This window comes from Barbatula barbatula (genome assembly GCF_947034865.1).
Source record: "Barbatula barbatula genome assembly, chromosome: 15".
Lineage (NCBI taxonomy): Eukaryota > Metazoa > Chordata > Actinopteri > Cypriniformes > Nemacheilidae > Barbatula > Barbatula barbatula.
In genome coordinates, this window is record NC_136778.1 from 18,150,336 (window position 1) to 18,222,424 (window position 72,089).

Sequence of the window (72,089 nt, forward strand, 5' to 3'; positions counted from 1 at the left end):
TCTTTTTCCCCCATGTGTTCTCTTATTTTCCCTAATTTTGTGGTACTAAATGTACCGTTTTCTGGAAAGTTAGCTTTTTCCATTAAATAGGGTACACCTTGTAAACTTCCCATTCCCCACCTTTTCCTCATTTCTCTGTATGTTGGTTTATCCATATTCATATGGGAGCTTCCCTGCCCCATTTTTAATTCAGAGTAGTCACTTCTCTTTTCAGACTCTTTAAAATCTATCTCGATTTAGAGTAGTCACTTCTCTTTTCAGACTCTTTAAAATCTATCTCGATTTAGAGTAGTCACTTCTCTTTTCAGACTCTTTAAAATCTATCTCGATTTAGAGTAGTCACTTCTCTTTTCAGACTCTTTAAAATCTATCTCGATTTTGAGTAGTCACTTCTCTTTAACCAGACTGTTTAGCGCTAAGTAGTCTCCCCTGTTCTTTGTCAAAACTGACATTCTCATCATCCACTGATGCACTTTGTCACAAAATGCAGATTTCAGCTCAGAAAGCTTGTTTCTGACATTCTAACAGCTCAATTAGAGCATTTCAGTAATGAACAGTGTTCTTTGTCAAAACAGACATTCTCATCATCCACTGAATCACTATGTCACAAAATAGATTTTTCTGCTCAGAAAGCTTGTTTCTGACATTCTAACAGCTCAATTAGAGCTTTTTTGTAATGAACAGTGTTCTTTGTCAAAACTGACATTCTCATCATCCACTGATGCTCTTTGTCACAAAATGCAGTTTTCAGCTCAGAAAGCTTGTTTCTGACATTCTAACAGCTCTGTTAGAGCATGTTAGTAATGAACAGTGTTCTTTGTCAAAACTGACATTCTCATCATCCACTGATGCACTTTGTCACAAAATGCAGTTTTCAGCTCAGAAAGCTTGTTTCTGACATTCTAACACCTCAATTAGAGCATTTTAGTAATGAACAGTGTTCTTTGTCAAAACTGACATTCTCATCATCCACTGATGCACTTTGTCACAAAATGCAGTTTTCAGCTCAGAAAGCTTGTTTCTGACATTCTAACAGCTCAATTAGAGCATTTCAGTAATGAACAGTGTTCTTTGTCAAAACTGACATTAGCATCATCCACTGAATAACTATGTCACAAAATGCATTTTTCTGCTCAGAAAGCTTGTTTCTGACATTCTAACAGCTCAATTAGAGCTTTTTTGTAATGAACAGTGTTCTTTGTCAAAACTGACATTCTCATCATCCACTGATGCACTTTGTCACAAAATGCAGTTTTCAGCTCAGAAAGCTTGTTTCTGACATTCTAACAGCTCAATTAGAGCATTTCAGTAATGAACAGTGTTCTTTGTCAAAAACTGACATTCTCATCATCCACTGATGCACTTTGTCACAAAATGCAGTTTTCAGCTCAGAAAGCTTGTTTCTGACATTCTAACAGCTCAATTAGAGCATTTTAGTAATGAACAGTATTCTTTGTCAAAACTGACATTCTCATCATCCACTGAATCACTTTGTCACAAAATGCAGATTTCTGCTCAGAAAGCTTGTTTCTGACATTCTAACAGCTCAATTAGAGCATTTTAGTAATGAACAGTGTTCTTTGTCAAAACTGACATTCTCATCATCCACTGATGAACTTTGTCACAAAATGCAGATTTCAGCTCAGAAAGCTTGTTTCTGACATTCTAACAGCTCAATTAGAGCATTTCAGTAATGAACAGTGTTCTTTGTCAAAACTGACATTAGTATCATCCACTGAATCACTATGTAACAAAATGCATTTTTCTGCTCAGAAAGCTTGTTTCTGACATTCTAATAGCTCAATTAGAGCTTTTTTGTAATGAACAGTGTTCTTTGTCAAAAACTGACATTCTCATCATCCACTGATGCACTTTGTCACAAAATGCAGTTTTCCGCTCAGAAATCTTGTTTCTGACATTCTAACAGCTCATTTAGAGCATTTTAGTAATGAACAGTATTCATTGTCAAAACTGACATTCTCATCATCCACTGATACACTTTTTTACAAAATGTAGTTTTCAGCTCAGAAAGCTTGTTTCTGACATTCTAACAGCTCATTGAGAGCATTTTAGTAATGAACAGTGTTCTTTGTCAAAACTGACATTCTCATCATCCACTGATCCACTTTGTCACAAAATGTAGTTTTCAGCTCAGAAAGCTTGTTTCTGACATTCTAACAGCTCATTGAGAGCATTTCAGTAGTGAACAGTGTTCTTTGTCAAAACTGACATTCTCATCATCCACTGAATCACTATGTCACAAAATAGATTTTTCTTCTCAGACAGCTTGTTTCTGACATTCTAACAGCTCAATTAGAGCTTTTTTGTAATGAACAGTGTTCTTTGTCAAAACTGACATTCTCATCATCCACTGATGCACTTTGTCACAAAATGCAGTTTTCAGCTCAGAAAGCTTGTTTCTGACATTCTAACAGCTCAATTAGAGCATTTCAGTAATGAACAGTGTTCTTTGTCAAAACTGACATTCTCATCATCCACTGATGCACTTTGTCACAAAATGCAGTTTTCAGCTCAGAAAGCTTGTTTCTGACATTCTAACAGCTCAATTAGAGCATTTCAGTATTGAACATTGTTCTGTGTCAAAACTGACATTCTCATCATCCACTGATGCACTTTGTCACAAAATGCAGTTTTCAGCTCAGAAAGCTTATTTCTGACATTCTAACAGCTCATTGAGAGCATTTCAGAAATGAACAGTGTTCTTTGTCAAAACTGACATTCTCATCATCCACTGATGCACTTTGTCACAAAATGCAGTTTTCAGCTCAGAAAGCTTGTTTCTGACATTCTAACAGCTCAATTAGAGCATTTCAGTATTGAACAGTGTTCTTTGTCAAAACTGACATTCTCATCATCCACTGATGCACTTTGTTACAAAATGCAGTTTTCAGCTCAGAAGGCTTATTTCTGACATTCTAACAACTCATTGAGAGCATTTCAGAAATGAATAGTGTTCTTTGTCAAAACTGACATTCTCATCATCCACTAATGCACTTTGTCACAAAATGCAGTTTTTAGCTCAGAAAGCTTGTTTCTGACATTCTAACACCTCAATTAGAGCATTTCAGTAATGAACAGTGTTCTTTGTCAAAACTGACATTCTCATCATCCACTGATGAACTTTGTCACAAAATGCAGATTTCAGCTCAGAAAGCTTGTTTCTGACATTCTAACAGCTCAATTAGAGCATTTCAGTAATGAACAGTGTTCTTTGTCAAAACTGACATTAGCATCATCCACTGAATAACTATGTCACAAAATGCATTTTTCTGCTCAGAAAGCTTGTTTCTGACATTCTAACAGCTCAATTAGAGCTTTTTTGTAATGAACAGTGTTCTTTGTCAAAACTGACATTCTCATCATCCACTGATGCACTTTGTCACAAAATGCAGTTTTCAGCTCAGAAAGCTTGTTTCTGACATTCTAACAGCTCAATTAGAGCATTTCAGTAATGAACAGTGTTCTTTGTCAAAAACTGACATTCTCATCATCCACTGATACACTTTGTCACAAAATGTAGTTTTCAGCTCAGAAAGCTTGTTTTTGACATTCTAACAGCTCATTGAGAGCATTTCAGTAATGAACAGTGTTCTTTGTCAAAACTGACATTCTCATCATCCACTTATGCACTTTGTCACAAAATGCAGTTTTCAGCTCAGAAAGCTTGTTTCTGACATTCTAACAGCTCAATTAGAGCATTTTAGTAATGAACAGTGTTCTTTGTCAAAACTGACATTCTCATCATCCACTGATACACTTTGTCACAAAATGTAGTTTTCAGCTCAGAAAGCTTGTTTCTGACATTCTAACAGCTCAATTAGAGCATTTTAGTAATGAACAGTATTCATTGTCAAAACTGACATTCTCATCATCCACTGATGCACTTTGTCACAAAATGCAGTTTTCAGCTCAGAAAGCTTGTTTCTGACATTCTAACAGCTCATTGAGAGCATTTCAGTAGTGAACAGTGTTCTTTGTCAAAACTGACATTCTCATCATCCACTGAATCACTATGTCACAAAATAGATTTTTCTTCTCAGACAGCTTGTTTCTGACATTCTAACAGCTCAATTAGAGCTTTTTTGTAATGAACAGTGTTCTTTGTCAAAACTGACATTCTCATCATCCACTGATGCACTTTGTCACAAAATGCAGTTTTCAGCTCAGAAAGCTTGTTTCTGACATTCTAACAGCTCAATTAGAGCATTTCAGTAATGAACAGTGTTCTTTGTCAAAACTGACATTCTCATCATCCACTGATGCACTTTGTCACAAAATGCAGTTTTCAGCTCAGAAAGCTTGTTTCTGACATTCTAACAGCTCAATTAGAGCATTTCAGTATTGAACATTGTTCTGTGTCAAAACTGACATTCTCATCATCCACTGATGCACTTTGTCACAAAATGCAGTTTTCAGCTCAGAAAGCTTATTTCTGACATTCTAACAGCTCATTGAGAGCATTTCAGAAATGAACAGTGTTCTTTGTCAAAACTGACATTCTCATCATCCACTGATGCACTTTGTCACAAAATGCAGTTTTCAGCTCAGAAAGCTTGTTTCTGACATTCTAACAGCTCAATTAGAGCATTTCAGTATTGAACAGTGTTCTTTGTCAAAACTGACATTCTCATCATCCACTGATGCACTTTGTTACAAAATGCAGTTTTCAGCTCAGAAGGCTTATTTCTGACATTCTAACAACTCATTGAGAGCATTTCAGAAATGAATAGTGTTCTTTGTCAAAACTGACATTCTCATCATCCACTAATGCACTTTGTCACAAAATGCAGTTTTTAGCTCAGAAAGCTTGTTTCTGACATTCTAACACCTCAATTAGAGCATTTCAGTAATGAACAGTGTTCTTTGTCAAAACTGACATTCTCATCATCCACTGATGAACTTTGTCACAAAATGCAGATTTCAGCTCAGAAAGCTTGTTTCTGACATTCTAACAGCTCAATTAGAGCATTTCAGTAATGAACAGTGTTCTTTGTCAAAACTGACATTAGCATCATCCACTGAATAACTATGTCACAAAATGCATTTTTCTGCTCAGAAAGCTTGTTTCTGACATTCTAACAGCTCAATTAGAGCTTTTTTGTAATGAACAGTGTTCTTTGTCAAAACTGACATTCTCATCATCCACTGATGCACTTTGTCACAAAATGCAGTTTTCAGCTCAGAAAGCTTGTTTCTGACATTCTAACAGCTCAATTAGAGCATTTCAGTAATGAACAGTGTTCTTTGTCAAAAACTGACATTCTCATCATCCACTGATACACTTTGTCACAAAATGTAGTTTTCAGCTCAGAAAGCTTGTTTTTGACATTCTAACAGCTCATTGAGAGCATTTCAGTAATGAACAGTGTTCTTTGTCAAAACTGACATTCTCATCATCCACTTATGCACTTTGTCACAAAATGCAGTTTTCAGCTCAGAAAGCTTGTTTCTGACATTCTAACAGCTCAATTAGAGCATTTTAGTAATGAACAGTGTTCTTTGTCAAAACTGACATTCGCATCATCCACTGATCCACTTTGTCACAAAATGCAGTTTTCAGCTCAGAAAGCTTGTTTCTGACATTCTAACAGCTCAATTAGAGCATTTTAGTAATGAACAGTATTCATTGTCAAAACTGACATTCTCATCATCCACTGATAGACTTTGTCACAAAATGTAGTTTTCAGCTCAGAAAGCTTGTTTTTGACATTCTAACAGCTCAATTAGAGCATTTTAGTAATGAACAGTGTTCTTTGTCAAAACTGACATTCTCATCATCCACTGATGAACTTTGTCACAAAATGCATTTTCTGCTCAGAAAGCTTGTTTCTGACATTCTAACAGCTCAATTAGAGCTTTTTTGTAATGAACAGTGTTCTTTGTCAAAACTGACATTCTCATCATCCACTGATGCACTTTGTCACAAAATGCAGTTTTCAGCTCAGAAAGCTTGTTTCTGACATTCTAACAGCTCAATTAGAGCATTTCAGTAATGAACAGTGTTCTTTGTCAAAACTGACATTAGCATCATCCACTGAATAACTATGTCACAAAATGCATTTTTCTGCTCAGAAAGCTTGTTTCTGACATTCTAACAGCTCAATTAGAGCTTTTTTGTAATGAACAGTGTTCTTTGTCAAAACTGACATTCTCATCATCCACTGATGCACTTTGTCACAAAATGCAGTTTTCAGCTCAGAAAGCTTGTTTCTGACATTCTAACAGCTCAATTAGAGCATTTCAGTAATGAACAGTGTTCTTTGTCAAAAACTGACATTCTCATCATCCACTGATGCACTTTGTCACAAAATGCAGTTTTCAGCTCAGAAAGCTTGTTTCTGACATTCTAACAGCTCAATTAGAGCATTTCAGTAATGAACAGTGTTCTTTGTCAAAAACTGACATTCTCATCATCCACTGATGCACTTTGTCACAAAATGCAGTTTTCAGCTCAGAAAGCTTGTTTCTGACATTCTAACAGCTCAATTAGAGCATTTTAGTAATGAACAGTATTCTTTGTCAAAACTGACATTCTCATCATCCACTGAATCACTTTGTCACAAAATGCAGATTTCTGCTCAGAAAGCTTGTTTCTGACATTCTAACAGCTCAATTAGAGCATTTTAGTAATGAACAGTGTTCTTTGTCAAAACTGACATTCTCATCATCCACTGATGAACTTTGTCACAAAATGCAGATTTCAGCTCAGAAAGCTTGTTTCTGACATTCTAACAGCTCAATTAGAGCATTTCAGTAATGAACAGTGTTCTTTGTCAAAACTGACATTAGTATCATCCACTGAATCACTATGTCACAAAATGCATTTTTCTGCTCAGAAAGCTTGTTTCTGACATTCTAACAGCTCAATTAGAGCTTTTTTGTAATGAACAGTGTTTTTTGTCAAAAACTGACATTCTCATCATCCACTGATGCACTTTGTCACAAAATGCAGTTTTCCGCTCAGAAAGCTTGTTTCTGACATTCTAACAGCTCATTTAGAGCATTTTAGTAATGAACAGTATTCATTGTCAAAACTGACATTCTCATCATCCACTGATACACTTTTTTACAAAATGTAGTTTTCAGCTCAGAAAGCTTGTTTCTGACATTCTAACAGCTCATTGAGAGCATTTCAGTAATGAACAGTGTTCTTTGTCAAAACTGACATTCTCATCATCCACTGATCCACTTTGTCACAAAATGTAGTTTTCAGCTCAGAAAGCTTGTTTCTGACATTCTAACAGCTCATTGAGAGCATTTCAGTAGTGAACAGTGTTCTTTGTCAAAACTGACATTCTCATCATCCACTGAATCACTATGTCACAAAATAGATTTTTCTGCTCAGACAGCTTGTTTCTGACATTCTAACAGCTCAATTAGAGCTTTTTTGAAATGAACAGTGTTCTTTGTCAAAACTGACATTCTCATCATCCACTGATGCACTTTGTCACAAAATGCAGTTTTCAGCTCAGAAAGCTTGTTTCTGACATTCTAACAGCTCAATTAGAGCATTTCAGTAATGAACAGTGTTCTTTGTCAAAACTGACATTCTCATCATCCACTGATGCACTTTGTCACAAAATGCAGTTTTCAGCTCAGAAAGCTTGTTTCTGACATTCTAACAGCTCAATTAGAGCATTTCAGTATTGAACAGTGTTCTTTGTCAAAACTGACATTCTCATCATCCACTGATGCACTTTGTCACAAAATGCAGTTTTCAGCTCAGAAAGCTTATTTCTGACATTCTAACAGCTCATTGAGAGCATTTCAGAAATGAACAGTGTTCTTTGTCAAAACTGACATTCTCATCATCCACTGATGCACTTTGTTACAAAATGCAGTTTTCAGCTCAGAAAGCTTGTTTCTGACATTCTAACAGCTCAATTAGAGCATTTCAGAAATGAATAGTGTTCTTTGTCAAAACTGACATTCTCATCATCCACTGATGCACTTTGTCACAAAATGCAGTTTTTAGCTCAGAAAGCTTGTTTCTGACATTCTAACACCTCAATTAGAGCATTTCAGTAATGAACAGTGTTCTTTGTCAAAACTGACATTCTCATCATCCACTGATGAACTTTGTCACAAAATGCAGATTTCAGCTCAGAAAGCTTGTTTCTGACATTCTAACAGCTCAATTAGAGCATTTCAGTAATGAACAGTGTTCTTTGTCAAAACTGACATTAGCATCATCCACTGAATAACTATGTCACAAAATGCATTTTTCTGCTCAGAAAGCTTGTTTCTGACATTCTAACATCTCAATTAGAGCTTTTTTGTAATGAACAGTGTTCTTTGTCAAAACTGACATTCTCATCATCCACTGATGCACTTTGTCACAAAATGCAGTTTTCAGCTCAGAAAGCTTGTTTCTGACATTCTAACAGCTCAATTAGAGCATTTCAGTAATGAACAGTGTTCTTTGTCAAAAACTGACATTCTCATCATCCACTGATGCACTTTGTCATAAAATGCAGTTTTCAGCTCAGAATGCTTGTTTCTGACATTCTAACAGCTCATTGAGAGCATTTCAGTAATGAACTGTGTTCTTCGTCAAAACTGACATTCTCATCATCCACTGATGCACTTTGTCACAAAATGCAGTTTTCAGCTCAGAAAGCTTGTTTCTGACATTCTACAGCTCAATTAGAGCATTTCAGTAATGAACAGTGTTCTTTGTCAAAACTGACATTCTCATCATCCATTGATGCACTGTTGTGGAATTTTCTTATTCCTTCATCAAGGTGAGTCAATTTTGACAAACGCAATATACAGAGACATCAGGTACTTTGCAAAGTATTTTAATTGTCGTTTAATCTACATCATAAGCAATGAGCATGGTGCAGAGCAAAGGCGCTCTTTCCTCCTGCACCCAGAGTTTATATATTAAAACGTGACTCCCCCCCCCCTTTGCCCCCTAGCCAGAATCCCGAGCTGGTTTCCGAGAAGTGATGCCCGTTATTCCAAACAGAACATCTTGGCATCTGCTCGAGGGCAAAGGCAGAGTGGTATGACGCGTATAGAGAAAAACATGATAACATAGAGAAGAAAACATGGATAAAAACTTCATAACCATATAGATAGACACATCAAGAAGCTAGACTAGAAAATTTCCATTACATTCCCCCCTTTTATCATATATGATAACCAAAATCGTTATACTTTGACCATGTAAGATGAGCAACGCCCTTTCTCTTACAGGTTTCATTCTATCTATCTAAACAGTTCTTAAAATCCCACTAGAATTGGTAACACCACCTGCTTCAGCCTTCGTCACTTTCCATATTTCCACTCTCATTTGTGAAATTGCTCCCGTTCCCTCATAATTAAAATTTTCTAAATTAGAGCGAGTCTAAAACTTTCTCCTTTGCCTTTTTATTTGGCCGTCCCAGGGGACATAATGGCCCACATTTTAAATTTTGTTGCCTTATTCACAACATCAATTGAGGTACACGTACCTCTACACAAATACATATTGTTCTCCAGTACCTAGCAGAATTAGGGTAACACTTTCCCTCCCCATACCATTTTATTAAACTTGGAATATAGTGTTGCACAGAAACAAAATTCTATAATCTCTAATTTCTCGGGGTTCGATGCGTCCCCGACTCGAACAATTGATTCTCCTTTGCGAATCTCCTCCTGTCGTTTGAGTCAGCACGACCCATGCGAAGAGCCATGTGGATGCCATTGTGATGGGCCTATGGTTGGAGTTGCCACTCCTTGGACACCTTTTTGCAGTGGGAGGCATGTCTTTCCTACGACTTCCTGGAAGCTGTGTAATGATTTGTCAGCTCCATTTGCTACTGCTCCTTTGACCTGCAAAAATATTTTGAGAGCAAAAACACAAACACACATTGCCTTTGCAACATCCCCCCTTTTGACGCGTGGTCTAGGCCATGCGTCAAAATCGCAAAAGCAGGGAAAAAATGTTTTGGCAAACAGGTGAAGCACATTGTCTGTGTATTTACATGAGCACTCCTTGCAGAGTGCATGCTTATCCGGTTCTGCAAAATGTTTGCATCTCTGCAAGAGAAAGAGTTTTGTTAGTGATTTCTGGAGACAATCTGTCTGTCTCTGATGTTGCTTGCTTTGCTGCAAGGTCAGCTCGTCGGCTTCCTGCAAAAAATAGTTTCAGATACAAAAGTGTGTGTGGCATAGATGGGGGTGTGTGTGTCACAGTCACACACAACAATGGCTGATGGGAGAAGAATGGCAGATAGTAAATCAGCAACCTGTGTGTGATTAAGAATGTTTTTACCATCCGCTTTTACAAAGTTCCTGTGTTTCCAAAGTGTGCCAAAATCACAAGTTACATCAAATGCATATCTACTGTCTGTGTGAATGTTGACACTTTTACCCTCTGCCAATTCGCATGCGCGTGTGAGTGCAATGAGCTCTGCTGTTTGAGCAGAGAAATGGTCAGGCAGGCGGCCTGACTGTACTGTTTCAAAATCAGACACAACAGCAAACCCCACGTGATTCTTTCCTGCCTCATCTTTTCGTGCACTGCCATCTACATAGAAAGTCAAGTCTGCATTTAGCAGAGGTTCGTCTCTGAGATCAACACGTGGCGAGCAGACTTGCTCTAAAGTGGCAACACAGTTGTGTGGGTCACCATTGTCAGTAATTGGCATCAACTTGGCTGGGTTTAGTGTGTTACATCTCCCTACCGTGATGTTTGGCAATTCCAACAACGTCAGAGTATATCTCAGCCACCTCGCTGTAGATAAATGTGACACTCGTTGTTCTAACAGAATCATGGCCACTGCATGGGGAACAAACACAGTAAGGGGAGAATAACCAACAAACTCCCAATAGGCCATCACTGCTTTCTCTGCCGCTGCTACTGCGCGCAGGCACGGTGGGAGACCTTGTGCCACACCATCTAATCTGGATGAAAGATAAGCAACGGGGCGCAGCTGGTCTCCGTGTTTTTGGAGCAGCACAGAGATTATTGTGCCGTCTTTTTCGTCTACCATTTGTGTGAATGGTTTGTCTGGGTTTGGGATACCTAGCGCAGGCGCAGATTGCAGAGCTCGCTTGAGATTACCAAAAGCCTCAACCCCTGCATCAGTCCATTCAAACTGCGCATTTGCAGTCATGGGCTTCCCGTGAATCAATACCGTGAGATGTTTTTCCATCTCTGTGTACCTCAAAATGAAATTTCTACAGTAAGAGGTCATCCCTAAAAATTTCAATAGTTGCTTCTTTGTTTTTGGGCGTGCGATGTCTGAAATTGCAGACCATCTGCCACGGTCAGTAATTTCGTGACCCAAAAATGAACAAATCATTTTGCCAGCTGGACTTCGGAAACATTTACTTTGTGTTCTTTTTCTCTTATCTTTTAAACTGGAAAACAAAGGCCTGCGCACCGGTAAATTTGGACATGGCACAACTATGCCTTTTTTAAAAAATCTTTTTAAACTCATTAAATATTGGCCTTATGCCATTGAAGGCTTCTGGTTTGAGGCTTCTGATTCAAGGGAGAATTGCTGTTTGCATGGACAAAAATGTCCCTTGGGCGTTATCACAACAGGCTCACAGTTCCTAATCACCCCAAATAATATGTTCCTGTTACCATCAGTTGAACGGGCACCTTTCCCAAAATTTCTGGTATGTAAATACTCTTCATTAATCTTTTTGTGTGTGAAAACACTTCAAGTCCCCTTGTTGCTGACAGACAGGCATGATTCTCACGATGGGCATGCAACAAATTTGAATATTGCACGTCATCCCTTTTAACCCATTCTATGGCGTGCGCATATTTGTCAGCAAAACACCCACAGCTCCCCACACCATTGCAATCAACGTCATGAGGCTCTGTGAGGCAATACATTCTACATCATACTTACGTAATTCAATATTACATCGTACAGCTGTACGAGCGCTGCACTTGGGTCGTGTTGGTATCATGCTCAATCTGTCATCATACACATTATGACTCTGCCCAGCAAATGAATCGGGCAGCAGTCAGACATGAGAAACCTGTGTTGAAATTTGACACTTCCCAACTCACATTGCACCCTTTTGACATAAATTATTTTACATTAGAGTCACTAGCATTTAGGGAAAACACAGCTAGTTTAGACTCTGGCAAATTTAAACACTTTTTGTGAATCAAAGTAGGCTATTTATTGCCCCTGAATCTATCAAAAATTCAAGCAGTTTGTTGCACACAAACATTGTGCATTTTAGCAAAGTTCAGAAAGCGGTTTCATTCATCATGGAATGTGAGCTAAGCAGATCTTCATTGCATACAGTAGGAAAAAGCATTTCTTCATTGCATATGCTAAGGGGAATCATACTCACCACCCTCGGAATGATGCCTCACCTCCTCACTTCCATCTACCTTTTCTTTGACCCCATTGGTCTCAGAGGCTTCGGACAGTCGTTCCGCCAGTGCCCCGTCTTTCCGCAATTGAAACATTTCTCTGGATCATAGGTGCTAGAGGGTTTAAAACCTCGTCTCCCTCTTCCACGTCCACGCCACTGACCTTCTCTCCTCCCGTTTCCTCTTCCTCCATGCTCTACTCCGATATTCATTAGAGCCATGTGGAGTTCTTTATCTTGTGTGTTTTTCTTCTGAAGCTCTTTCTTGCCTGTTTGTCTTTCGGCGTGTACAGCATGACGGACGATCTCACTCATTCTTGCGCGATCTGGCTCGATGCACGATTTTTCCACTTCTCGCCTCAGCTCTTCTCTGAGGTTCCGCAGAAAAGCGGATCTGAGATGTCCTTTGAACGGACCAATGTCTGGTCTGCATCAGGTTGAAGTCCAGAATGTTCTTTAAATACTTCCTCCAGTCTGGCCAAGAAATCCTCCACTCTTTCATCAGTCTTTTGCACACAAGCAGCGATCTTATCCAGATTCAGAGCTTTGTGAAACGTAGTTATTAGTCCTTCTAAGAATTCTTCCAGAATCCTCATGTACTCTGCATTGTCTGCATGCGACCAGTTGACATGTTCCCTTCTATAATCCTCCACAGGCCATTTACCCTGTAACTTTCTTAGGTCAGATGGTTTCAGTTTGACTTTCAACAGTCTCTCTAATTCTTTCATTGAGGGTGAGAATTCTTTGCAAAATGTCAAAAGTTCTTTATACGTCGGTGCTGGTTGCGCTCTTTCCTGCTTTTGACACACCACGGGCTGTGGCATGTGTGGCACTGGTGCTGGTGGAGACACTGGTGGGGGCACTGGAGCTGCCTCGATCGGGTTCAGATGCCGGTGAGGAGGGACACAATCATCCTCCGGTTGGTGGTTGTAGCAAGTCATAGATGGGGGTAAAGGAGACAGAGGGGTTAAATCATTATACTCAAGAAAAACAGGGTACAATGGAGTTTTCGGTGGTGGCAGTTCTTCCAATGCCATTTCTTTAAAAACATAGTCACGTCTATTTGCTTCCTTTTCCCATAATTCTAAACATTTACACGCTTCGTCATATTTTTCCCTTTCTTTTGTAGACATTTTAAATATGTCTTTTTCCCCCATGTGTTCTCTTATTTTCCCTAATTTTGTGGTACTAAATGTACCGTTTTCTGGAAAGTTAGCTTTTTCCATTAAATAGGGTACACCTTGTAAACTTCCCATTCCCCACCTTTTCCTCATTTCTCTGTATGTTGGTTTATCCATATTCATATGGGAGCTTCCCTGCCCCATTTTTAATTCAGAGTAGTCACTTCTCTTTTCAGACTCTTTAAAATCTATCTCGATTTAGAGTAGTCACTTCTCTTTTCAGACTCTTTAAAATCTATCTCGATTTAGAGTAGTCACTTCTCTTTTCAGACTCTTTAAAATCTATCTCGATTTAGAGTAGTCACTTCTCTTTTCAGACTCTTTAAAATCTATCTCGATTTTGAGTAGTCACTTCTCTTTAACCAGACTGTTTAGCGCTAAGTAGTCTCCCCTGTTCTTTGTCAAAACTGACATTCTCATCATCCACTGATGCACTTTGTCACAAAATGCAGATTTCAGCTCAGAAAGCTTGTTTCTGACATTCTAACAGCTCAATTAGAGCATTTCAGTAATGAACAGTGTTCTTTGTCAAAACAGACATTCTCATCATCCACTGAATCACTATGTCACAAAATAGATTTTTCTGCTCAGAAAGCTTGTTTCTGACATTCTAACAGCTCAATTAGAGCTTTTTTGTAATGAACAGTGTTCTTTGTCAAAACTGACATTCTCATCATCCACTGATGCTCTTTGTCACAAAATGCAGTTTTCAGCTCAGAAAGCTTGTTTCTGACATTCTAACAGCTCTGTTAGAGCATGTTAGTAATGAACAGTGTTCTTTGTCAAAACTGACATTCTCATCATCCACTGATGCACTTTGTCACAAAATGCAGTTTTCAGCTCAGAAAGCTTGTTTCTGACATTCTAACACCTCAATTAGAGCATTTTAGTAATGAACAGTGTTCTTTGTCAAAACTGACATTCTCATCATCCACTGATGCACTTTGTCACAAAATGCAGTTTTCAGCTCAGAAAGCTTGTTTCTGACATTCTAACAGCTCAATTAGAGCATTTCAGTAATGAACAGTGTTCTTTGTCAAAACTGACATTAGCATCATCCACTGAATAACTATGTCACAAAATGCATTTTTCTGCTCAGAAAGCTTGTTTCTGACATTCTAACAGCTCAATTAGAGCTTTTTTGTAATGAACAGTGTTCTTTGTCAAAACTGACATTCTCATCATCCACTGATGCACTTTGTCACAAAATGCAGTTTTCAGCTCAGAAAGCTTGTTTCTGACATTCTAACAGCTCAATTAGAGCATTTCAGTAATGAACAGTGTTCTTTGTCAAAAACTGACATTCTCATCATCCACTGATGCACTTTGTCACAAAATGCAGTTTTCAGCTCAGAAAGCTTGTTTCTGACATTCTAACAGCTCAATTAGAGCATTTTAGTAATGAACAGTATTCTTTGTCAAAACTGACATTCTCATCATCCACTGAATCACTTTGTCACAAAATGCAGATTTCTGCTCAGAAAGCTTGTTTCTGACATTCTAACAGCTCAATTAGAGCATTTTAGTAATGAACAGTGTTCTTTGTCAAAACTGACATTCTCATCATCCACTGATGAACTTTGTCACAAAATGCAGATTTCAGCTCAGAAAGCTTGTTTCTGACATTCTAACAGCTCAATTAGAGCATTTCAGTAATGAACAGTGTTCTTTGTCAAAACTGACATTAGTATCATCCACTGAATCACTATGTAACAAAATGCATTTTTCTGCTCAGAAAGCTTGTTTCTGACATTCTAATAGCTCAATTAGAGCTTTTTTGTAATGAACAGTGTTCTTTGTCAAAAACTGACATTCTCATCATCCACTGATGCACTTTGTCACAAAATGCAGTTTTCCGCTCAGAAAGCTTGTTTCTGACATTCTAACAGCTCATTTAGAGCATTTTAGTAATGAACAGTATTCATTGTCAAAACTGACATTCTCATCATCCACTGATACACTTTTTTACAAAATGTAGTTTTCAGCTCAGAAAGCTTGTTTCTGACATTCTAACAGCTCATTGAGAGCATTTTAGTAATGAACAGTGTTCTTTGTCAAAACTGACATTCTCATCATCCACTGATCCACTTTGTCACAAAATGTAGTTTTCAGCTCAGAAAGCTTGTTTCTGACATTCTAACAGCTCATTGAGAGCATTTCAGTAGTGAACAGTGTTCTTTGTCAAAACTGACATTCTCATCATCCACTGAATCACTATGTCACAAAATAGATTTTTCTTCTCAGACAGCTTGTTTCTGACATTCTAACAGCTCAATTAGAGCTTTTTTGTAATGAACAGTGTTCTTTGTCAAAACTGACATTCTCATCATCCACTGATGCACTTTGTCACAAAATGCAGTTTTCAGCTCAGAAAGCTTGTTTCTGACATTCTAACAGCTCAATTAGAGCATTTCAGTAATGAACAGTGTTCTTTGTCAAAACTGACATTCTCATCATCCACTGATGCACTTTGTCACAAAATGCAGTTTTCAGCTCAGAAAGCTTGTTTCTGACATTCTAACAGCTCAATTAGAGCATTTCAGTATTGAACAGTGTTCTTTGTCAAAACTGACATTCTCATCATCCACTGATGCACTTTGTCACAAAATGCAGTTTTCAGCTCAGAAAGCTTATTTCTGACATTCTAACAGCTCATTGAGAGCATTTCAGAAATGAACAGTGTTCTTTGTCAAAACTGACATTCTCATCATCCACTGATGCACTTTGTCACAAAATGCAGTTTTCAGCTCAGAAAGCTTGTTTCTGACATTCTAACAGCTCAATTAGAGCATTTCAGTATTGAACAGTGTTCTTTGTCAAAACTGACATTCTCATCATCCACTGATGCACTTTGTTACAAAATGCAGTTTTCAGCTCAGAAGGCTTATTTCTGACATTCTAACAACTCATTGAGAGCATTTCAGAAATGAATAGTGTTCTTTGTCAAAACTGACATTCTCATCATCCACTAATGCACTTTGTCACAAAATGCAGTTTTTAGCTCAGAAAGCTTGTTTCTGACATTCTAACACCTCAATTAGAGCATTTCAGTAATGAACAGTGTTCTTTGTCAAAACTGACATTCTCATCATCCACTGATGAACTTTGTCACAAAATGCAGATTTCAGCTCAGAAAGCTTGTTTCTGACATTCTAACAGCTCAATTAGAGCATTTCAGTAATGAACAGTGTTCTTTGTCAAAACTGACATTAGCATCATCCACTGAATAACTATGTCACAAAATGCATTTTTCTGCTCAGAAAGCTTGTTTCTGACATTCTAACAGCTCAATTAGAGCTTTTTTGTAATGAACAGTGTTCTTTGTCAAAACTGACATTCTCATCATCCACTGATGCACTTTGTCACAAAATGCAGTTTTCAGCTCAGAAAGCTTGTTTCTGACATTCTAACAGCTCAATTAGAGCATTTCAGTAATGAACAGTGTTCTTTGTCAAAAACTGACATTCTCATCATCCACTGATACACTTTGTCACAAAATGTAGTTTTCAGCTCAGAAAGCTTGTTTTTGACATTCTAACAGCTCATTGAGAGCATTTCAGTAATGAACAGTGTTCTTTGTCAAAACTGACATTCTCATCATCCACTTATGCACTTTGTCACAAAATGCAGTTTTCAGCTCAGAAAGCTTGTTTCTGACATTCTAACAGCTCAATTAGAGCATTTTAGTAATGAACAGTGTTCTTTGTCAAAACTGACATTCGCATCATCCACTGATCCACTTTGTCACAAAATGCAGTTTTCAGCTCAGAAAGCTTGTTTCTGACATTCTAACAGCTCAATTAGAGCATTTTAGTAATGAACAGTATTCATTGTCAAAACTGACATTCTCATCATCCACTGATAGACTTTGTCACAAAATGTAGTTTTCAGCTCAGAAAGCTTGTTTTTGACATTCTAACAGCTCAATTAGAGCATTTTAGTAATGAACAGTGTTCTTTGTCAAAACTGACATTCTCATCATCCACTGATGAACTTTGTCACAAAATGCAGATTTCAGCTCAAAAAGCTTGTTTCTGACATTCCAACAGCTCAATTAGAGCATTTCAGTAATGAACAGTGTTCTTTGTCAAAACTGACATTAGCATCATCCACTGAATCACTATGTCACAAAATGCATTTTCTGCTCAGAAAGCTTGTTTCTGACATTCTAACAGCTCAATTAGAGCTTTTTTGTAATGAACAGTGTTCTTTGTCAAAACTGACATTCTCATCATCCACTGATGCACTTTGTCACAAAATGCAGTTTTCAGCTCAGAAAGCTTGTTTCTGACATTCTAACAGCTCAATTAGAGCATTTCAGTAATGAACAGTGTTCTTTGTCAAAACTGACATTAGCATCATCCACTGAATAACTATGTCACAAAATGCATTTTTCTGCTCAGAAAGCTTGTTTCTGACATTCTAACAGCTCAATTAGAGCTTTTTTGTAATGAACAGTGTTCTTTGTCAAAACTGACATTCTCATCATCCACTGATGCACTTTGTCACAAAATGCAGATTTCAGCTCAGAAAGCTTGTTTCTGACATTCTAACAGCTCAATTAGAGCATTTCAGTAATGAACAGTGTTCTTTGTCAAAAACTGACATTCTCATCATCCACTGATGCACTTTGTCACAAAATGCAGTTTTCAGCTCAGAAAGCTTGTTTCTGACATTCTAACAGCTCAATTAGAGCATTTCAGTAATGAACAGTGTTCTTTGTCAAAAACTGACATTCTCATCATCCACTGATGCACTTTGTCACAAAATGCAGTTTTCAGCTCAGAAAGCTTGTTTCTGACATTCTAACAGCTCAATTAGAGCATTTTAGTAATGAACAGTATTCTTTGTCAAAACTGACATTCTCATCATCCACTGAATCACTTTGTCACAAAATGCAGATTTCTGCTCAGAAAGCTTGTTTCTGACATTCTAACAGCTCAATTAGAGCATTTTAGTAATGAACAGTGTTCTTTGTCAAAACTGACATTCTCATCATCCACTGATGAACTTTGTCACAAAATGCAGATTTCAGCTCAGAAAGCTTGTTTCTGACATTCTAACAGCTCAATTAGAGCATTTCAGTAATGAACAGTGTTCTTTGTCAAAACTGACATTAGTATCATCCACTGAATCACTATGTCACAAAATGCATTTTTCTGCTCAGAAAGCTTGTTTCTGACATTCTAACAGCTCAATTAGAGCTTTTTTGTAATGAACAGTGTTTTTTGTCAAAAACTGACATTCTCATCATCCACTGATGCACTTTGTCACAAAATGCAGTTTTCCGCTCAGAAAGCTTGTTTCTGACATTCTAACAGCTCATTTAGAGCATTTTAGTAATGAACAGTATTCATTGTCAAAACTGACATTCTCATCATCCACTGATACACTTTTTTACAAAATGTAGTTTTCAGCTCAGAAAGCTTGTTTCTGACATTCTAACAGCTCATTGAGAGCATTTCAGTAATGAACAGTGTTCTTTGTCAAAACTGACATTCTCATCATCCACTGATCCACTTTGTCACAAAATGTAGTTTTCAGCTCAGAAAGCTTGTTTCTGACATTCTAACAGCTCATTGAGAGCATTTCAGTAGTGAACAGTGTTCTTTGTCAAAACTGACATTCTCATCATCCACTGAATCACTATGTCACAAAATAGATTTTTCTGCTCAGACAGCTTGTTTCTGACATTCTAACAGCTCAATTAGAGCTTTTTTGAAATGAACAGTGTTCTTTGTCAAAACTGACATTCTCATCATCCACTGATGCACTTTGTCACAAAATGCAGTTTTCAGCTCAGAAAGCTTGTTTCTGACATTCTAACAGCTCAATTAGAGCATTTCAGTAATGAACAGTGTTCTTTGTCAAAACTGACATTCTCATCATCCACTGATGCACTTTGTCACAAAATGCAGTTTTCAGCTCAGAAAGCTTGTTTCTGACATTCTAACAGCTCAATTAGAGCATTTCAGTATTGAACAGTGTTCTTTGTCAAAACTGACATTCTCATCATCCACTGATGCACTTTGTCACAAAATGCAGTTTTCAGCTCAGAAAGCTTATTTCTGACATTCTAACAGCTCATTGAGAGCATTTCAGAAATGAACAGTGTTCTTTGTCAAAACTGACATTCTCATCATCCACTGATGCACTTTGTTACAAAATGCAGTTTTCAGCTCAGAAAGCTTGTTTCTGACATTCTAACAGCTCAATTAGAGCATTTCAGAAATGAATAGTGTTCTTTGTCAAAACTGACATTCTCATCATCCACTGATGCACTTTGTCACAAAATGCAGTTTTTAGCTCAGAAAGCTTGTTTCTGACATTCTAACACCTCAATTAGAGCATTTCAGTAATGAACAGTGTTCTTTGTCAAAACTGACATTCTCATCATCCACTGATGAACTTTGTCACAAAATGCAGATTTCAGCTCAGAAAGCTTGTTTCTGACATTCTAACAGCTCAATTAGAGCATTTCAGTAATGAACAGTGTTCTTTGTCAAAACTGACATTAGCATCATCCACTGAATAACTATGTCACAAAATGCATTTTTCTGCTCAGAAAGCTTGTTTCTGACATTCTAACATCTCAATTAGAGCTTTTTTGTAATGAACAGTGTTCTTTGTCAAAACTGACATTCTCATCATCCACTGATGCACTTTGTCACAAAATGCAGTTTTCAGCTCAGAAAGCTTGTTTCTGACATTCTAACAGCTCAATTAGAGCATTTCAGTAATGAACAGTGTTCTTTGTCAAAAACTGACATTCTCATCATCCACTGATGCACTTTGTCATAAAATGCAGTTTTCAGCTCAGAATGCTTGTTTCTGACATTCTAACAGCTCATTGAGAGCATTTCAGTAATGAACTGTGTTCTTCGTCAAAACTGACATTCTCATCATCCACTGATGCACTTTGTCACAAAATGCAGTTTTCAGCTCAGAAAGCTTGTTTCTGACATTCTACAGCTCAATTAGAGCATTTCAGTAATGAACAGTGTTCTTTGTCAAAACTGACATTCTCATCATCCATTGATGCACTGTTGTGGAATTTTCTTATTCCTTCATCAAGGTGAGTCAATTTTGACAAACGCAATATACAGAGACATCAGGTACTTTGCAAAGTATTTTAATTGTCGTTTAATCTACATCATAAGCAATGAGCATGGTGCAGAGCAAAGGCGCTCTTTCCTCCTGCACCCAGAGTTTATATATTAAAACGTGACTCCCCCCCCCCTTTGCCCCCTAGCCAGAATCCCGAGCTGGTTTCCGAGAAGTGATGCCCGTTATTCCAAACAGAACATCTTGGCATCTGCTCGAGGGCAAAGGCAGAGTGGTATGACGCGTATAGAGAAAAACATGATAACATAGAGAAGAAAACATGGATAAAAACTTCATAACCATATAGATAGACACATCAAGAAGCTAGACTAGAAAATTTCCATTACATTCCCCCCTTTTATCATATATGATAACCAAAATCGTTATACTTTGACCATGTAAGATGAGCAACGCCCTTTCTCTTACAGGTTTCATTCTATCTATCTAAACAGTTCTTAAAATCCCACTAGAATTGGTAACACCACCTGCTTCAGCCTTCGTCACTTTCCATATTTCCACTCTCATTTGTGAAATTGCTCCCGTTCCCTCATAATTAAAATTTTCTAAATTAGAGCGAGTCTAAAACTTTCTCCTTTGCCTTTTTATTTGGCCGTCCCAGGGGACATAATGGCCCACATTTTAAATTTTGTTGCCTTATTCACAACATCAATTGAGGTACACGTACCTCTACACAAATACATATTGTTCTCCAGTACCTAGCAGAATTAGGGTAACACTTTCCCTCCCCATACCATTTTATTAAACTTGGAATATAGTGTTGCACAGAAACAAAATTCTATAATCTCTAATTTCTCGGGGTTCGATGCGTCCCCGACTCGAACAATTGATTCTCCTTTGCGAATCTCCTCCTGTCGTTTGAGTCAGCACGACCCATGCGAAGAGCCATGTGGATGCCATTGTGATGGGCCTATGGTTGGAGTTGCCACTCCTTGGACACCTTTTTGCAGTGGGAGGCATGTCTTTCCTACGACTTCCTGGAAGCTGTGTAATGATTTGTCAGCTCCATTTGCTACTGCTCCTTTGACCTGCAAAAATATTTTGAGAGCAAAAACACAAACACACATTGCCTTTGCAACATCCCCCCTTTTGACGCGTGGTCTAGGCCATGCGTCAAAATCGCAAAAGCAGGGAAAAAATGTTTTGGCAAACAGGTGAAGCACATTGTCTGTGTATTTACATGAGCACTCCTTGCAGAGTGCATGCTTATCCGGTTCTGCAAAATGTTTGCATCTCTGCAAGAGAAAGAGTTTTGTTAGTGATTTCTGGAGACAATCTGTCTGTCTCTGATGTTGCTTGCTTTGCTGCAAGGTCAGCTCGTCGGCTTCCTGCAAAAAATAGTTTCAGATACAAAAGTGTGTGTGGCATAGATGGGGGTGTGTGTGTCACAGTCACACACAACAATGGCTGATGGGAGAAGAATGGCAGATAGTAAATCAGCAACCTGTGTGTGATTAAGAATGTTTTTACCATCCGCTTTTACAAAGTTCCTGTGTTTCCAAAGTGTGCCAAAATCACAAGTTACATCAAATGCATATCTACTGTCTGTGTGAATGTTGACACTTTTACCCTCTGCCAATTCGCATGCGCGTGTGAGTGCAATGAGCTCTGCTGTTTGAGCAGAGAAATGGTCAGGCAGGCGGCCTGACTGTACTGTTTCAAAATCAGACACAACAGCAAACCCCACGTGATTCTTTCCTGCCTCATCTTTTCGTGCACTGCCATCTACATAGAAAGTCAAGTCTGCATTTAGCAGAGGTTCGTCTCTGAGATCAACACGTGGCGAGCAGACTTGCTCTAAAGTGGCAACACAGTTGTGTGGGTCACCATTGTCAGTAATTGGCATCAACTTGGCTGGGTTTAGTGTGTTACATCTCCCTACCGTGATGTTTGGCAATTCCAACAACGTCAGAGTATATCTCAGCCACCTCGCTGTAGATAAATGTGACACTCGTTGTTCTAACAGAATCATGGCCACTGCATGGGGAACAAACACAGTAAGGGGAGAATAACCAACAAACTCCCAATAGGCCATCACTGCTTTCTCTGCCGCTGCTACTGCGCGCAGGCACGGTGGGAGACCTTGTGCCACACCATCTAATCTGGATGAAAGATAAGCAACGGGGCGCAGCTGGTCTCCGTGTTTTTGGAGCAGCACAGAGATTATTGTGCCGTCTTTTTCGTCTACCATTTGTGTGAATGGTTTGTCTGGGTTTGGGATACCTAGCGCAGGCGCAGATTGCAGAGCTCGCTTGAGATTACCAAAAGCCTCAACCCCTGCATCAGTCCATTCAAACTGCGCATTTGCAGTCATGGGCTTCCCGTGAATCAATACCGTGAGATGTTTTTCCATCTCTGTGTACCTCAAAATGAAATTTCTACAGTAAGAGGTCATCCCTAAAAATTTCAATAGTTGCTTCTTTGTTTTTGGGCGTGCGATGTCTGAAATTGCAGACCGTCTGCCACGGTCAGTAATTTCGTGACCCAAAAATGAACAAATCATTTTGCCAGCTGGACTTCGGAAACATTTACTTTGTGTTCTTTTTCTCTTATCTTTTAAACTGGAAAACAAAGGCCTGCGCACCGGTAAATTTGGACATGGCACAACTATGCCTTTTTTAAAAAATCTTTTTAAACTCATTAAATATTGGCCTTATGCCATTGAAGGCTTCTGGTTTGAGGCTTCTGATTCAAGGGAGAATTGCTGTTTGCATGGACAAAAATTTCCCTTGGGCGTTATCACAACAGGCTCACAGTTCCTAATCACCCCAAATAATATGTTCCTGTTACCATCAGTTGAACGGGCACCTTTCCCAAAATTTCTGGTATGTAAATACTCTTCATTAATCTTTTTGTGTGTGAAAACACTTCAAGTCCCCTTGTTGCTGACAGACAGGCATGATTCTCACGATGGGCATGCAACAAATTTGAATATTGCACGTCATCCCTTTTAACCCATTCTATGGCGTGCGCATATTTGTCAGCAAAACACCCACAGCTCCCCACACCATTGCAATCAACGTCATGAGGCTCTGTGAGGCAATACATTCTACATCATACTTACGTAATTCAATATTACATCGTACAGCTGTACGAGCGCTGCACTTGGGTCGTGTTGGTATCATGCTCAATCTGTCATCATACACATTATGACTCTGCCCAGCAAATGAATCGGGCAGCAGTCAGACATGAGAAACCTGTGTTGAAATTTGACACTTCCCAACTCACATTGCACCCTTTTGACATAAATTATTTTACATTAGAGTCACTAGCATTTAGGGAAAACACAGCTAGTTTAGACTCTGGCAAATTTAAACACTTTTTGTGAATCAAAGTAGGCTATTTATTGCCCCTGAATCTATCAAAAATTCAAGCAGTTTGTTGCACACAAACATTGTGCATTTTAGCAAAGTTCAGAAAGCGGTTTCATTCATCATGGAATGTGAGCTAAGCAGATCTTCATTGCATACAGTAGGAAAAAGCATTTCTTCATTGCATATGCTAAGGGGAATCATACTCACCACCCTCGGAATGATGCCTCACCTCCTCACTTCCATCTACCTTTTCTTTGACCCCATTGGTCTCAGAGGCTTCGGACAGTCGTTCCGCCAGTGCCCCGTCTTTCCGCAATTGAAACATTTCTCTGGATCATAGGTGCTAGAGGGTTTAAAACCTCGTCTCCCTCTTCCACGTCCACGCCACTGACCTTCTCTCCTCCCGTTTCCTCTTCCTCCATGCTCTACTCCGATATTCATTAGAGCCATGTGGAGTTCTTTATCTTGTGTGTTTTTCTTCTGAAGCTCTTTCTTGCCTGTTTGTCTTTCGGCGTGTACAGCATGACGGACGATCTCACTCATTCTTGCGCGATCTGGCTCGATGCACGATTTTTCCACTTCTCGCCTCAGCTCTTCTCTGAGGTTCCGCAGAAAAGCGGATCTGAGATGTCCTTTGAACGGACCAATGTCTGGTCTGCATCAGGTTGAAGTCCAGAATGTTCTTTAAATACTTCCTCCAGTCTGGCCAAGAAATCCTCCACTCTTTCATCAGTCTTTTGCACACAAGCAGCGATCTTATCCAGATTCAGAGCTTTGTGAAACGTAGTTATTAGTCCTTCTAAGAATTCTTCCAGAATCCTCATGTACTCTGCATTGTCTGCATGCGACCAGTTGACATGTTCCCTTCTATAATCCTCCACAGGCCATTTACCCTGTAACTTTCTTAGGTCAGATGGTTTCAGTTTGACTTTCAACAGTCTCTCTAATTCTTTCATTGAGGGTGAGAATTCTTTGCAAAATGTCAAAAGTTCTTTATACGTCGGTGCTGGTTGCGCTCTTTCCTGCTTTTGACACACCACGGGCTGTGGCATGTGTGGCACTGGTGCTGGTGGAGACACTGGTGGGGGCACTGGAGCTGCCTCGATCGGGTTCAGATGCCGGTGAGGAGGGACACAATCATCCTCCGGTTGGTGGTTGTAGCAAGTCATAGATGGGGGTAAAGGAGACAGAGGGGTTAAATCATTATACTCAAGAAAAACAGGGTACAATGGAGTTTTCGGTGGTGGCAGTTCTTCCAATGCCATTTCTTTAAAAACATAGTCACGTCTATTTGCTTCCTTTTCCCATAATTCTAAACATTTACACGCTTCGTCATATTTTTCCCTTTCTTTTGTAGACATTTTAAATATGTCTTTTTCCCCCATGTGTTCTCTTATTTTCCCTAATTTTGTGGTACTAAATGTACCGTTTTCTGGAAAGTTAGCTTTTTCCATTAAATAGGGTACACCTTGTAAACTTCCCATTCCCCACCTTTTCCTCATTTCTCTGTATGGTTTATCCATATTCATATGGGACCTTCCCTGCCCCATTTTTAATTCAGAGTAGTCACTTCTCTTTTCAGACTCTTTAAAATCTATCTCGATTTAGAGTAGTCACTTCTCTTTTCAGACTCTTTAAAATCTATCTCGATTTAGAGTAGTCACTTCTCTTTTCAGACTCTTTAAAATCTATCTCGATTTAGAGTAGTCACTTCTCTTTTCAGACTCTTTAAAATCTATCTCGATTTTGAGTAGTCACTTCTCTTTAACCAGACTGTTTAGCGCTAAGTAGTCTCCCCTGTTCTTTGTCAAAACTGACATTCTCATCATCCACTGATGCACTTTGTCACAAAATGCAGATTTCAGCTCAGAAAGCTTGTTTCTGACATTCTAACAGCTCAATTAGAGCATTTCAGTAATGAACAGTGTTCTTTGTCAAAACAGACATTCTCATCATCCACTGAATCACTATGTCACAAAATAGATTTTTCTGCTCAGAAAGCTTGTTTCTGACATTCTAACAGCTCAATTAGAGCTTTTTTGTAATGAACAGTGTTCTTTGTCAAAACTGACATTCTCATCATCCACTGATGCTCTTTGTCACAAAATGCAGTTTTCAGCTCAGAAAGCTTGTTTCTGACATTCTAACAGCTCTGTTAGAGCATGTTAGTAATGAACAGTGTTCTTTGTCAAAACTGACATTCTCATCATCCACTGATGCACTTTGTCACAAAATGCAGTTTTCAGCTCAGAAAGCTTGTTTCTGACATTCTAACACCTCAATTAGAGCATTTTAGTAATGAACAGTGTTCTTTGTCAAAACTGACATTCTCATCATCCACTGATGCACTTTGTCACAAAATGCAGTTTTCAGCTCAGAAAGCTTGTTTCTGACATTCTAACAGCTCAATTAGAGCATTTCAGTAATGAACAGTGTTCTTTGTCAAAACTGACATTAGCATCATCCACTGAATAACTATGTCACAAAATGCATTTTTCTGCTCAGAAAGCTTGTTTCTGACATTCTAACAGCTCAATTAGAGCTTTTTTGTAATGAACAGTGTTCTTTGTCAAAACTGACATTCTCATCATCCACTGATGCACTTTGTCACAAAATGCAGTTTTCAGCTCAGAAAGCTTGTTTCTGACATTCTAACAGCTCAATTAGAGCATTTCAGTAATGAACAGTGTTCTTTGTCAAAAACTGACATTCTCATCATCCACTGATGCACTTTGTCACAAAATGCAGTTTTCAGCTCAGAAAGCTTGTTTCTGACATTCTAACAGCTCAATTAGAGCATTTTAGTAATGAACAGTATTCTTTGTCAAAACTGACATTCTCATCATCCACTGAATCACTTTGTCACAAAATGCAGATTTCTGCTCAGAAAGCTTGTTTCTGACATTCTAACAGCTCAATTAGAGCATTTTAGTAATGAACAGTGTTCTTTGTCAAAACTGACATTCTCATCATCCACTGATGAACTTTGTCACAAAATGCAGATTTCAGCTCAGAAAGCTTGTTTCTGACATTCTAACAGCTCAATTAGAGCATTTCAGTAATGAACAGTGTTCTTTGTCAAAACTGACATTAGTATCATCCACTGAATCACTATGTAACAAAATGCATTTTTCTGCTCAGAAAGCTTGTTTCTGACATTCTAATAGCTCAATTAGAGCTTTTTTGTAATGAACAGTGTTCTTTGTCAAAAACTGACATTCTCATCATCCACTGATGCACTTTGTCACAAAATGCAGTTTTCCGCTCAGAAAGCTTGTTTCTGACATTCTAACAGCTCATTTAGAGCATTTTAGTAATGAACAGTATTCATTGTCAAAACTGACATTCTCATCATCCACTGATACACTTTTTTACAAAATGTAGTTTTCAGCTCAGAAAGCTTGTTTCTGACATTCTAACAGCTCATTGAGAGCATTTTAGTAATGAACAGTGTTCTTTGTCAAAACTGACATTCTCATCATCCACTGATCCACTTTGTCACAAAATGTAGTTTTCAGCTCAGAAAGCTTGTTTCTGACATTCTAACAGCTCATTGAGAGCATTTCAGTAGTGAACAGTGTTCTTTGTCAAAACTGACATTCTCATCATCCACTGAATCACTATGTCACAAAATAGATTTTTCTTCTCAGACAGCTTGTTTCTGACATTCTAACAGCTCAATTAGAGCTTTTTTGTAATGAACAGTGTTCTTTGTCAAAACTGACATTCTCATCATCCACTGATGCACTTTGTCACAAAATGCAGTTTTCAGCTCAGAAAGCTTGTTTCTGACATTCTAACAGCTCAATTAGAGCATTTCAGTAATGAACAGTGTTCTTTGTCAAAACTGACATTCTCATCATCCACTGATGCACTTTGTCACAAAATGCAGTTTTCAGCTCAGAAAGCTTGTTTCTGACATTCTAACAGCTCAATTAGAGCATTTCAGTATTGAACAGTGTTCTTTGTCAAAACTGACATTCTCATCATCCACTGATGCACTTTGTCACAAAATGCAGTTTTCAGCTCAGAAAGCTTATTTCTGACATTCTAACAGCTCATTGAGAGCATTTCAGAAATGAACAGTGTTCTTTGTCAAAACTGACATTCTCATCATCCACTGATGCACTTTGTCACAAAATGCAGTTTTCAGCTCAGAAAGCTTGTTTCTGACATTCTAACAGCTCAATTAGAGCATTTCAGTATTGAACAGTGTTCTTTGTCAAAACTGACATTCTCATCATCCACTGATGCACTTTGTCACAAAATGCAGTTTTCAGCTCAGAAAGCTTGTTTCTGACATTCTAACAGCTCAATTAGAGCATTTCAGTAATGAACAGTGTTCTTTGTCAAAAACTGACATTCTCATCATCCACTGATGCACTTTGTCACAAAATGCAGTTTTCAGCTCAGAAAGCTTGTTTCTGACATTCTAACAGCTCAATTAGAGCATTTTAGTAATGAACAGTATTCTTTGTCAAAACTGACATTCTCATCATCCACTGAATCACTTTGTCACAAAATGCAGATTTCTGCTCAGAAAGCTTGTTTCTGACATTCTAACAGCTCAATTAGAGCATTTTAGTAATGAACAGTGTTCTTTGTCAAAACTGACATTCTCATCATCCACTGATGAACTTTGTCACAAAATGCAGATTTCAGCTCAGAAAGCTTGTTTCTGACATTCTAACAGCTCAATTAGAGCATTTCAGTAATGAACAGTGTTCTTTGTCAAAACTGACATTAGTATCATCCACTGAATCACTATGTAACAAAATGCATTTTTCTGCTCAGAAAGCTTGTTTCTGACATTCTAATAGCTCAATTAGAGCTTTTTTGTAATGAACAGTGTTCTTTGTCAAAAACTGACATTCTCATCATCCACTGATGCACTTTGTCACAAAATGCAGTTTTCCGCTCAGAAAGCTTGTTTCTGACATTCTAACAGCTCATTTAGAGCATTTTAGTAATGAACAGTATTCATTGTCAAAACTGACATTCTCATCATCCACTGATACACTTTTTTACAAAATGTAGTTTTCAGCTCAGAAAGCTTGTTTCTGACATTCTAACAGCTCATTGAGAGCATTTTAGTAATGAACAGTGTTCTTTGTCAAAACTGACATTCTCATCATCCACTGATCCACTTTGTCACAAAATGTAGTTTTCAGCTCAGAAAGCTTGTTTCTGACATTCTAACAGCTCAATTAGAGCTTTTTTGTAATGAACAGTGTTCTTTGTCAAAACTGACATTCTCATCATCCACTGATGCACTTTGTCACAAAATGCAGTTTTCAGCTCAGAAAGCTTGTTTCTGACATTCTAACAGCTCAATTAGAGCATTTCAGTAATGAACAGTGTTCTTTGTCAAAACTGACATTCTCATCATCCACTGATGCACTTTGTCACAAAATGCAGTTTTCAGCTCAGAAAGCTTGTTTCTGACATTCTAACAGCTCAATTAGAGCATTTCAGTATTGAACAGTGTTCTTTGTCAAAACTGACATTCTCATCATCCACTGATGCACTTTGTCACAAAATGCAGTTTTCAGCTCAGAAAGCTTATTTCTGACATTCTAACAGCTCATTGAGAGCATTTCAGAAATGAACAGTGTTCTTTGTCAAAACTGACATTCTCATCATCCACTGATGCACTTTGTCACAAAATGCAGTTTTCAGCTCAGAAAGCTTGTTTCTGACATTCTAACAGCTCAATTAGAGCATTTCAGTAATGAACAGTGTTCTTTGTCAAAACTGACATTCTCATCATCCACTGATGCACTTTGTCACAAAATGCAGTTTTCAGCTCAGAAAGCTTGTTTCTGACATTCTAACAGCTCAATTAGAGCATTTCAGTAATGAACAGTGTTCTTTGTCAAAAACTGACATTCTCATCATCCACTGATGCACTTTGTCACAAAATGCAGTTTTCAGCTCAGAAAGCTTGTTTCTGACATTCTAACAGCTCAATTAGAGCATTTTAGTAATGAACAGTATTCTTTGTCAAAACTGACATTCTCATCATCCACTGAATCACTTTGTCACAAAATGCAGATTTCTGCTCAGAAAGCTTGTTTCTGACATTCTAACAGCTCAATTAGAGCATTTTAGTAATGAACAGTGTTCTTTGTCAAAACTGACATTCTCATCATCCACTGATGAACTTTGTCACAAAATGCAGATTTCAGCTCAGAAAGCTTGTTTCTGACATTCTAACAGCTCAATTAGAGCATTTCAGTAATGAACAGTGTTCTTTGTCAAAACTGACATTAGTATCATCCACTGAATCACTATGTAACAAAATGCATTTTTCTGCTCAGAAAGCTTGTTTCTGACATTCTAATAGCTCAATTAGAGCTTTTTTGTAATGAACAGTGTTCTTTGTCAAAAACTGACATTCTCATCATCCACTGATGCACTTTGTCACAAAATGCAGTTTTCCGCTCAGAAAGCTTGTTTCTGACATTCTAACAGCTCATTTAGAGCATTTTAGTAATGAACAGTATTCATTGTCAAAACTGACATTCTCATCATCCACTGATACACTTTTTTACAAAATGTAGTTTTCAGCTCAGAAAGCTTGTTTCTGACATTCTAACAGCTCATTGAGAGCATTTTAGTAATGAACAGTGTTCTTTGTCAAAACTGACATTCTCATCATCCACTGATCCACTTTGTCACAAAATGTAGTTTTCAGCTCAGAAAGCTTGTTTCTGACATTCTAACAGCTCATTGAGAGCATTTCAGTAGTGAACAGTGTTCTTTGTCAAAACTGACATTCTCATCATCCACTGAATCACTATGTCACAAAATAGATTTTTCTTCTCAGACAGCTTGTTTCTGACATTCTAACAGCTCAATTAGAGCTTTTTTGTAATGAACAGTGTTCTTTGTCAAAACTGACATTCTCATCATCCACTGATGCACTTTGTCACAAAATGCAGTTTTCAGCTCAGAAAGCTTGTTTCTGACATTCTAACAGCTCAATTAGAGCATTTCAGTAATGAACAGTGTTCTTTGTCAAAACTGACATTCTCATCATCCACTGATGCACTTTGTCACAAAATGCAGTTTTCAGCTCAGAAAGCTTGTTTCTGACATTCTAACAGCTCAATTAGAGCATTTCAGTATTGAACAGTGTTCTTTGTCAAAACTGACATTCTCATCATCCACTGATGCACTTTGTCACAAAATGCAGTTTTCAGCTCAGAAAGCTTATTTCTGACATTCTAACAGCTCATTGAGAGCATTTCAGAAATGAACAGTGTTCTTTGTCAAAACTGACATTCTCATCATCCACTGATGCACTTTGTCACAAAATGCAGTTTTCAGCTCAGAAAGCTTGTTTCTGACATTCTAACAGCTCAATTAGAGCATTTCAGTATTGAACAGTGTTCTTTGTCAAAACTGACATTCTCATCATCCACTGATGCACTTTGTTACAAAATGCAGTTTTCAGCTCAGAAGGCTTATTTCTGACATTCTAACAACTCATTGAGAGCATTTCAGAAATGAATAGTGTTCTTTGTCAAAACTGACATTCTCATCATCCACTAATGCACTTTGTCACAAAATGCAGTTTTTAGCTCAGAAAGCTTGTTTCTGACATTCTAACACCTCAATTAGAGCATTTCAGTAATGAACAGTGTTCTTTGTCAAAACTGACATTCTCATCATCCACTGATGAACTTTGTCACAAAATGCAGATTTCAGCTCAGAAAGCTTGTTTCTGACATTCTAACAGCTCAATTAGAGCATTTCAGTAATGAACAGTTTTCTTTGTCAAAACTGACATTAGCATCATCCACTGAATAACTATGTCACAAAATGCATTTTTCTGCTCAGAAAGCTTGTTTCTGACATTCTAACAGCTCAATTAGAGCTTTTTTGTAATGAACAGTGTTCTTTGTCAAAACTGACATTCTCATCATCCACTGATGCACTTTGTCACAAAATGCAGTTTTCAGCTCAGAAAGCTTGTTTCTGACATTCTAACAGCTCAATTAGAGCATTTCAGTAATGAACAGTGTTCTTTGTCAAAAACTGACATTCTCATCATCCACTGATACACTTTGTCACAAAATGTAGTTTTCAGCTCAGAAAGCTTGTTTTTGACATTCTAACAGCTCATTGAGAGCATTTCAGTAATGAACAGTGTTCTTTGTCAAAACTGACATTCTCATCATCCACTTATGCACTTTGTCACAAAATGCAGTTTTCAGCTCAGAAAGCTTGTTTCTGACATTCTAACAGCTCAATTAGAGCATTTTAGTAATGAACAGTGTTCTTTGTCAAAACTGACATTCGCATCATCCACTGATCCACTTTGTCACAAAATGCAGTTTTCAGCTCAGAAAGCTTGTTTCTGACATTCTAACAGCTCAATTAGAGCATTTTAGTAATGAACAGTATTCATTGTCAAAACTGACATTCTCATCATCCACTGATAGACTTTGTCACAAAATGTAGTTTTCAGCTCAGAAAGCTTGTTTTTGACATTCTAACAGCTCAATTAGAGCATTTTAGTAATGAACAGTGTTCTTTGTCAAAACTGCTTTCTCATCATCCACTGATAAACTTTGTCACAAAATGCAGATTTCAGCTCAAAAAGCTTGTTTCTGACATTCCAACAGCTCAATTAGAGCATTTCAGTAATGAACAGTGTTCTTTGTCAAAACTGACATTAGCATCATCCACTGAATCACTATGTCACAAAATGCATTTTCTGCTCAGAAAGCTTGTTTCTGACATTCTAACAGCTCAATTAGAGCTTTTTTGTAATGAACAGTGTTCTTTGTCAAAACTGACATTCTCATCATCCACTGATGCACTTTGTCACAAAATGCAGTTTTCAGCTCAGAAAGCTTGGTTCTGACATTCTAACAGCTCATTGAGAGCATTTCAGTAATGAACAGTGTTCTTTGTCAAAACTGACATTCTCATCATCCACTGATGCACTTTGTCACAAAATGCAGTTTTCAGCTCAGAAAGCTTGTTTCTGACATTCTAGCACCTCAATTGGAGCATTTTAGTAATGAACAGTGTTCTTTGTCAAAAACTGACATTCTCATCATCCACTGATGCACTTTGTCACAAAATGCAGATTTCTGCTCAGAAAGCTTGTTTCTGACATTCTACAGCTCAATTAGAGCATTTCAGTAATGAACAGTGTTCTTTGTCAAAACTGACATTCTCATCATCCACTGATGCACTTTGTCACAAAATGCATTTTTCTGCTCAGAAAGTTTGTTTCTGACATTCTACAGCTCAATTAGAGCATTTCAGTAATGAACAGTGTTCTTTGTCAAAACTGACATTCTCATCATCCACTGATCCACTTTGTCACAAAATGCAGTTTTCCGCTCAGAAAGCTTGTTTCTGACATTCTAACAGCTCATTTAGAGCATTTTAGTAATGAACAGTATTCATTGTCAAAACTGACATTCTCATCATCCACTGATACACTTTTTTACAAAATGTAGTTTTCAGCTCAGAAAGCTTGTTTCTGACATTCTAACAGCTCATTGAGAGCATTTTAGTAATGAACAGTGTTCTTTGTCAAAACTGACATTCTCATCATCCACTGATCCACTTTGTCACAAAATGTAGTTTTCAGCTCAGAAAGCTCGTTTCTGACATTCTAACAGCTCATTGAGAGCATTTCAGTAGTGAACAGTGTTCTTTGTCAAAACTGACATTCTCATCATCCACTGAATCACTATGTCACGAAATAGATTTTTCTTCTCAGACAGCTTGTTTCTGACATTCTAACAGCTCAATTAGAGCTTTTTTGTAATGAACAGTGTTCTTTGTCAAAACTGACATTCTCATCATCCACTGATGCACTTTGTCACAAAATGCAGTTTTCAGCTCAGAAAGCTTGTTTCTGACATTCTAACAGCTCAATTAGAGCATTTCAGTAATGAACAGTGTTCTTTGTCAAAACTGACATTCTCATCATCCACTGATGCACTTTGTCACAAAATGCAGTTTTCAGCTCAGAAAGCTTGTTTCTGACATTCTAACAGCTCAATTAGAGCATTTCAGTATTGAACAGTGTTCTTTGTCAAAACTGACATTCTCATCATCCACTGATGCACTTTGTCACAAAATGCAGTTTTCAGCTCAGAAAGCTTATTTCTGACATTCTAACAGCTCATTGAGAGCATTTCAGAAATGAACAGTGTTCTTTGTCAAAACTGACATTCTCATCATCCACTGATGCACTTTGTCACAAAATGCAGTTTTCAGCTCAGAAAGCTTGTTTCTGACATTCTAACAGCTCAATTAGAGCATTTCAGTATTGAACAGTGTTCTTTGTCAAAACTGACATTCTCATCATCCACTGATGCACTTTGTTACAAAATGCAGTTTTCAGCTCAGAAGGCTTATTTCTGACATTCTAACAGCTCATTGAGAGCATTTCAGAAATGAATAGTGTTCTTTGTCAAAACTGACATTCTCATCATCCACTAATGCACTTTGTCACAAAATGCAGTTTTTAGCTCAGAAAGCTTGTTTCTGACATTCTAACACCTCAATTAGAGCATTTCAGTAATGAACAGTGTTCTTTGTCAAAACTGACATTCTCATCATCCACTGATGAACTTTGTCACAAAATGCAGATTTCAGCTCAGAAAGCTTGTTTCTGACATTCTAACAGCTCAATTAGAGCATTTCAGTAATGAACAGTGTTCTTTGTCAAAACTGACATTAGCATCATCCACTGAATAACTATGTCACAAAATGCATTTTTCTGCTCAGAAAGCTTGTTTCTGACATTCTAACAGCTCAATTAGAGCTTTTTTGTAATGAACAGTGTTCTTTGTCAAAACTGACATTCTCATCATCCACTGATGCACTTTGTCACAAAATGCAGTTTTCAGCTCAGAAAGCTTGTTTCTGACATTCTAACAGCTCAATTAGAGCATTTCAGTAATGAACAGTGTTCTTTGTCAAAAACTGACATTCTCATCATCCACTGATACACTTTGTCACAAAATGTAGTTTTCAGCTCAGAAAGCTTGTTTTTGACATTCTAACAGCTCATTGAGAGCATTTCAGTAATGAACAGTGTTCTTTGTCAAAACTGACATTCTCATCATCCACTTATGCACTTTGTCACAAAATGCAGTTTTCAGCTCAGAAAGCTTGTTTCTGACATTCTAACAGCTCAATTAGAGCATTTTAGTAATGAACAGTGTTCTTTGTCAAAACTGACATTCGCATCATCCACTGATCCACTTTGTCACAAAATGCAGTTTTCAGCTCAGAAAGCTTGTTTCTGACATTCTAACAGCTCAATTAGAGCATTTTAGTAATGAACAGTATTCATTGTCAAAACTGACATTCTCATCATCCACTGATAGACTTTGTCACAAAATGTAGTTTTCAGCTCAGAAAGCTTGTTTTTGACATTCTAACAGCTCAATTAGAGCATTTTAGTAATGAACAGTGTTCTTTATCAAAACTGACATTCTCATCATCCACTGATGAACTTTGTCACAAAATGCAGATTTCAGCTAAAAAAGCTTGTTTCTGACATTCCAACAGCTCAATTAGAGCATTTCAGTAATGAACAGTGTTCTTTGTCAAAACTGACATTAGCATCATCCACTGAATCACTATGTCACAAAATGCATTTTCTGCTCAGAAAGCTTGTTTCTGACATTCTAACAGCTCAATTAGAGCTTTTTTGTAATGAACAGTGTTCTTTGTCAAAACTGACATTCTCATCATCCACTGATGCACTTTGTCACAAAATGCAGTTTTCAGCTCAGAAAGCTTGGTTCTGACATTCTAACAGCTCATTGAGAGCATTTCAGTAATGAACAGTGTTCTTTGTCAAAACTGACATTCTCATCATCCACTGATGCACTTTGTCACAAAATGCAGTTTTCAGCTCAGAAAGCTTGTTTCTGACATTCTAGCACCTCAATTGGAGCATTTTAGTAATGAACAGTGTTCTTTGTCAAAAACTGACATTCTCATCATCCACTGATGCACTTTGTCACAAAATGCAGATTTCTGCTCAGAAAGCTTGTTTCTGACATTCTACAGCTCAATTAGAGCATTTCAGTAATGAACAGTGTTCTTTGTCAAAACTGACATTCTCATCATCCACTGATGCACTTTGTCACAAAATGCATTTTTCTGCTCAGAAAGTTTGTTTCTGACATTCTACAGCTCAATTAGAGCATTTCAGTAATGAACAGTGTTCTTTGTCAAAACTGACATTCTCATCATCCACTGAATGACTTTGTCACAAAATGCAGTTTTCTGCTCAGAAAGCTTGTTTCTGACATTCAAACAGCTCAATTAGAGCATTTCAGTAATGAACAGTGTTCTTTGTCAAAAATTGACATTCTCATCATCCACTCATGCACTTTGTCACAAAATGCAGTTTTCAGCTCAGAAAGCTTGTTTCTGACATTCTAACAGCTCAATTAGAGCATTTCAGTAATGAACAGTGTTCTTTGTCAAAACTGACATTATCATATTCCACTGATGCACTTTGTCACAAAATGCAGATTTCAGCCCAGAAAGCTTGTTTCTGACATTCTAAAACCCCAATTAGAGCATTTTTGTAATGAACAGTGTTCTTTGACAAAACTGACATTCTCATCATCCACTGATATACTTTGTCACAAAATGCAGTTTTCAGCTCAGAAAGCTTGTTTCTGACATTCTAACAGCTCAATTAGAGCATTTCAGTAATGAACAGTGTTCTTTGTCAAAACTGACATTCTCATCATCCACTGATGCACTTTGTCACAAAATGCAGTTTTCAGCTCAGAAAGCTTGTTTCTGACATTCTAACAGCTCCATTAGAGCTTTTTTTTTATGAACAGTGTTCTTTGTCAAAACTGACATTCTCATCATCCACTGATGCACTTTGTCATAAAATGCAGATTTCAGCTCAGAAAGCTTGTTTCTGACATTCTAACAGCTCAATTAGAGCATTTCAGTAATGAACAGTGTTCTTTGTCAAAAACTGACATTCTCATCATCCACTAAATCACTTTATCACAAAATGCAGTTTTCTGCTCAGAAAGCTTGTTTCTGACATTCTAACAGCTCATTGAGAGAATTTCAGTATTGAACAGTGTTCTTTGTCAAAACTGACATTCTCATCATCCACTGAATCACTTTGTCACAAAATGCATTTTTCTGCTCAGAAAGCTTGTTTCTGACATTCTACAGCTCAATTAGAGCATTTCAGTAATGAACAGTGTTCTTTGTCAAAACTGACATTCTCATCATCCACTGATGCACTTTGTCACAAAATGCATTTTTCTGCTCAGAAAGTTTGTTTCTGACATTCTACAGCTCAATTAGAGCATTTCAGTAATGAACAGTGTTCTTTGTCAAAACTGACATTCTCATCATCCACTGAATGACTTTGTCACAAAATGCAGTTTTCAGCTCAGAAAGCTTGTTTCTGACATTCTAACAGCTCAATTAGAGCATTTCAGTATTGAACAGTGTTCTTTGTCAAAACTGACATTCTCATCATCCACTGATGCACTTTGTCACAAAATGCAGTTTTCCGCTCAGAAAGCTTGTTTCTGACATTCTAACAGCTCATTTAGAGCATTTTAGTAATGAACAGTATTCATTGTCAAAACTGACATTCTCATCATCCACTGATACACTTTTTTACAAAATGTAGTTTTCAGCTCAGAAAGCTTGTTTCTGACATTCTAACAGCTCATTGAGAGCATTTTAGTAATGAACAGTGTTCTTTGTCAAAACTGACATTCTCATCATCCACTGATCCACTTTGTCACAAAATGTAGTTTTCAGCTCAGAAAGCTTGTTTCTGACATTCTAACAGCTCATTGAGAGCATTTCAGTAGTGAACAGTGTTCTTTGTCAAAACTGACATTCTCATCATCCACTGAATCACTATGTCACAAAATAGATTTTTCTGCTCAGACAGCTTGTTTCTGACATTCTAACAGCTCAATTAGAGCTTTTTTGTAATGAACAGTGTTCTTTGTCAAAACTGACATTCTCATCATCCACTGATGCACTTTGTCACAAAATGCAGTTTTCAGCTCAGAAAGCTTGTTTCTGACATTCTAACAGCTCAATTAGAGCATTTCAGTAATGAACAGTGTTCTTTGTCAAAACTGACATTCTCATCATCCACTGATGCACTTTGTCACAAAATGCAGTTTTCAGCTCAGAAAGCTTGTTTCTGACATTCTAACAGCTCAATTAGAGCATTTCAGTATTGAACAGTGTTCTTTGTCAAAACTGACATTCTCATCATCCACTGATGCACTTTGTCACAAAATGCAGTTTTCAGCTCAGAAAGCTTATTTCTGACATTCTAACAGCTCATTGAGAGCATTTCAGAAATGAACAGTGTTCTTTGTCAAAACTGACATTCTCATCATCCACTGATGCACTTTGTCACAAAATGCAGTTTTCAGCTCAGAAAGCTTGTTTCTGACATTCTAACAGCTCAATTAGAGCATTTCAGTATTGAACAGTGTTCTTTGTCAAAACTGACATTCTCATCATCCACTGATGCACTTTGTCACAAAATGCAGTTTTTAGCTCAGAAAGCTTGTTTCTGACATTCTAACACCTCAATTAGAGCATTTCAGTAATGAACAGTGTTCTTTGTCAAAACTGACATTCTCATCATCCACTGATGAACTTTGTCACAAAATGCAGATTTCAGCTCAGAAAGCTTGTTTCTGACATTCTAACAGCTCAATTAGAGCATTTCAGTAATGAACAGTGTTCTTTGTCAAAACTGACATTAGCATCATCCACTGAATAACTATGTCACAAAATGCATTTTTCTGCTCAGAAAGCTTGTTTCTGACATTCTAACAGCTCAATTAGAGCTTTTTTGTAATGAACAGTGTTCTTTGTCAAAACTGACATTCTCATCATCCACTGATGCACTTTGTCACAAAATGCAGTTTTCAGCTCAGAAAGCTTGTTTCTGACATTCTAACAGCTCAATTAGAGCATTTCAGTAATGAACAGTGTTCTTTGTCAAAAACTGACATTCTCATCATCCACTGATACACTTTGTCACAAAATGTAGTGTTCAGCTCAGAAAGCTTGTTTTTGACATTCTAACAGCTCATTGAGAGCATTTCAGTAATGAACAGTGTTCTTTGTCAAAACTGACATTCTCATCATCCACTTCACGAGTTCACCTGCGCAGATAACAGCGATGTTGATAGGGATAATAAAGCAAGAGCTTGGTTATGAAGGTTATGCGTATTTGGCGTGCTGTCCGGGAAGCGGGCTCCGAGCTCTCCAGATCTATCCGAACCCGAAACACTACACCTTGGTCAGGGTGAGTGCGCCGAGCTCGGAACCGGTTTGAGCCCAGAGCACACCCCCCGGGGCTCTTGCAAAAGAAAAGTGAGTTTGGGAGAGGAGCCGGGGTGGAGGAGGGATGCTTAATCTTAGGAGATCGAGCAGGTAAGATGGATTCTCTATTTATGAGCGAGCTCGCTATGGCTAATTGTGTATGTGCAGTGATTGCTGATTGTGGACCAGCCGGCTGATTATATGCTACGGCTCCTCCCGAACTTTGTTAATTAAACATCATTTATGCACTTTGTCACAAAATGCAGTTTTCAGCTCAGAAAGCTTGTTTCTGACATTCTAACAGCTCAATTAGAGCATTTTAGTAATGAACAGTGTTCTTTGTCAAAACTGACATTCTCATCATCCACTGATCCACTTTGTCACAAAATGCAGTTTTCAGCTCAGAAAGCTTGTTTCTGACATTCTAACAGCTCAATTAGAGCATTTTAGTAATGAACAGTATTCATTGTCAAAACTGACATTCTCATCATCCACTGATAGACTTTGTCACAAAATGTAGTTTTCAGCTCAGAAAGCTTGTTTTTGACATTCTAACAGCTCAATTAGAGCATTTTAGTAATGAACAGTGTTCTTTGTCAAAACTGACATTCTCATCATCCACTGATGAACTTTGTCACAAAATGCAGATTTCAGCTCAGAAAGCTTGTTTCTGACATTCCAACAGCTCAATTAGAGCATTTCAGTAATGAACAGTGTTCTTTGTCAAAACTGACATTAGCATCATCCACTGAATCACTATGTCACAAAATGCATTTTCTGCTCAGAAAGCTTGTTTCTGACATTCTAACAGCTCAATTAGAGCTTTTTTGTAATGAACAGTGTTCTTTGTCAAAACTGACATTCTCATCATCCACTGATGCACTTTGTCACAAAATGCAGTTTTCAGCTCAGAAAGCTTGGTTCTGACATTCTAACAGCTCATTGAGAGCATTTCAGTAATGAACAGTGTTCTTTGTCAAAACTGACATTCTCATCATCCACTGATGCACTTTGTCACAAAATGCAGTTTTCAGCTCAGAAAGCTTGTTTCTGACATTCTAGCACCTCAATTGGAGCATTTTAGTAATGAACAGTGTTCTTTGTCAAAAACTGACATTCTCATCATCCACTGATGCACTTTGTCACAAAATGCAGATTTCTGCTCAGAAAGCTTGTTTCTGACATTCTACAGCTCAATTAGAGCATTTCAGTAATGAACAGTGTTCTTTGTCAAAACTGACATTCTCATCATCCACTGATGCACTTTGTCACAAAATGCATTTTTCTGCTCAGAAAGTTTGTTTCTGACATTCTACAGCTCAATTAGAGCATTTCAGTAATGAACAGTGTTCTTTGTCAAAACTGACATTCTCATCATCCACTGAATGACTTTGTCACAAAATGCAGTTTTCTGCTCAGAAAGCTTGTTTCTGACATTCAAACAGCTCAATTAGAGCATTTCAGTAATGAACAGTGTTCTTTGTCAAAAATTGACATTCTAATCATCCACTCATGCACTTTGTCACAAAATGCAGTTTTCAGCTCAGAAAGCTTGTTTCTGACATTCTAACAGCTCAATTAGAGCATTTCAGTAATGAACAGTGTTCTTTGTCAAAACTGACATTCTCATATTCCACTGATGCACTTTGTCACAAAATGCAGATTTCAGCCCAGAAAGCTTGTTTCTGACATTCTAAAACCCCAATTAGAGCATTTTTGTAATGAACAGTGTTCTTTGACAAAACTGACATTCTCATCATCCACTGATGCACTTTGTCACAAAATGCAGTTTTCAGCTCAGAAAGCTTGTTTCTGACATTCTAACAGCTCAATTAGAGCATTTCAGTAATGAACAGTGTTCTTTGTCAAAACTGACATTCTCATCATCCACTGATGCACTTTGTCACAAAATGCAGTTTTCAGCTCAGAAAGCTTGTTTCTGACATTCTAACAGCTCCATTAGAGCTTTTTTTAATGAACAGTGTTCTTTGTCAAAACTGACATTCTCATCATCCACTGATGCACTTCGTCACAAAATGCAGTTTTCAGCTCAGAAAGCTTGTTTCTGACATTCTAGCACCTCAATTGGAGCATTTTAGTAATGAACAGTGTTCTTTGTCAAAAACTGACATTCTCATCATCCACTGATGCACTTTGTCACAAAATGCAGATTTCTGCTCAGAAAGCTTGTTTCTGACATTCTACAGCTCAATTAGAGCATTTCAGTAATGAACAGTGTTCTTTGTCAAAACTGACATTCTCATCATCCACTGATGCACTTTGTCACAAAATGCATTTTTCTGCTCAGAAAGTTTGTTTCTGACATTCTACAGCTCAATTAGAGCATTTCAGTAATGAACAGTGTTCTTTGTCAAAACTGACATTCTCATCATCCACTGAATGACTTTGTCACAAAATGCAGTTTTCTGCTCAGAAAGCTTGTTTCTGACATTCAAACAGCTCAATTAGAGCATTTCAGTAATGAACAGTGTTCTTTGTCAAAAATTGACATTCTAATCATCCACTCATGCACTTTGTCACAAAATGCAGTTTTCAGCTCAGAAAGCTTGTTTCTGACATTCTAACAGCTCAATTAGAGCATTTCAGTGATGAACAGTGTTCTTTGTCAAAACTGACATTCTCATATTCCACTGATGCACTTTGTCACAAAATGCAGATTTCAGCCCAGAAAGCTTGTTTCTGACATTCTAAAACCCCAATTAGAGCATTTTTGTAATGAACAGTGTTCTTTGACAAAACTGACATTCTCATCATCCACTGATGCACTTTGTCACAAAATGCAGTTTTCAGCTCAGAAAGCTTGTTTCTGACATTCTAACAGCTCAATTAGAGCATTTCAGTAATGAACAGTGTTCTTTGTCAAAACTGACATTCTCATCATCCACTGATGCACTTTGTCACAAAATGCAGTTTTCAGCTCAGAAAGCTTGTTTCTGACATTCTAACAGCTCCATTAGAGCTTTTTTTTATGAACAGTGTTCTTTGTCAAAACTGACATTCTCATCATCCACTGATGCACTTTGTCATAAAATGCAGATTTCAGCTCAGAAAGCTTGTTTCTGACATTCTAACAGCTCAATTAGAGCATTTCAGTAATGAACAGTGTTCTTTGTCAAAAACTGACATTCTCATCATCCACTAAATCACTTTATCACAAAATGCAGTTTTCTGCTCAGAAAGCTTGTTTCTGACATTCTAACAGCTCATTGAGAGAATTTCAGTATTGAACAGTGTTCTTTGTCAAAACTGACATTCTCATCATCCACTGATACACTTTTTTACAAAATGTAGTTTTCAGCTCAGAAAGCTTGTTTCTGACATTCTAACAGCTCATTGAGAGCATTTTAGTAATGAACAGTGTTCTTTGTCAAAACTGACATTCTCATCATCCACTGATGAACTTTGTCACAAAATGCAGATTTCAGCTCAGAAAGCTTGTTTCTGACATTCTAACAGCTCAATTAGAGCATTTCAGTAATGAACAGTGTTCTTTGTCAAAACTGACATTAGTATCATCCACTGAATCACTATGTAACAAAATGCATTTTTCTGCTCAGAAAGCTTGTTTCTGACATTCTAATAGCTCAATTAGAGCTTTTTTGTAATGAACAGTGTTCTTTGTCAAAAACTGACATTCTCATCATCCACTGATGCACTTTGTCACAAAATGCAGTTTTCCGCTCAGAAAGCTTGTTTCTGACATTCTAACAGCTCATTTAGAGCATTTTAGTAATGAACAGTATTCATTGTCAAAACTGACATTCTCATCATCCACTGATACACTTTTTTACAAAATGTAGTTTTCAGCTCAGAAAGCTTGTTTCTGACATTCTAACAGCTCATTGAGAGCATTTTAGTAATGAACAGTGTTCTTTGTCAAAACTGACATTCTCATCATCCACTGATCCACTTTGTCACAAAATGTAGTTTTCAGCTCAGAAAGCTTGTTTCTGACATTCTAACAGCTCATTGAGAGCATTTCAGTAGTGAACAGTGTTCTTTGTCAAAACTGACATTCTCATCATCCACTGAATCACTATGTCACAAAATAGATTTTTCTTCTCAGACAGCTTGTTTCTGACATTCTAACAGCTCAATTAGAGCTTTTTTGTAATGAACAGTGTTCTTTGTCAAAACTGACATTCTCATCATCCACTGATGCACTTTGTCACAAAATGCAGTTTTCAGCTCAGAAAGCTTGTTTCTGACATTCTAACAGCTCAATTAGAGCATTTCAGTAATGAACAGTGTTCTTTGTCAAAACTGACATTCTCATCATCCACTGATGCACTTTGTCACAAAATGCAGTTTTCAGCTCAGAAAGCTTGTTTCTGACATTCTAACAGCTCAATTAGAGCATTTCAGTATTGAACAGTGTTCTTTGTCAAAACTGACATTCTCATCATCCACTGATGCACTTTGTCACAAAATGCAGTTTTCAGCTCAGAAAGCTTATTTCTGACATTCTAACAGCTCATTGAGAGCATTTCAGAAATGAACAGTGTTCTTTGTCAAAACTGACATTCTCATCATCCACTGATGCACTTTGTCACAAAATGCAGTTTTCAGCTCAGAAAGCTTGTTTCTGACATTCTAACAGCTCAATTAGAGCATTTCAGTATTGAACAGTGTTCTTTGTCAAAACTGACATTCTCATCATCCACTGATGCACTTTGTTACAAAATGCAGTTTTCAGCTCAGAAGGCTTATTTCTGACATTCTAACAACTCATTGAGAGCATTTCAGAAATGAATAGTGTTCTTTGTCAAAACTGACATTCTCATCATCCACTAATGCACTTTGTCACAAAATGCAGTTTTTAGCTCAGAAAGCTTGTTTCTGACATTCTAACACCTCAATTAGAGCATTTCAGTAATGAACAGTGTTCTTTGTCAAAACTGACATTCTCATCATCCACTGATGAACTTTGTCACAAAATGCAGATTTCAGCTCAGAAAGCTTGTTTCTGACATTCTAACAGCTCAATTAGAGCATTTCAGTAATGAACAGTTTTCTTTGTCAAAACTGACATTAGCATCATCCACTGAATAACTATGTCACAAAATGCATTTTTCTGCTCAGAAAGCTTGTTTCTGACATTCTAACAGCTCAATTAGAGCTTTTTTGTAATGAACAGTGTTCTTTGTCAAAACTGACATTCTCATCATCCACTGATGCACTTTGTCACAAAATGCAGTTTTCAGCTCAGAAAGCTTGTTTCTGACATTCTAACAGCTCAATTAGAGCATTTCAGTAATGAACAGTGTTCTTTGTCAAAAACTGACATTCTCATCATCCACTGATACACTTTGTCACAAAATGTAGTTTTCAGCTCAGAAAGCTTGTTTTTGACATTCTAACAGCTCATTGAGAGCATTTCAGTAATGAACAGTGTTCTTTGTCAAAACTGACATTCTCATCATCCACTTATGCACTTTGTCACAAAATGCAGTTTTCAGCTCAGAAAGCTTGTTTCTGACATTCTAACAGCTCAATTAGAGCATTTTAGTAATGAACAGTGTTCTTTGTCAAAACTGACATTCGCATCATCCACTGATCCACTTTGTCACAAAATGCAGTTTTCAGCTCAGAAAGCTTGTTTCTGACATTCTAACAGCTCAATTAGAGCATTTTAGTAATGAACAGTATTCATTGTCAAAACTGACATTCTCATCATCCACTGATAGACTTTGTCACAAAATGTAGTTTTCAGCTCAGAAAGCTTGTTTTTGACATTCTAACAGCTCAATTAGAGCATTTTAGTAATGAACAGTGTTCTTTGTCAAAACTGCTTTCTCATCATCCACTGATAAACTTTGTCACAAAATGCAGATTTCAGCTCAAAAAGCTTGTTTCTGACATTCCAACAGCTCAATTAGAGCATTTCAGTAATGAACAGTGTTCTTTGTCAAAACTGACATTAGCATCATCCACTGAATCACTATGTCACAAAATGCATTTTCTGCTCAGAAAGCTTGTTTCTGACATTCTAACAGCTCAATTAGAGCTTTTTTGTAATGAACAGTGTTCTTTGTCAAAACTGACATTCTCATCATCCACTGATGCACTTTGTCACAAAATGCAGTTTTCAGCTCAGAAAGCTTGGTTCTGACATTCTAACAGCTCATTGAGAGCATTTCAGTAATGAACAGTGTTCTTTGTCAAAACTGACATTCTCATCATCCACTGATGCACTTTGTCACAAAATGCAGTTTTCAGCTCAGAAAGCTTGTTTCTGACATTCTAGCACCTCAATTGGAGCATTTTAGTAATGAACAGTGTTCTTTGTCAAAAACTGACATTCTCATCATCCACTGATGCACTTTGTCACAAAATGCAGATTTCTGCTCAGAAAGCTTGTTTCTGACATTCTACAGCTCAATTAGAGCATTTCAGTAATGAACAGTGTTCTTTGTCAAAACTGACATTCTCATCATCCACTGATGCACTTTGTCACAAAATGCATTTTTCTGCTCAGAAAGTTTGTTTCTGACATTCTACAGCTCAATTAGAGCATTTCAGTAATGAACAGTGTTCTTTGTCAAAACTGACATTCTCATCATCCACTGATCCACTTTGTCACAAAATGCAGTTTTCCGCTCAGAAAGCTTGTTTCTGACATTCTAACAGCTCATTTAGAGCATTTTAGTAATGAACAGTATTCATTGTCAAAACTGACATTCTCATCATCCACTGATACACTTTTTTACAAAATGTAGTTTTCAGCTCAGAAAGCTTGTTTCTGACATTCTAACAGCTCATTGAGAGCATTTTAGTAATGAACAGTGTTCTTTGTCAAAACTGACATTCTCATCATCCACTGATCCACTTTGTCACAAAATGTAGTTTTCAGCTCAGAAAGCTCGTTTCTGACATTCTAACAGCTCATTGAGAGCATTTCAGTAGTGAACAGTGTTCTTTGTCAAAACTGACATTCTCATCATCCACTGAATCACTATGTCACGAAATAGATTTTTCTTCTCAGACAGCTTGTTTCTGACATTCTAACAGCTCAATTAGAGCTTTTTTGTAATGAACAGTGTTCTTTGTCAAAACTGACATTCTCATCATCCACTGATGCACTTTGTCACAAAATGCAGTTTTCAGCTCAGAAAGCTTGTTTCTGACATTCTAACAGCTCAATTAGAGCATTTCAGTAATGAACAGTGTTCTTTGTCAAAACTGACATTCTCATCATCCACTGATGCACTTTGTCACAAAATGCAGTTTTCAGCTCAGAAAGCTTGTTTCTGACATTCTAACAGCTCAATTAGAGCATTTCAGTATTGAACAGTGTTCTTTGTCAAAACTGACATTCTCATCATCCACTGATGCACTTTGTCACAAAATGCAGTTTTCAGCTCAGAAAGCTTATTTCTGACATTCTAACAGCTCATTGAGAGCATTTCAGAAATGAACAGTGTTCTTTGTCAAAACTGACATTCTCATCATCCACTGATGCACTTTGTCACAAAATGCAGTTTTCAGCTCAGAAAGCTTGTTTCTGACATTCTAACAGCTCAATTAGAGCATTTCAGTATTGAACAGTGTTCTTTGTCAAAACTGACATTCTCATCATCCACTGATGCACTTTGTTACAAAATGCAGTTTTCAGCTCAGAAGGCTTATTTCTGACATTCTAACAGCTCATTGAGAGCATTTCAGAAATGAATAGTGTTCTTTGTCAAAACTGACATTCTCATCATCCACTAATGCACTTTGTTACAAAATGCAGTTTTTAGCTCAGAAAGCTTGTTTCTGACATTCTAACACCTCAATTAGAGCATTTCAGTAATGAACAGTGTTCTTTGTCAAAACTGACATTCTCATCATCCACTGATGAACTTTGTCACAAAATGCAGATTTCAGCTCAGAAAGCTTGTTTCTGACATTCTAACAGCTCAATTAGAGCATTTCAGTAATGAACAGTGTTCTTTGTCAAAACTGACATTAGCATCATCCACTGAATAACTATGTCACAAAATGCATTTTTCTGCTCAGAAAGCTTGTTTCTGACATTCTAACAGCTCAATTAGAGCTTTTTTGTAATGAACAGTGTTCTTTGTCAAAACTGACATTCTCATCATCCACTGATGCACTTTGTCACAAAATGCAGTTTTCAGCTCAGAAAGCTTGTTTCTGACATTCTAACAGCTCAATTAGAGCATTTCAGTAATGAACAGTGTTCTTTGTCAAAAACTGACATTCTCATCATCCACTGATACACTTTGTCACAAAATGTAGTTTTCAGCTCAGAAAGCTTGTTTTTGACATTCTAACAGCTCATTGAGAGCATTTCAGTAATGAACAGTGTTCTTTGTCAAAACTGACATTCTCATCATCCACTTATGCACTTTGTCACAAAATGCAGTTTTCAGCTCAGAAAGCTTGTTTCTGACATTCTAACAGCTCAATTAGAGCATTTTAGTAATGAACAGTGTTCTTTGTCAAAACTGACATTCGCATCATCCACTGATCCACTTTGTCACAAAATGCAGTTTTCAGCTCAGAAAGCTTGTTTCTGACATTCTAACAGCTCAATTAGAGCATTTTAGTAATGAACAGTATTCATTGTCAAAACTGACATTCTCATCATCCACTGATAGACTTTGTCACAAAATGTAGTTTTCAGCTCAGAAAGCTTGTTTTTGACATTCTAACAGCTCAATTAGAGCATTTTAGTAATGAACAGTGTTCTTTATCAAAACTGACATTCTCATCATCCACTGATGAACTTTGTCACAAAATGCAGATTTCAGCTAAAAAAGCTTGTTTCTGACATTCCAACAGCTCAATTAGAGCATTTCAGTAATGAACAGTGTTCTTTGTCAAAACTGACATTAGCATCATCCACTGAATCACTATGTCACAAAATGCATTTTCTGCTCAGAAAGCTTGTTTCTGACATTCTAACAGCTCAATTAGAGCTTTTTTGTAATGAACAGTGTTCTTTGTCAAAACTGACATTCTCATCATCCACTGATGCACTTTGTCACAAAATGCAGTTTTCAGCTCAGAAAGCTTGGTTCTGACATTCTAACAGCTCATTGAGAGCATTTCAGTAATGAACAGTGTTCTTTGTCAAAACTGACATTCTCATCATCCACTGATGCACTTTGTCACAAAATGCAGTTTTCAGCTCAGAAAGCTTGTTTCTGACATTCTAGCACCTCAATTGGAGCATTTTAGTAATGAACAGTGTTCTTTGTCAAAAACTGACATTCTCATCATCCACTGATGCACTTTGTCACAAAATGCAGATTTCTGCTCAGAAAGCTTGTTTCTGACATTCTACAGCTCAATTAGAGCATTTCAGTAATGAACAGTGTTCTTTGTCAAAACTGACATTCTCATCATCCACTGATGCACTTTGTCACAAAATGCATTTTTCTGCTCAGAAAGTTTGTTTCTGACATTCTACAGCTCAATTAGAGCATTTCAGTAATGAACAGTGTTCTTTGTCAAAACTGACATTCTCATCATCCACTGAATGACTTTGTCACAAAATGCAGTTTTCTGCTCAGAAAGCTTGTTTCTGACATTCAAACAGCTCAATTAGAGCATTTCAGTAATGAACAGTGTTCTTTGTCAAAAATTGACATTCTCATCATCCACTCATGCACTTTGTCACAAAATGCAGTTTTCAGCTCAGAAAGCTTGTTTCTGACATTCTAACAGCTCAATTAGAGCATTTCAGTAATGAACAGTGTTCTTTGTCAAAACTGACATTATCATATTCCACTGATGCACTTTGTCACAAAATGCAGATTTCAGCCCAGAAAGCTTGTTTCTGACATTCTAAAACCCCAATTAGAGCATTTTTGTAATGAACAGTGTTCTTTGACAAAACTGACATTCTCATCATCCACTGATATACTTTGTCACAAAATGCAGTTTTCAGCTCAGAAAGCTTGTTTCTGACATTCTAACAGCTCAATTAGAGCATTTCAGTAATGAACAGTGTTCTTTGTCAAAACTGACATTCTCATCATCCACTGATGCACTTTGTCACAAAATGCAGTTTTCAGCTCAGAAAGCTTGTTTCTGACATTCTAACAGCTCCATTAGAGCTTTTTTTTTATGAACAGTGTTCTTTGTCAAAACTGACATTCTCATCATCCACTGATGCACTTTGTCATAAAATGCAGATTTCAGCTCAGAAAGCTTGTTTCTGACATTCTAACAGCTCAATTAGAGCATTTCAGTAATGAACAGTGTTCTTTGTCAAAAACTGACATTCTCATCATCCACTAAATCACTTTATCACAAAATGCAGTTTTCTGCTCAGAAAGCTTGTTTCTGACATTCTAACAGCTCATTGAGAGAATTTCAGTATTGAACAGTGTTCTTTGTCAAAACTGACATTCTCATCATCCACTGAATCACTTTGTCACAAAATGCATTTTTCTGCTCAGAAAGCTTGTTTCTGACATTCTACAGCTCAATTAGAGCATTTCAGTAATGAACAGTGTTCTTTGTCAAAACTGACATTCTCATCATCCACTGATGCACTTTGTCACAAAATGCATTTTTCTGCTCAGAAAGTTTGTTTCTGACATTCTACAGCTCAATTAGAGCATTTCAGTAATGAACAGTGTTCTTTGTCAAAACTGACATTCTCATCATCCACTGAATGACTTTGTCACAAAATGCAGTTTTCAGCTCAGAAAGCTTGTTTCTGACATTCTAACAGCTCAATTAGAGCATTTCAGTATTGAACAGTGTTCTTTGTCAAAACTGACATTCTCATCATCCACTGATGCACTTTGTCACAAAATGCAGTTTTCCGCTCAGAAAGCTTGTTTCTGACATTCTAACAGCTCATTTAGAGCATTTTAGTAATGAACAGTATTCATTGTCAAAACTGACATTCTCATCATCCACTGATACACTTTTTTACAAAATGTAGTTTTCAGCTCAGAAAGCTTGTTTCTGACATTCTAACAGCTCATTGAGAGCATTTTAGTAATGAACAGTGTTCTTTGTCAAAACTGACATTCTCATCATCCACTGATCCACTTTGTCACAAAATGTAGTTTTCAGCTCAGAAAGCTTGTTTCTGACATTCTAACAGCTCATTGAGAGCATTTCAGTAGTGAACAGTGTTCTTTGTCAAAACTGACATTCTCATCATCCACTGAATCACTATGTCACAAAATAGATTTTTCTGCTCAGACAGCTTGTTTCTGACATTCTAACAGCTCAATTAGAGCTTTTTTGTAATGAACAGTGTTCTTTGTCAAAACTGACATTCTCATCATCCACTGATGCACTTTGTCACAAAATGCAGTTTTCAGCTCAGAAAGCTTGTTTCTGACATTCTAACAGCTCAATTAGAGCATTTCAGTAATGAACAGTGTTCTTTGTCAAAACTGACATTCTCATCATCCACTGATGCACTTTGTCACAAAATGCAGTTTTCAGCTCAGAAAGCTTGTTTCTGACATTCTAACAGCTCAATTAGAGCATTTCAGTATTGAACAGTGTTCTTTGTCAAAACTGACATTCTCATCATCCACTGATGCACTTTGTCACAAAATGCAGTTTTCAGCTCAGAAAGCTTATTTCTGACATTCTAACAGCTCATTGAGAGCATTTCAGAAATGAACAGTGTTCTTTGTCAAAACTGACATTCTCATCATCCACTGATGCACTTTGTCACAAAATGCAGTTTTCAGCTCAGAAAGCTTGTTTCTGACATTCTAACAGCTCAATTAGAGCATTTCAGTATTGAACAGTGTTCTTTGTCAAAACTGACATTCTCATCATCCACTGATGCACTTTGTCACAAAATGCAGTTTTTAGCTCAGAAAGCTTGTTTCTGACATTCTAACACCTCAATTAGAGCATTTCAGTAATGAACAGTGTTCTTTGTCAAAACTGACATTCTCATCATCCACTGATGAACTTTGTCACAAAATGCAGATTTCAGCTCAGAAAGCTTGTTTCTGACATTCTAACAGCTCAATTAGAGCATTTCAGTAATGAACAGTGTTCTTTGTCAAAACTGACATTAGCATCATCCACTGAATAACTATGTCACAAAATGCATTTTTCTGCTCAGAAAGCTTGTTTCTGACATTCTAACAGCTCAATTAGAGCTTTTTTGTAATGAACAGTGTTCTTTGTCAAAACTGACATTCTCATCATCCACTGATGCACTTTGTCACAAAATGCAGTTTTCAGCTCAGAAAGCTTGTTTCTGACATTCTAACAGCTCAATTAGAGCATTTCAGTAATGAACAGTGTTCTTTGTCAAAAACTGACATTCTCATCATCCACTGATACACTTTGTCACAAAATGTAGTGTTCAGCTCAGAAAGCTTGTTTTTGACATTCTAACAGCTCATTGAGAGCATTTCAGTAATGAACAGTGTTCTTTGTCAAAACTGACATTCTCATCATCCACTTCACGAGTTCACCTGCGCAGATAACAGCGATGTTGATAGGGATAATAAAGCAAGAGCTTGGTTATGAAGGTTATGCGTATTTGGCGTGCTGTCCGGGAAGCGGGCTCCGAGCTCTCCAGATCTATCCGAACCCGAAACACTACACCTTGGTCAGGGTGAGTGCGCCGAGCTCGGAACCGGTTTGAGCCCAGAGCACACCCCCCGGGGCTCTTGCAAAAGAAAAGTGAGTTTGGGAGAGGAGCCGGGGTGGAGGAGGGATGCTTAATCTTAGGAGATCGAGCAGGTAAGATGGATTCTCTATTTATGAGCGAGCTCGCTATGGCTAATTGTGTATGTGCAGTGATTGCTGATTGTGGACCAGCCGGCTGATTATATGCTACGGCTCCTCCCGAACTTTGTTAATTAAACATCATTTATGCACTTTGTCACAAAATGCAGTTTTCAGCTCAGAAAGCTTGTTTCTGACATTCTAACAGCTCAATTAGAGCATTTTAGTAATGAACAGTGTTCTTTGTCAAAACTGACATTCTCATCATCCACTGATCCACTTTGTCACAAAATGCAGTTTTCAGCTCAGAAAGCTTGTTTCTGACATTCTAACAGCTCAATTAGAGCATTTTAGTAATGAACAGTATTCATTGTCAAAACTGACATTCTCATCATCCACTGATAGACTTTGTCACAAAATGTAGTTTTCAGCTCAGAAAGCTTGTTTTTGACATTCTAACAGCTCAATTAGAGCATTTTAGTAATGAACAGTGTTCTTTGTCAAAACTGACATTCTCATCATCCACTGATGAACTTTGTCACAAAATGCAGATTTCAGCTCAGAAAGCTTGTTTCTGACATTCCAACAGCTCAATTAGAGCATTTCAGTAATGAACAGTGTTCTTTGTCAAAACTGACATTAGCATCATCCACTGAATCACTATGTCACAAAATGCATTTTCTGCTCAGAAAGCTTGTTTCTGACATTCTAACAGCTCAATTAGAGCTTTTTTGTAATGAACAGTGTTCTTTGTCAAAACTGACATTCTCATCATCCACTGATGCACTTTGTCACAAAATGCAGTTTTCAGCTCAGAAAGCTTGGTTCTGACATTCTAACAGCTCATTGAGAGCATTTCAGTAATGAACAGTGTTCTTTGTCAAAACTGACATTCTCATCATCCACTGATGCACTTTGTCACAAAATGCAGTTTTCAGCTCAGAAAGCTTGTTTCTGACATTCTAGCACCTCAATTGGAGCATTTTAGTAATGAACAGTGTTCTTTGTCAAAAACTGACATTCTCATCATCCACTGATGCACTTTGTCACAAAATGCAAATTTCTGCTCAGAAAGCTTGTTTCTGACATTCTACAGCTCAATTAGAGCATTTCAGTAATGAACAGTGTTCTTTGTCAAAACTGACATTCTCATCATCCACTGATGCACTTTGTCACAAAATGCATTTTTCTGCTCAGAAAGTTTGTTTCTGACATTCTACAGCTCAATTAGAGCATTTCAGTAATGAACAGTGTTCTTTGTCAAAACTGACATTCTCATCATCCACTGAATGACTTTGTCACAAAATGCAGTTTTCTGCTCAGAAAGCTTGTTTCTGACATTCAAACAGCTCAATTAGAGCATTTCAGTAATGAACAGTGTTCTTTGTCAAAAATTGACATTCTAATCATCCACTCATGCACTTTGTCACAAAATGCAGTTTTCAGCTCAGAAAGCTTGTTTCTGACATTCTAACAGCTCAATTAGAGCATTTCAGTAATGAACAGTGTTCTTTGTCAAAACTGACATTCTCATATTCCACTGATGCACTTTGTCACAAAATGCAGATTTCAGCCCAGAAAGCTTGTTTCTGACATTCTAAAACCCCAATTAGAGCATTTTTGTAATGAACAGTGTTCTTTGACAAAACTGACATTCTCATCATCCACTGATGCACTTTGTCACAAAATGCAGTTTTCAGCTCAGAAAGCTTGTTTCTGACATTCTAACAGCTCAATTAGAGCATTTCAGTAATGAACAGTGTTCTTTGTCAAAACTGACATTCTCATCATCCACTGATGCACTTTGTCACAAAATGCAGTTTTCAGCTCAGAAAGCTTGTTTCTGACATTCTAACAGCTCCATTAGAGCTTTTTTTAATGAACAGTGTTCTTTGTCAAAACTGACATTCTCATCATCCACTGATGCACTTCGTCACAAAATGCAGTTTTCAGCTCAGAAAGCTTGTTTCTGACATTCTAGCACCTCAATTGGAGCATTTTAGTAATGAACAGTGTTCTTTGTCAAAAACTGACATTCTCATCATCCACTGATGCACTTTGTCACAAAATGCAGATTTCTGCTCAGAAAGCTTGTTTCTGACATTCTACAGCTCAATTAGAGCATTTCAGTAATGAACAGTGTTCTTTGTCAAAACTGACATTCTCATCATCCACTGATGCACTTTGTCACAAAATGCATTTTTCTGCTCAGAAAGTTTGTTTCTGATATTCTACAGCTCAATTAGAGCATTTCAGTAATGAACAGTGTTCTTTGTCAAAACTGACATTCTCATCATCCACTGAATGACTTTGTCACAAAATGCAGTTTTCTGCTCAGAAAGCTTGTTTCTGACATTCAAACAGCTCAATTAGAGCATTTCAGTAATGAACAGTGTTCTTTGTCAAAAATTGACATTCTAATCATCCACTCATGCACTTTGTCACAAAATGCAGTTTTCAGCTCAGAAAGCTTGTTTCTGACATTCTAACAGCTCAATTAGAGCATTTCAGTGATGAACAGTGTTCTTTGTCAAAACTGACATTCTCATATTCCACTGATGCACTTTGTCACAAAATGCAGATTTCAGCCCAGAAAGCTTGTTTCTGACATTCTAAAACCCCAATTAGAGCATTTTTGTAATGAACAGTGTTCTTTGACAAAACTGACATTCTCATCATCCACTGATGCACTTTGTCACAAAATGCAGTTTTCAGCTCAGAAAGCTTGTTTCTGACATTCTAACAGCTCAATTAGAGCATTTCAGTAATGAACAGTGTTCTTTGTCAAAACTGACATTCTCATCATCCACTGATGCACTTTGTCACAAAATGCAGTTTTCAGCTCAGAAAGCTTGTTTCTGACATTCTAACAGCTCCATTAGAGCTTTTTTTTATGAACAGTGTTCTTTGTCAAAACTGACATTCTCATCATCCACTGATGCACTTTGTCATAAAATGCAGATTTCAGCTCAGAAAGCTTGTTTCTGACATTCTAACAGCTCAATTAGAGCATTTCAGTAATGAACAGTGTTCTTTGTCAAAAACTGACATTCTCATCATCCACTAAATCACTTTATCACAAAATGCAGTTTTCTGCTCAGAAAGCTTGTTTCTGACATTCTAACAGCTCATTGAGAGAATTTCAGTATTGAACAGTGTTCTTTGTCAAAACTGACATTCTCATCATCCACTGATACACTTTTTTACAAAATGTAGTTTTCAGCTCAGAAAGCTTGTTTCTGACATTCTAACAGCTCATTGAGAGCATTTTAGTAATGAACAGTGTTCTTTGTCAAAACTGACATTCTCATCATCCACTGATGAACTTTGTCACAAAATGCAGATTTCAGCTCAGAAAGCTTGTTTCTGACATTCTAACAGCTCAATTAGAGCATTTCAGTAATGAACAGTGTTCTTTGTCAAAACTGACATTAGTATCATCCACTGAATCACTATGTAACAAAATGCATTTTTCTGCTCAGAAAGCTTGTTTCTGACATTCTAATAGCTCAATTAGAGCTTTTTTGTAATGAACAGTGTTCTTTGTCAAAAACTGACATTCTCATCATCCACTGATGCACTTTGTCACAAAATGCAGTTTTCCGCTCAGAAAGCTTGTTTCTGACATTCTAACAGCTCATTTAGAGCATTTTAGTAATGAACAGTATTCATTGTCAAAACTGACATTCTCATCATCCACTGATACACTTTTTTACAAAATGTAGTTTTCAGCTCAGAAAGCTTGTTTCTGACATTCTAACAGCTCATTGAGAGCATTTTAGTAATGAACAGTGTTCTTTGTCAAAACTGACATTCTCATCATCCACTGATCCACTTTGTCACAAAATGTAGTTTTCAGCTCAGAAAGCTTGTTTCTGACATTCTAACAGCTCATTGAGAGCATTTCAGTAGTGAACAGTGTTCTTTGTCAAAACTGACATTCTCATCATCCACTGAATCACTATGTCACAAAATAGATTTTTCTTCTCAGACAGCTTGTTTCTGACATTCTAACAGCTCAATTAGAGCTTTTTTGTAATGAACAGTGTTCTTTGTCAAAACTGACATTCTCATCATCCACTGATGCACTTTGTCACAAAATGCAGTTTTCAGCTCAGAAAGCTTGTTTCTGACATTCTAACAGCTCAATTAGAGCATTTCAGTAATGAACAGTGTTCTTTGTCAAAACTGACATTCTCATCATCCACTGATGCACTTTGTCACAAAATGCAGTTTTCAGCTCAGAAAGCTTGTTTCTGACATTCTAACAGCTCAATTAGAGCATTTCAGTATTGAACAGTGTTCTTTGTCAAAACTGACATTCTCATCATCCACTGATGCACTTTGTCACAAAATGCAGTTTTCAGCTCAGAAAGCTTATTTCTGACATTCTAACAGCTCATTGAGAGCATTTCAGAAATGAACAGTGTTCTTTGTCAAAACTGACATTCTCATCATCCACTGATGCACTTTGTCACAAAATGCAGTTTTCAGCTCAGAAAGCTTGTTTCTGACATTCTAACAGCTCAATTAGAGCATTTCAGTATTGAACAGTGTTCTTTGTCAAAACTGACATTCTCATCATCCACTGATGCACTTTGTTACAAAATGCAGTTTTCAGCTCAGAAGGCTTATTTCTGACATTCTAACAGCTCATTGAGAGCATTTCAGAAATGAATAGTGTTCTTTGTCAAAACTGACATTCTCATCATCCACTGATGCACTTTGTCACAAAATGCAGTTTTTAGCTCAGAAAGCTTGTTTCTGACATTCTAACACCTCAATTAGAGCATTTCAGTAATGAACAGTGTTCTTTGTCAAAACTGACATTCTCATCATCCACTGATGAACTTTGTCACAAAATGCAGATTTCAGCTCAGAAAGCTTGTTTCTGACATTCTAACAGCTCAATTAGAGCATTTCAGTAATGAACAGTGTTCTTTGTCAAAACTGACATTAGCATCATCCACTGAATAACTATGTCACAAAATGCATTTTTCTGCTCAGAAAGCTTGTTTCTGACATTCTAACAGCTCAATTAGAGCTTTTTTGTAATGAACAGTGTTCTTTGTCAAAACTGACATTCTCATCATCCACTGATGCACTTTGTCACAAAATGCAGTTTTCAGCTCAGAAAGCTTGTTTCTGACATTCTAACAGCTCAATTAGAGCATTTCAGTAATGAACAGTGTTCTTTGTCAAAAACTGACATTCTCATCATCCACTGATACACTTTGTCACAAAATGTAGTTTTCAGCTCAGAAAGCTTGTTTTTGACATTCTAACAGCTCATTGAGAGCATTTCAGTAATGAACAGTGTTCTTTGTCAAAACTGACATTCTCATCATCCACTTATGCACTTTGTCACAAAATGCAGTTTTCAGCTCAGAAAGCTTGTTTCTGACATTCTAACAGCTCAATTAGAGCATTTTAGTAATGAACAGTGTTCTTTGTCAAAACTGACATTCGCATCATCCACTGATCCACTTTGTCACAAAATGCAGTTTTCAGCTCAGAAAGCTTGTTTCTGACATTCTAACAGCTCAATTAGAGCATTTTAGTAATGAACAGTATTCTTTGTCAAAACTGACATTCTCATCATCCACTGATAGACTTTGTCACAAAATGTAGTTTTCAGCTCAGAAAGCTTGTTTTTGACATTCTAACAGCTCAATTAGAGCATTTTAGTAATGAACAGTGTTCTTTGTCAAAACTGACATTCTCAACATTCACTGATGAACTTTGTCACAAAATGCAGATTTCAGCTCAAAAAGCTTGTTTCTGACATTCCAACAGCTCAATTAGAGCATTTCAGTAATGAACAGTGTTCTTTGTCAAAACTGACATTAGCATCATCCACTGAATCACTATGTCACAAAATGCATTTTCTGCTCAGAAAGCTTGTTTCTGACATTCTAACAGCTCAATTAGAGCTTTTTTGTAATGAACAGTGTTCTTTGTCAAAACTGACATTCTCATCATCCACTGATGCACTTTGTCACAAAATGCAGTCTTCAGCTCAGAAAGCTTGGTTCTGACATTCTAGCACCTCAATTGGAGCATTTTAGTAATGAACAGTGTTCTTTGTCAAAAACTGACATTCTCATCATCCACTGATGCACTTTGTCACAAAATGCAGATTTCTGCTCAGAAAGCTTGTTTCTGACATTCTACAGCTCAATTAGAGCATTTCAGTAATGAACAGTGTTCTTTGTCAAAACTGACATTCTCATCATCCACTGATGCACTTTGTCACAAAATGCATTTTTCTGCTCAGAAAGTTTGTTTCTGACATTCTAACAGCTCAATTAGAGCATTTTAGTAATTAACAGTATTCATTGTCAAAACTGACATTCTCATCATCCACTGATACACTTTTTTACAAAATGTAGTTTTCAGCTCAGAAAGCTTGTTTCTGACATTCTAACAGCTCATTGAGAGCATTTTAGTAATGAACAGTGTTCTTTGTCAAAACTGACATTCTCATCATCCACTGATCCACTTTGTCACAAAATGTAGTTTTCAGCTCAGAAAGCTTGTTTCTGACATTCTAACAGCTCATTGAGAGCATTTCAGTACTGAACAGTGTTCTTTGTCAAAACTGACATTCTCATCATCCACTGAATCACTATGTCACAAAATAGATTTTTCTGCTCAGACAGCTTGTTTCTGACATTCTAACAGCTCAATTAGAGCTTTTTTGTAATGAACAGTGTTCTTTGTCAAAACTGACATTCTCATCATCCACTGATGCACTTTGTCACAAAATGCAGTTTTCAGCTCAGAAAGCTTGTTTCTGACATTCTAACAGCTCAATTAGAGCATTTCAGTAATGAACAGTGTTCTTTGTCAAAACTGACATTCTCATCATCCACTGATGCACTTTGTCACAAAATGCAGTTTTCAGCTCAGAAAGCTTGTTTCTGACATTCTAACAGCTCAATTAGAGCATTTCAGTATTGAACAGTGTTCTTTGTCAAAACTGACATTCTCATCATCCACTGATGCACTTTGTCACAAAATGCAGTTTTCAGCTCAGAAAGCTTATTTCTGACATTCTAACAGCTCATTGAGAGCATTTCAGAAATGAACAGTGTTCTTTGTCAAAACTGACATTCTCATCATCCACTGATGCACTTTGTCACAAAATGCAGTTTTCAGCTCAGAAAGCTTGTTTCTGACATTCTAACAGCTCAATTAGAGCATTTCAGTATTGAACAGTGTTCTTTGTCAAAACTGACATTCTCATCATCCACTGATGCACTTTGTCACAAAATGCAGTTTTTAGCTCAGAAAGCTTGTTTCTGACATTCTAACACCTCAATTAGAGCATTTCAGTAATGAACAGTGTTCTTTGTCAAAACTGACATTCTCATCATCCACTGATGAACTTTGTCACAAAATGCAGATTTCAGCTCAGAAAGCTTGTTTCTGACATTCTAACAGCTCAATTAGAGCATTTCAGTAATGAACAGTGTTCTTTGTCAAAACTGACATTAGCATCATCCACTGAATAACTATGTCACAAAATGCATTTTTCTGCTCAGAAAGCTTGTTTCTGACATTCTAACAGCTCAATTAGAGCTTTTTTGTAATGAACAGTGTTCTTTGTCAAAACTGACATTCTCATCATCCACTGATGCACTTTGTCACAAAATGCAGTTTTCAGCTCAGAAAGCTTGTTTCTGACATTCTAACAGCTCAATTAGAGCATTTCAGTAATGAACAGTGTTCTTTGTCAAAAACTGACATTCTCATCATCCACTGATACACTTTGTCACAAAATGTAGTGTTCAGCTCAGAAAGCTTGTTTTTGACATTCTAACAGCTCATTGAGAGCATTTCAGTAATGAACAGTGTTCTTTGTCAAAACTGACATTCTCATCATCCACTTCACGAGTTCACCTGCGCAGATAACAGCGATGTTGATAGGGATAATAAAGCAAGAGCTTGGTTATGAAGGTTATGCGTATTTGGCGTGCTGTCCGGGAAGCGGGCTCCGAGCTCGCCAGATCTATCCGAACCCGAAACACTACACCTTGGTCAGGGTGAGTGCGCCGAGCTCGGAACCGGTTTGAGCCCAGAGCACACCCCCCGGGGCTCTTGCAAAAGAAAAGTGAGTTTGGGAGAGGAGCCGGGGTGGAGGAGGGATGCTTAATCTTAGGAGATCGAGCAGGTAAGATGGATTCTCTATTTATGAGCGAGCTCGCTATGGCTAATTGTGTATGTGCAGTGATTGCTGATTGTGGACCAGCCGGCTGATTATATGCTACGGCTCCTCCCGAACTTTGTTAATTAAACATCATTTATGCACTTTGTCACAAAATGCAGTTTTCAGCTCAGAAAGCTTGTTTCTGACATTCTAACAGCTCAATTAGAGCATTTTAGTAATGAACAGTGTTCTTTGTCAAAACTGACATTCTCATCATCCACTGATCCACTTTGTCACAAAATGCAGTTTTCAGCTCAGAAAGCTTGTTTCTGACATTCTAACAGCTCAATTAGAGCATTTTAGTAATGAACAGTATTCATTGTCAAAACTGACATTCTCATCATCCACTGATAGACTTTGTCACAAAATGTAGTTTTCAGCTCAGAAAGCTTGTTTTTGACATTCTAACAGCTCAATTAGAGCATTTTAGTAATGAACAGTGTTCTTTGTCAAAACTGACATTCTCATCATCCACTGATGAACTTTGTCACAAAATGCAGATTTCAGCTCAGAAAGCTTGTTTCTGACATTCCAACAGCTCAATTAGAGCATTTCAGTAATGAACAGTGTTCTTTGTCAAAACTGACATTAGCATCATCCACTGAATCACTATGTCACAAAATGCATTTTCTGCTCAGAAAGCTTGTTTCTGACATTCTAACAGCTCAATTAGAGCTTTTTTGTAATGAACAGTGTTCTTTGTCAAAACTGACATTCTCATCATCCACTGATGCACTTTGTCACAAAATGCAGTTTTCAGCTCAGAAAGCTTGGTTCTGACATTCTAACAGCTCATTGAGAGCATTTCAGTAATGAACAGTGTTCTTTGTCAAAACTGACATTCTCATCATCCACTGATGCACTTTGTCACAAAATGCAGTTTTCAGCTCAGAAAGCTTGTTTCTGACATTCTAGCACCTCAATTGGAGCATTTTAGTAATGAACAGTGTTCTTTGTCAAAAACTGACATTCTCATCATCCACTGATGCACTTTGTCACAAAATGCAGATTTCTGCTCAGAAAGCTTGTTTCTGACATTCTACAGCTCAATTAGAGCATTTCAGTAATGAACAGTGTTCTTTGTCAAAACTGACATTCTCATCATCCACTGATGCACTTTGTCACAAAATGCATTTTTCTGCTCAGAAAGTTTGTTTCTGACATTCTACAGCTCAATTAGAGCATTTCAGTAATGAACAGTGTTCTTTGTCAAAACTGACATTCTCATCATCCACTGAATGACTTTGTCACAAAATGCAGTTTTCTGCTCAGAAAGCTTGTTTCTGACATTCAAACAGCTCAATTAGAGCATTTCAGTAATGAACAGTGTTCTTTGTCAAAAATTGACATTATAATCATCCACTCATGCACTTTGTCACAAAATGCAGTTTTCAGCTCAGAAAGCTTGTTTCTGACATTCTAACAGCTCAATTAGAGCATTTCAGTAATGAACAGTGTTCTTTGTCAAAACTGACATTCTCATATTCCACTGATGCACTTTGTCACAAAATGCAGATTTCAGCCCAGAAAGCTTGTTTCTGACATTCTAAAACCCCAATTAGAGCATTTTTGTAATGAACAGTGTTCTTTGACAAAACTGACATTCTCATCATCCACTGATGCACTTTGTCACAAAATGCAGTTTTCAGCTCAGAAAGCTTGTTTCTGACATTCTAACAGCTCAATTAGAGCATTTCAGTAATGAACAGTGTTCTTTGTCAAAACTGACATTCTCATCATCCACTGATGCACTTTGTCACAAAATGCAGTTTTCAGCTCAGAAAGCTTGTTTCTGACATTCTAACAGCTCCATTAGAGCTTTTTTTTATGAACAGTGTTCTTTGTCAAAACTGACATTCTCATCATCCACTGATGCACTTTGTCACAAAATGCAGTTTTCAGCTCAGAAAGCTTGTTTCTGACATTCTAGCACCTCAATTGGAGCATTTTAGTAATGAACAGTGTTCTTTGTCAAAAACTGACATTCTCATCATCCACTGATGCACTTTGTCACAAAATGCAGATTTCTGCTCAGAAAGCTTGTTTCTGACATTCTACAGCTCAATTAGAGCATTTCAGTAATGAACAGTGTTCTTTGTCAAAACTGACATTCTCATCATCCACTGATGCACTTTGTCACAAAATGCATTTTTCTGCTCAGAAAGTTTGTTTCTGACATTCTACAGCTCAATTAGAGCATTTCAGTAATGAACAGTGTTCTTTGTCAAAACTGACATTCTCATCATCCACTGAATGACTTTGTCACAAAATGCAGTTTTCTGCTCAGAAAGCTTGTTTCTGACATTCAAACAGCTCAATTAGAGCATTTCAGTAATGAACAGTGTTCTTTGTCAAAAATTGACATTCTAATCATCCACTCATGCACTTTGTCACAAAATGCAGTTTTCAGCTCAGAAAGCTTGTTTCTGACATTCTAACAGCTCAATTAGAGCATTTCAGTAATGAACAGTGTTCTTTGTCAAAACTGACATTCTCATATTCCACTGATGCACTTTGTCACAAAATGCAGATTTCAGCCCAGAAAGCTTGTTTCTGACATTCTAAAACCCCAATTAGAGCATTTTTGTAATGAACAGTGTTCTTTGACAAAACTGACATTCTCATCATCCACTGATGCACTTTGTCACAAAATGCAGTTTTCAGCTCAGAAAGCTTGTTTCTGACATTCTAACAGCTCCATTAGAGCTTTTTTTTATGAACAGTGTTCTTTGTCAAAACTGACATTCTCATCATCCACTGATGCACTTTGTCATAAAATGCAGATTTCAGCTCAGAAAGCTTGTTTCTGACATTCTAACAGCTCAATTAGAGCATTTCAGTAATGAACAGTGTTCTTTGTCAAAACTGACATTCTCATCATCCACTGATGCACTTTGTCACAAAATGCAGTTTTCAGCTCAGAAAGCTTGTTTCTGACATTCTAACAGCTCCATTAGAGCTTTTTTTTATGAACAGTGTTCTTTGTCAAAACTGACATTCTCATCATCCACTAAATCACTTTATCACAAAATGCAGTTTTCTGCTCAGAAAGCTTGTTTCTGACATTCTAACAGCTCATTGAGAGAATTTCAGTATTGAACAGTGTTCTTTGTCAAAACTGACATTCTCATCATCCACTGATACACTTTTTTACAAAATGTAGTTTTCAGCTCAGAAAGCTTGTTTCTGACATTCTAACAGCTCATTGAGAGCATTTTAGTAATGAACAGTGTTCTTTGTCAAAACTGACATTCTCATCATCCACTGATGAACTTTGTCACAAAATGCAGATTTCAGCTCAGAAAGCTTGTTTCTGACATTCTAACAGCTCAATTAGAGCATTTCAGTAATGAACAGTGTTCTTTGTCAAAACTGACATTAGTATCATCCACTGAATCACTATGTAACAAAATGCATTTTTCTGCTCAGAAAGCTTGTTTCTGACATTCTAATAGCTCAATTAGAGCTTTTTTGTAATGAACAGTGTTCTTTGTCAAAAACTGACATTCTCATCATCCACTGATGCACTTTGTCACAAAATGCAGTTTTCCGCTCAGAAAGCTTGTTTCTGACATTCTAACAGCTCATTTAGAGCATTTTAGTAATGAACAGTATTCATTGTCAAAACTGACATTCTCATCATCCACTGATACACTTTTTTACAAAATGTAGTTTTCAGCTCAGAAAGCTTGTTTCTGACATTCTAACAGCTCATTGAGAGCATTTTAGTAATGAACAGTGTTCTTTGTCAAAACTGACATTCTCATCATCCACTGATCCACTTTGTCACAAAATGTAGTTTTCAGCTCAGAAAGCTTGTTTCTGACATTCTAACAGCTCATTGAGAGCATTTCAGTAGTGAACAGTGTTCTTTGTCAAAACTGACATTCTCATCATCCACTGAATCACTATGTCACAAAATAGATTTTTCTTCTCAGACAGCTTGTTTCTGACATTCTAACAGCTCAATTAGAGCTTTTTTGTAATGAACAGTGTTCTTTGTCAAAACTGACATTCTCATCATCCACTGATGCACTTTGTCACAAAATGCAGTTTTCAGCTCAGAAAGCTTGTTTCTGACATTCTAACAGCTCAATTAGAGCATTTCAGTAATGAACAGTGTTCTTTGTCAAAACTGACATTCTCATCATCCACTTATGCACTTTGTCACAAAATGCAGTTTTCAGCTCAGAAAGCTTGTTTCTGACATTCTAACAGCTCAATTAGAGCATTTCAGTATTGAACAGTGTTCTTTGTCAAAACTGACATTCTCATCATCCACTGATGCACTTTGTCACAAAATGCAGTTTTCAGCTCAGAAAGCTTATTTCTGACATTCTAACAGCTCATTGAGAGCATTTCAGAAATGAACAGTGTTCTTTGTCAAAACTGACATTCTCATCATCCACTGATGCACTTTGTCACAAAATGCAGTTTTCAGCTCAGAAAGCTTGTTTCTGACATTCTAACAGCTCAATTAGAGCATTTCAGTATTGAACAGTGTTCTTTGTCAAAACTGACATTCTCATCATCCACTGATGCACTTTGTTACAAAATGCAGTTTTCAGCTCAGAAGGCTTATTTCTGACATTCTAACAGCTCATTGAGAGCATTTCAGAAATGAATAGTGTTCTTTGTCAAAACTGACATTCTCATCATCCACTGATGCACTTTGTCACAAAATGCAGTTTTTAGCTCAGAAAGCTTGTTTCTGACATTCTAACACCTCAATTAGAGCATTTCAGTAATGAACAGTGTTCTTTGTCAAAACTGACATTCTCATCATCCACTGATGAACTTTGTCACAAAATGCAGATTTCAGCTCAGAAAGCTTGTTTCTGACATTCTAACAGCTCAATTAGAGCATTTCAGTAATGAACAGTGTTCTTTGTCAAAACTGACATTAGCATCATCCACTGAATAACTATGTCACAAAATGCATTTTTCTGCTCAGAAAGCTTGTTTCTGACATTCTAACAGCTCAATTAGAGCTTTTTTGTAATGAACAGTGTTCTTTGTCAAAACTGACATTCTCATCATCCACTGATGCACTTTGTCACAAAATGCAGTTTTCAGCTCAGAAAGCTTGTTTCTGACATTCTAACAGCTCAATTAGAGCATTTCAGTAATGAACAGTGTTCTTTGTCAAAAACTGACATTCTCATCATCCACTGATACACTTTGTCACAAAATGTAGTTTTCAGCTCAGAAAGCTTGTTTTTGACATTCTAACAGCTCATTGAGAGCATTTCAGTAATGAACAGTGTTCTTTGTCAAAACTGACATTCTCATCATCCACTTATGCACTTTGTCACAAAATGCAGTTTTCAGCTCAGAAAGCTTGTTTCTGACATTCTAACAGCTCAATTAGAGCATTTTAGTAATGAACAGTGTTCTTTGTCAAAACTGACATTCGCATCATCCACTGATCCACTTTGTCACAAAATGCAGTTTTCAGCTCAGAAAGCTTGTTTCTGACATTCTAACAGCTCAATTAGAGCATTTTAGTAATGAACAGTGTTCTTTGTCAAAACTGACATTCTCATCATCCACTGATCCACTTTGTCACAAAATGTAGTTTTCAGCTCAGAAAGCTTGTTTCTGACATTCTAACAGCTCATTGAGAGCATTTCAGTAGTGAACAGTGTTCTTTGTCAAAACTGACATTCTCATCATCCACTGAATCACTATGTCACAAAATAGATTTTTCTTCTCAGACAGCTTGTTTCTGACATTCTAACAGCTCAATTAGAGCTTTTTTGTAATGAACAGTGTTCTTTGTCAAAACTGACATTCTCATCATCCACTGATGCACTTTGTCACAAAATGCAGTTTTCAGCTCAGAAAGCTTGTTTCTGACATTCTAACAGCTCAATTAGAGCATTTCAGTAATGAACAGTGTTCTTTGTCAAAACTGACATTCTCATCATCCACTGATGCACTTTGTCACAAAATGCAGTTTTCAGCTCAGAAAGCTTGTTTCTGACATTCTAACAGCTCAATTAGAGCATTTCAGTATTGAACAGTGTTCTTTGTCAAAACTGACATTCTCATCATCCACTGATGCACTTTGTCACAAAATGCAGTTTTCAGCTCAGAAAGCTTATTTCTGACATTCTAACAGCTCATTGAGAGCATTTCAGAAATGAACAGTGTTCTTTGTCAAAACTGACATTCTCATCATCCACTGATGCACTTTGTCACAAAATGCAGTTTTCAGCTCAGAAAGCTTGTTTCTGACATTCTAACAGCTCAATTAGAGCATTTCAGTATTGAACAGTGTTCTTTGTCAAAACTGACATTCTCATCATCCACTGATGCACTTTGTTACAAAATGCAGTTTTCAGCTCAGAAGGCATATTTCTGACATTCTAACAGCTCATTGAGAGCATTTCAGAAATGAATAGTGTTCTTTGTCAAAACTGACATTCTCATCATCCACTGATGCACTTTGTCACAAAATGCAGTTTTTAGCTCAGAAAGCTTGTTTCTGACATTCTAACACCTCAATTAGAGCATTTCAGTAATGAACAGTGTTCTTTGTCAAAACTGACATTCTCATCATCCACTGATGAACTTTGTCACAAAATGCAGATTTCAGCTCAGAAAGCTTGTTTCTGACATTCTAACAGCTCAATTAGAGCATTTCAGTAATGAACAGTGTTCTTTGTCAAAACTGACATTAGCATCATCCACTGAATAACTATGTCACAAAATGCATTTTTCTGCTCAGAAAGCTTGTTTCTGACATTCTAACAGCTCAATTAGAGCTTTTTTGTAATGAACAGTGTTCTTTGTCAAAACTGACATTCTCATCATCCACTGATGCACTTTGTCACAAAATGCAGTTTTCAGCTCAGAAAGCTTGTTTCTGACATTCTAACAGCTCAATTAGAGCATTTCAGTAATGAACAGTGTTCTTTGTCAAAAACTGACATTCTCATCATCCACTGATACACTTTGTCACAAAATGTAGTTTTCAGCTCAGAAAGCTTGTTTTTGACATTCTAACAGCTCATTGAGAGCATTTCAGTAATGAACAGTGTTCTTTGTCAAAACTGACATTCTCATCATCCACTTATGCACTTTGTCACAAAATGCAGTTTTCAGCTCAGAAAGCTTGTTTCTGACATTCTAACAGCTCAATTAGAGCATTTTAGTAATGAACAGTGTTCTTTGTCAAAACTGACATTCGCATCATCCACTGATCCACTTTGTCACAAAATGCAGTTTTCAGCTCAGAAAGCTTGTTTCTGACATTCTAACAGCTCAATTAGAGCATTTTAGTAATGAACAGTATTCATTGTCAAAACTGACATTCTCATCATCCACTGATAGACTTTGTCACAAAATGTAGTTTTCAGCTCAGAAAGCTTGTTTTTGACATTCTAACAGCTCAATTAGAGCATTTTAGTAATGAACAGTGTTCTTTGTCAAAACTGACATTCTCAACATTCACTGATGAACTTTGTCACAAAATGCAGATTTCAGCTCAAAAAGCTTGTTTCTGACATTCCAACAGCTCAATTAGAGCATTTCAGTAATGAACAGTGTTCTTTGTCAAAACTGACATTAGCATCATCCACTGAATCACTATGTCACAAAATGCATTTTCTGCTCAGAAAGCTTGTTTCTGACATTCTAACAGCTCAATTAGAGCTTTTTTGTAATGAACAGTGTTCTTTGTCAAAACTGACATTCTCATCATCCACTGATGCACTTTGTCACAAAATGCAGTTTTCAGCTCAGAAAGCTTGGTTCTGACATTCTAACAGTTCATTGAGAGCATTTCAGTAATGAACAGTGTTCTTTGTCAAAAATGACATTCTCATCATCCACTGATGCACTTTGTCACAAAATGCAGTCTTCAGCTCAGAAAGCTTGTTTCTGACATTCTAGCACCTCAATTGGAGCATTTTAGTAATGAACAGTGTTCTTTGTCAAAAACTGACATTCTCATCATCCACTGATGCACTTTGTCACAAAATGCAGATTTCTGCTCAGAAAGCTTGTTTCTGACATTCTACAGCTCAATTAGAGCATTTCAGTAATGAACAGTGTTCTTTGTCAAAACTGACATTCTCATCATCCACTGATGCACTTTGTCACAAAATGCATTTTTCTGCTCAGAAAGTTTGTTTCTGACATTCTAACAGCTCAATTAGAGCATTTTAGTAATTAACAGTATTCATTGTCAAAACTGACATTCTCATCATCCACTGATACACTTTTTTACAAAATGTAGTTTTCAGCTCAGAAAGCTTGTTTCTGACATTCTAACAGCTCATTGAGAGCATTTTAGTAATGAACAGTGTTCTTTGTCAAAACTGACATTCTCATCATCCACTGATCCACTTTGTCACAAAATGTAGTTTTCAGCTCAGAAAGCTTGTTTCTGACATTCTAACAGCTCATTGAGAGCATTTCAGTACTGAACAGTGTTCTTTGTCAAAACTGACATTCTCATCATCCACTGAATCACTATGTCACAAAATAGATTTTTCTGCTCAGTCAGCTTGTTTCTGACATTCTAACAGCTCAATTAGAGCTTTTTTGTAATGAACAGTGTTCTTTGTCAAAACTGACATTCTCATCATCCACTGATGCACTTTGTCACAAAATGCAGTTTTCAGCTCAGAAAGCTTGTTTCTGACATTCTAACAGCTCAATTAGAGCATTTCAGTAATGAACAATGTTCTTTGTCAAAACTGACATTCTCATCATCCACTGATGCACTTTGTCACAAAATGCAGTTTTCAGCTCAGAAAGCTTGTTTCTGACATTCTAACAGCTCAATTAGAGCATTTCAGTATTGAACAGTGTTCTTTGTCAAAACTGACATTCTCATCATCCACTGATGCACTTTGTCACAAAATGCAGTTTTCAGCTCAGAAAGCTTATTTCTGACATTCTAACAGCTCATTGAGAGCATTTCAGAAATGAACAGTGTTCTTTGTCAAAACTGACATTCTCATCATCCACTGATGCACTTTGTCACAAAATGCAGTTTTCAGCTCAGAAAGCTTGTTTCTGACATTCTAACAGCTCAATTAGAGCATTTCAGTATTGAACAGTGTTCTTTGTCAAAACTGACATTCTCATCATCCACTGATGCACTTTGTCACAAAATGCAGTTTTTAGCTCAGAAAGCTTGTTTCTGACATTCTAACACCTCAATTAGAGCATTTCAGTAATGAACAGTGTTCTTTGTCAAAACTGACATTCTCATCATCCACTGATGAACTTTGTCACAAAATGCAGATTTCAGCTCAGAAAGCTTGTTTCTGACATTCTAACAGCTCAATTAGAGCATTTCAGTAATGAACAGTGTTCTTTGTCAAAACTGACATTAGCATCATCCACTGAATAACTATGTCACAAAATGCATTTTTCTGCTCAGAAAGCTTGTTTCTGACATTCTAACAGCTCAATTAGAGCTTTTTTGTAATGAACAGTGTTCTTTGTCAAAACTGACATTCTCATCATCCACTGATGCACTTTGTCACAAAATGCAGTTTTCAGCTCAGAAAGCTTGTTTCTGACATTCTAACAGCTCAATTAGAGCATTTCAGTAATGAACAGTGTTCTTTGTCAAAAACTGACATTCTCATCATCCACTGATACACTTTGTCACAAAATGTAGTGTTCAGCTCAGAAAGCTTGTTTTTGACATTCTAACAGCTCATTGAGAATATTTCAGTAATGAACAGTGTTCTTTGTCAAAACTGACATTCTCATCATCCACTTCACGAGTTCACCTGCGCAGATAACAGCGATGTTGATAGGGATAATAAAGCAAGAGCTTGGTTATGAAGGTTATGCGTATTTGGCGTGCTGTCCGGGAAGCGGGCTCCGAGCTCGCCAGATCTATCCGAACCCGAAACACTACACCTTGGTCAGGGTGAGTGCGCCGAGCTCGGAACCGGTTTGAGCCCAGAGCACACCCCCCGGGGCTCTTGCAAAAGAAAAGTGAGTTTGGGAGAGGAGCCGGGGTGGAGGAGGGATGCTTAATCTTAGGAGATCGAGCAGGTAAGATGGATTCTCTATTTATGAGCGAGCTCGCTATGGCTAATTGTGTATGTGCAGTGATTGCTGATTGTGGACCAGCCGGCTGATTATATGCTACGGCTCCTCCCGAACTTTGTTAATTAAACATCATTTATGCACTTTGTCACAAAATGCAGTTTTCAGCTCAGAAAGCTTGTTTCTGACATTCTAACAGCTCAATTAGAGCATTTTAGTAATGAACAGTGTTCTTTGTCAAAACTGACATTCTCATCATCCACTGATCCACTTTGTCACAAAATGCAGTTTTCAGCTCAGAAAGCTTGTTTCTGACATTCTAACAGCTCAATTAGAGCATTTTAGTAATGAACAGTATTCATTGTCAAAACTGACATTCTCATCATCCACTGATAGACTTTGTCACAAAATGTAGTTTTCAGCTCAGAAAGCTTGTTTTTGACATTCTAACAGCTCAATTAGAGCATTTTAGTAATGAACAGTGTTCTTTGTCAAAACTGACATTCTCATCATCCACTGATGAACTTTGTCACAAAATGCAGATTTCAGCTCAGAAAGCTTGTTTCTGACATTCCAACAGCTCAATTAGAGCATTTCAGTAATGAACAGTGTTCTTTTTCAGAACTGACATTAGCATCATCCACTGAATCACTATGTCACAAAATGCATTTTCTGCTCAGAAAGCTTGTTTCTGACATTCTAACAGCTCAATTAGAGCTTTTTTGTAATGAACAGTGTTCTTTGTCAAAACTGACATTCTCATCATCCACTGATGCACTTTGTCACAAAATGCAGTTTTCAGCTCAGAAAGCTTGGTTCTGACATTCTAACAGCTCATTGAGAGCATTTCAGTAATGAACAGTGTTCTTTGTCAAAACTGACATTCTCATCATCCACTGATGCACTTTGTCACAAAATGCAGTTTTCAGCTCAGAAAGCTTGTTTCTGACATTCTAGCACCTCAATTGGAGCATTTTAGTAATGAACAGTGTTCTTTGTCAAAAACTGACATTCTCATCATCCACTGATGCACTTTGTCACAAAATGCAGATTTCTGCTCAGAAAGCTTGTTTCTGACATTCTACAGCTCAATTAGAGCATTTCAGTAATGAACAGTGTTCTTTGTCAAAACTGACATTCTCATCATCCACTGATGCACTTTGTCACAAAATGCATTTTTCTGCTCAGAAAGTTTGTTTCTGACATTCTACAGCTCAATTAGAGCATTTCAGTAATGAACAGTGTTCTTTGTCAAAACTGACATTCTCATCATCCACTGAATGACTTTGTCACAAAATGCAGTTTTCTGCTCAGAAAGCTTGTTTCTGACATTCAAACAGCTCAATTAGAGCATTTCAGTAATGAACAGTGTTCTTTGTCAAAAATTGACATTATAATCATCCACTCATGCACTTTGTCACAAAATGCAGTTTTCAGCTCAGAAAGCTTGTTTCTGACATTCTAACAGCTCAATTAGAGCATTTCAGTAATGAACAGTGTTCTTTGTCAAAACTGACATTCTCATATTCCACTGATGCACTTTGTCACAAAATGCAGATTTCAGCCCAGAAAGCTTGTTTCTGACATTCTAAAACCCCAATTAGAGCATTTTTGTAATGAACAGTGTTCTTTGACAAAACTGACATTCTCATCATCCACTGATGCACTTTGTCACAAAATGCAGTTTTCAGCTCAGAAAGCTTGTTTCTGACATTCTAACAGCTCAATTAGAGCATTTCAGTAATGAACAGTGTTCTTTGTCAAAACTGACATTCTCATCATCCACTGATGCACTTTGTCACAAAATGCAGTTTTCAGCTCAGAAAGCTTGTTTCTGAC